At 44.3% G+C, this 57,940-nt stretch overlaps 1 protein-coding gene across 11 annotated transcripts; it reads right to left on the reverse strand.

The window, feature by feature from the left end:
• Positions 1-18,902: 18,902 nt before the first annotated feature.
• On the reverse strand, positions 18,903-46,827 carry SLAMF6 (SLAM family member 6). 11 transcript variants are annotated; one of them, XR_008665547.1, is made up of 8 exons: positions 46,744-46,827; positions 28,315-28,638; positions 24,150-24,410; positions 23,295-23,703; positions 22,127-22,278; positions 20,537-20,611; positions 19,446-20,179; positions 19,075-19,194 (listed from the first exon to the last, which is right to left on the reverse strand). XR_008665547.1 is itself a non-coding variant. In XM_055334077.1 (8 exons), exons 1-8 carry the CDS (start codon positions 46,790-46,792, stop codon positions 20,123-20,125), a joined length of 969 nt encoding a protein of 322 aa, XP_055190052.1. In that variant the 5' UTR covers positions 46,793-46,827; the 3' UTR covers positions 19,076-20,122. The 11 variants fall into 11 exon arrangements, 9 of the variants coding, with proteins under 9 accessions (XP_055190050.1, XP_055190047.1, XP_055190046.1 ...); XM_055334077.1 differs by having other exon boundaries at positions 19,076-20,179; positions 22,127-22,164; positions 23,295-23,333; positions 23,578-23,703; XM_055334076.1 differs by having other exon boundaries at positions 19,076-20,179; positions 22,127-22,206; positions 23,295-23,333; positions 23,578-23,703.
• Positions 46,828-57,940: the final 11,113 nt, after the last annotated feature.

Genomic DNA, 57,940 nt, shown 5'->3' on the forward strand with positions numbered 1-57,940 from the left:
CAGACACAGGATTCCTAAATCTCTTGTGATTTCCTAAGAGTTAAGAGCACGAGCGGCATCTTGTAATACTCGGTTTTTGATCCCAGTTCCTGACCCAGGGCTCCTAAGTCCTGGAATGTCCTGGGTGGCGGGAGTGTCTTTTGTCCTAATGACTCTGGGTGGCTTCTGGAAGGGGGCTGGTCATCAGAAAGACCACAGCTTGACTAGAAGCTTGGTGTGTGCAGCCCCAGGCCCATCCTCCGGGAGCGGGACAGGGTTTAGAGAGTAAGTTAATGACCTATTGGTCCTATGTAATGAGGTCTCCATAAAACCCCGCAGAGTGGGGGCTTTGGAAAGCTTTCAGGTTGCTGCACCTACGGAAGTCCTGGGAAGATGCCACACCCGGTGAGGCCCCTTGTGCCGTGCCTCCTTGCCCTCAGGCATCTCCTCCCCTCATAAGTTCATCTGTATTCTTTATGATAACTTTTTTTTAAATTTATTTCAGAGAGAGAGAGAGGGAGACCAGGGGGAGGGGCAGAGGGAAAAGGAGAGGAAGAAAGAGCAGGCTCCCCACTGAGCAGGGAACGGATGCGGGGCTCCACCCCAGGACCCTGACATCATGACCCGAGCTGGACAGATGCTTAACTGACTGAGCCACCCAGGTGCCCCATCATAGCTTTTTATAATCACCCGGTAAGTGTAAGTACGCTTCTCTGAGTTCTATGAGCCGTTCTAGCAAATTATTGAACTCAGTGAAGGGGTCGTGGGCACCTCAATATATAGCCGATGGGTCAGATTATAGGTGACAACCTGGGCTTGCAACTGGCACTTAAAATTGGGGTGGGGTAAATTTGTGGGACTGAGGCCTACCCGGTGCCATCTGACTGACTCCAGGTGATACCCGAACCGAACTGAACTGTGGGACTCGTCCCGGGTGTCCCAGGATTGCTTGGTGTGTGGAAAACAGCCCCACACAATTGGTGTCACAAATGGTGCGTGCAGTAGTGGGGAGAGTAAAGGAAAAATACAGGAGTGTCTTCCAGTAAATCTCTCAAGCTGACTTCTGCAACCCAGCAAGTTGTTTTTGTGTCACAATCACCAAGCACGAGGCCTTGGATTGCTCTCTGAATAATCCTCCTTTATTTCCTACGCGTCATCAGTTTTAAAATTCTCAGTGTTTCCTTGGTTAAGACTGTCTCTCCGTGTTGATCCTCCTGGCTGACCTTTATACTGACTGTCACCACCTAAGACTTTTGAAACCCTCTTTGTTCAACGTACTGACGGAAAGCATGACATTTGCTTTTGTCTTGGATTTTAGTGCTAGTATCTCTCTATTTCGTGGGAACTTGGGCAAGAAATTTAGCTTCTAAGCCTCAGTTTCTTCACCTGTAAAGTGGAAATAATAATAGTGCCTAAACCATAGGGCTGTTGTGAGGATTAAATGAGATAATCTGTATAGTATGAGCCCGACGCCTGGCACCTAAGTGGTTTCTCTTCCACCTCTCTGACACTTCTCTTCCACCTTCTCACACTTCTTTATTGTTAGGTCTTCCTCTTCCAGAGGCGATAGTCTGCTTTGCCTCTCCTCTGTTCAATCTATATCGACTCACCGTGGGACCGCATTTGGTCTCAGGCCTTTAAGTATTACCTACATGTTGATGATTTTCAGGTATAAGTTGTCTATCCCTCCTGGCATTTCTAGACAGCTCACTTCTTCAGCTCCAAACTTGGGATATATGAAACAAAAACAAAAACTCACCACGGAGTTTTCCCTTGGACCCTGAGTTCCTTAGCCTGTCTGCCTTCTCTCCACCTTCATCATCTTTGTTTTATATATAATGTCTAGGGTTTTACATTGTACTCAGTGGGAAGAATAGAAAAGTATATCAACTTTATCTTGGTGGACATGTCTATTGAGTTTTTTTTTAGTTAAAACTTTTTAAATTATGTAAAAACATATAATACAAAATGTACTCTCTTCACCATTCTTTTTTTTTAAAGATTTTGTTTATTTATGCATGAGAGACATAGAAAGAGAGAGAGAGAGAGAGAGAGAGAGAGAGAGGTGAGACATAAGTAGAGGGAGAAGCAGGCCCACGCAGGGAGCCTGATGTGGGACTCAATCCCGGGACCCCAAGATCATGCCCTGAGCTGCAGGCAGACGCTTAAGCACTAAGCCACCCAGGCGTCCCTCTCTTCACCATTCTTAAGTGTACACATTCACATTGTTGTGTAACAGATCTCTAGAACTTTTTCATCTTGCAAAATTGAAACTGTACGCATTGAACAACTTCCCATTTTTCCTTTTTTTTAATTTTTATTTATTTATGATAGTCACACACACGAGAGAGAGAGAGAGAGAGAGAGAGGCAGAGACATAGGCAGAGGGAGAAGCAGGCTCCATGCACCAGGAGCCCGACGTGGGATTCGATCCCGGGTCTCCAGGATCGCGCCCTGGGCCAAAGGCAGGCGCTAAATCGCTGCGCCACCCAGGGATCCCCCATTTTTCCTTGATGGGATATTCAAAGCATGCAAGGGAACAACCCATTATGATTTAAAACATCAGCATATTTTAAAAAGGAAAATTTATGCTTAAAATTATTAAAAACATAAAGTAAAACAAAAAAACAAGATTTTATAAAATTTAATTTCCAGAAATGATATGTAAATTGCTGAAATTGAAAACTCAATAGATCTCCAGCCTTAAATGGAAAGAAATTTTGTCACATGTTATAACGTGGATCAGTTTTGACGATATTATGCTGAGTAAAGGATGCCAGTCACAAAATAATAAATATTGTATGATTCCACTTATAAGAAGTATCTGGAATCATTGAAATCAAGGAAACAGAAAGTAGAATGGTGGTTTCCAGGGGTGATTTGTTATATAGCAATAGATAATTAACACAGGTACCATAAATATTTTACTAGTTTAAGGCTTTTAAAATATAAATCTATCCTTGTTAATCTTGATCTAGTACCTTAATTTTCTTGACTCAGATCATTATTTTGATCACCTTCTCTACGCACAAACTAGACCTTGTCAATTATCATCTAGAACTGTTCCGCCTGTCTGAAATACTGAGCTGCTGTATCCTGCTGTTTGACCACAGGTTCGTATCCTTCCATGTCTTGTACCATTTCTCAGTACAGATTATAAGCCTCATCAATAACCCTCTCATTTTCCCCCAGTTTGTCTCCTTCCTAGCCTCACTTTGTTCTCCCACAATTCCCTTTCCAGTAGTCGGCCTATTGCTTCTCTGTATGCTGAACATCTGTATCATTAGGGAACTCTTCTTGCATCCCATATGGTATTGGTGAGGCTGTTGGTCTTGTGGCCTAACCACCTCCACCATGAATGTGGGCCCCCGCCTGGCCATGCAAGCAATTGTTGGGGATTAATGCGGACACTGTAAGAGAAAGAAAGGGTCAGGGCCAGCCTATGGGGTCATGTGCTCTAAGGAGTACCTAAAAATGGAGCTGCTGGACGTTGTCTTTCATACTTGGAGAGATTTGAGAATGAATAAAGCCAAGCAGAGGCAAGCAACGCTTAGAGATAAAGATAGTTTTTCTTAAGATATTGTTTGGATTATGGATCTTTCTAGACCTGACACCAATTTTATCTCTTGGATGTTCCAGTCATATGAGTCAATAAATCCTCTCCCCGCTTTTTTCCCTTATAGTATTTTATAATATCCCCACCCCCCAAGTTTGTCTTTATTTTGTAGTACAGAAATTATTTGGAGCCATTTTGAGACAGACGTCATTGAAGTAGAGGCTCTGTCAAATCAAAACTGCATTTTGGGACATAAAAGAAACTTCTACTTTTACCTAATGTTTTTGTTTTTTACAACCAAAAGCATCATGACTAATATACCTGCAGAGCCCGGACCTCTGTTTCAGTTATGAACACATTTGGTTGAAAACCACCAGAAAACACAAAGACGTGTCCTATGTAAATACGGGTTTATTTGTTTCACATTGTAAGAAGCCTGAGGAAGGCAGTCCAGAGCCAACAACACAGCCCTGAACACAATCAGGATGCGTGTTCTTTCTTCCTTTCTGTTCTGACGTTCTTACTATGTTGACTTTATCCTTCTACTTGTTGCCTCAAGGTCACCAAGTGGCTGCTGCTTCGCCAGGCCTCATGACTGTGCGGTAGACACTAGAAGGGAGAAAACAGGAGACTTATGCTTATGTCTCGTTGATGCGTGGTTTCCACTAGCTGCAGGGGAGCTGGGGGATTAAGTGTTTAACTTTTACCGTCTCTCCATTAGAGGCAGGCAAAAGGAAGATGGGCTGGAAGTAGACAAACCCAAGCTGATAGTTTCCAGGATCCTCCCACTACACACGACCTCTTTCCCTGCGCTGTAAGCCATCAACCATCTCTAAGTTCTGCAAGCCACTCTGTAGTTGAGTGCTGAAGGTTAGTGGATAAAAATCACAGAATTGCAGAGAATGGAGCCCCTACAAATGAATGGTATTTAGTATCATGTAGGTATTCAGAGCGGTTTGATAGTTCTTTTTCATTTTAGTTTTGTTAGCTTCCTCTCCTACTCCCTTTAGTTATTTTGCAAATCTTTAACCTTCCTTATGCCTTCTTCTCATATTCCCTTCACTGTCAACAGATTGCAGTCTCTTGCCTCCTGAGAAAGTAGAGGCCATAAAAATATAAAGTCCCTCAATTTCCTATAACCAATCCTTTCCTTCTTCCTTTGCTCCTTTCAGTTTTTTTAAAAAAAACTTTATTTATTATTTGAGAGAGAGAGAGAGCACAAGCACGGGGGAGCCTGATGTGGTGCTCAATCCCAGGACCCTGGGGTCATGACCTGAGCCAAAGGCACATGCTCAACTGACTGAGCCATCCAGGAGACCTTATTTGGGCTTTAAAAATCAGAATTTACAGTTGTGGTTTTAACCTTGCCCATATCCATTATGCTACAATATGTTTATTTCATTCATTATATCTCAACATGTGGTATCATTTGGTAGTGGGTCCACCATAAACCTTTGTTGGATGCTATTGAATCCTCTTTGCAAGACTGCTGTATCAATGATCCTCTACTGGATCTTTCACTTCTTCCTCTTTTACCTCTTTTTACTCTATAAACAAACTCAAGCTTTTCCCCGCCTATAACACAGAAATCCTAGAAGAACAAAACCTTCCTTCTTATGTACCTGCATTTACCCCCTAGCCACTAACTAATTTCCCTCTTTCTCTACTGAACCAAGCTCCTCAAAACAGTAATCTCCAATTTCAGTCTCTACTTCCATATTTTCCATGTATTCCTCAACTCCTTGCTCAGTAGCTTCAACCCACCCTATCAAGGAAACCGTCCTTGCCAAAGTCCCTGATGACTTCCTACTCACCACATTTCTATATTAGGTTTTCTGCAGAATTTATTTATGTGCTTCCTATTTTTTTCCCTTTCCTTGAATTTTGTGATACTAGGATTTTCTATTTTTTCTAACTCTCTGTTAATTCCTTTTTTGTTCTTCTGTTGGGATTCTTCTCCACTGTGGTATTACTCAGGGCTCTGTAGGTGACCATCTTCTCTGAAAAGAGAAGTGAAAACTATAGACACATTCCTTGGGTGATCTTATCAATACCATGGCTTCAGCTGTCACCCAGATGCAAATGGTTCCCAAATCGTTTTCTCCAGAAAGTGATATTTGAGCAAAACCCAGAAGGAGATGTGCAAATGAGCCATGTAAATATCTGGAAGAATGTCATTCCAGAGAGTGAAAATAGCCAAGTGTCAAAGTTCAAGTAAGAATGTTTGGCATGTTTCAAGAATATCCAGAAAGCCAATGTGGCTGATGCTGAGAGTGTGGGGAAAAATTGGTAGGAATTGAGGTCAGAGAAGTAAGGTGGAGAGGAAGATCAAGTCACATCAGGCCTTTTGGACCATTTTAATGGCCCTAAGTTCTACTGTGAGTGAAATGAAAAGCTATTGGAGGGGTTTGAGCAGAGGAGTGATACTTTCTGACTGAAGTTTTAAAAGGATCACTCTGTGTTGAGAGTAGATTGAAAAGAGCAGGATGGAAGCAGGACTGCCTGGTTCAGAGGCTACTGCAGTAATTTAGATGATAGATGATGGTGATCTGGATCACAGGAGTCACAGTGAAATGGCTATAATGGATCTATTTTATTTTATTTATTTTTTAAAAAAGATTTTATTTATTTATTCATGAGAGACACACAGAGAGAGGCAGAAACACAGGCAGAGGGAGAAGCAGGCTCCATGCAGGGAGACCGATGCGGGACTCGATCCCGGGACTCCGGGGTCACACCCAGGGCCGAAGACAGATGCCCAACTGCTGAGCCACCTGGGTGTCCTTAGTGGATCTATTTTAAAAGGAGAACCAAAAATTAATTTATTAAAAAAAAATAAAAGGAGAACCAATAACCTATGATGACAGATGGGATGTGGGGTCTGAGAAATAAGGACTCAGACATTTTGTACTGAGAAATCGGAAGGATGGAGTTGTAGTTTACTGAGCTGAGGAACGCTGTGGGAAAAGCAGGTCAGGAGAAATATTAGGAGATTGGGTTTGTACCAACTAAACATGAGATGGTGATTAGAAGACATGCAAGTGTAGAAGTCTTGAGGCAGCTGGATAAAGGATGGAGTTTAGTTGTCAAGGGAACTGAGATATGCATTTGGCAGTCATTATCTATCCTATGGGTAGAATTCATACTTATGAGGACAGATGAGATCATCATCAGAATGAGAAAAAATAGAAAAGAGAAGTATTCTAAGAACTGAGCCTTGGAGTAATCTAATGTTAACAGGCAGAGAAGATGAGCATGAGACAGTGAGGGAGACAGAGGAGTGGCCAGGAGATGGGAAGAAAATCAGGAGAGGTGGTGTCCTGATAGATGACTGAAGAAGTGTTTCAAGAAGAAGGAAGGGAATTAAAAAAAAAATAAAAAAAAAGAAGAAGGAAGGGATTGACCAAATCAAATAACGCTGACAGCTCACGTAATTTGAGGACTGAGTATTTCAATGGATCAAGACGGTGGGAGGAGAAAAGTAGAAATTTTTCTGTGAACAAGAGACATAGAGCAGTAACTAGGAAGAGAAGTAGGATCAAAAGAGTTTTGTTTTGTTTATTAGATGGGAGAATAACATGTCTGTAATCTGATTGTAATCTGACGGGAAAGATCTAATAGAGGGGGAATTTGTTAAAGCAAATTTAAAAGGGGAGAATTGCTGGAGCAATGTCCTAGAGCGGGTGAGGGGAGATAGGTGCATGAGTAGAGGAACTGTCCCTCACTTGACACAGTTCATTAAATTCATCCATAGTAACAAGAAGATGAAGAAAGATACAGAGGAAGAGAAGACAGAGTAGGATACAAACGAAGCGTGTTATAATGGAAGCTGTCAAAATACTCTTCAGACAGCTTGCTTTTTTCAGTAAGGAAAGCTTTTTTCAGTGAGTAAAGATAGTTGAAGAAATATGAGAATGTGGTGCCTCCTACGATTTCTCTGCCCTCACCTCCTAATTGTTTAGGAGAGTGAGAGAATGAACAAGAGAAATACAGAATAATTACTTGGTAACAATGAAGTTAGGGATCATAAATTTAAATGAGACTAATCATAGCAGGATTGTGTACCTTTTTTCAGCTAGTTTTGCCAATTCAGGCATGAATGAGCGCAAGTTGGAATTAGGCAGTATTAATTTTTTTTTTTTTGGCCAGGAAATACAACTCAAAATGGAACAAGGGAGTGAAATGAAGGGTGTGTGGGGGGGAGTGATGACAATGACTTATTATTGACATTCAACTGGGTAAGGAGGAAAGTGATGCCCTGACGGGCAGGAGAAATAGTGAAAGGTAATTCGATCGATGGACTATTGGTTGGGGCATGGAGGTAAAGGGATTACTGGAGATGCAGCAAAAGAAGGAGTGAAATGGAAAGACAGAAGGTGGGATTTAGAGAGAGTAGGATGCTTGAAACTAAGATTATAGAAAGGCTGTAGCTCTTGATACTAGGGTATGACTACAGGAGATGTCTAGTCAGCAGAATTACAGAAACAAATCAGGTTATGGGACAAGAATCACAAGAGGAGCCAAGCCAAGAAACAATAAGGAGGAACCAGAAAGATAGAGGAGAAGACCAGGATGGAGCAGCTGAAAAGCTAATCCAGTGAAAGGAGTGGAGGACAAGGTTATTGGAGGAGAGGAGGCCAGGGATCTGAAAGGCGAGGCTAATGGAAGGAACACGTGCATGGATAGAAGTGTGAAAGGAATAGTGTTGAAAAGTGTACAAGTTGGGGCAGCCCCGGTGGCGCAGTGGTTTAGCACTGCCTTCAGCCCAGGGCCTGATCCTGGAGACCCGGGATCGAGTCCCACGTCGGGCTTCCTGCGTGGAGCCTGCTTCTCCCTCTGCCTGTGTCTCTGCCTCTCTCTCTCTCTGTGTGTCTCTCATGAATGAATAAATAAAATGTTAAAAAAAAAAGAAAAGTGTACAAGTCAACGAGGAGCTAAACTCAAGGAGTTGGGGAGGGGGTGGTGATCTGAGGATAGCATGTGACTCTAATAGGAAGGATGGTGGTTGCACAGTCTTATGAAATTCAGAGCTAAAATTGTTCATTGCATGGTCATGCATGATCTCCTGCTTAGCAAAGTTTTTTTCTTAAGTTTTCTGCAGAATTTGTCATCACTTCCACTTTCTTGAAACTCATTTATCTTGAAGTGTTGTGACTGAGATCTGTTGGCTCTCCTACCTCTCTGTCAATTCCTTTTGTTGTCATCTGGTGGGTTTTCCTTCTCAGGGGTAACTTCTCAGTAACCCAGGCTCCCTCCATGCCGCTTTCTCTTCTCACTGTATGTGTACTCCCTGGATGATCCCACCAACCCCATGGCTTCAGCTGCTACGCAAATGCATGTGGCTTCCAGACCTGTAGCTCCAGCCTCAAGTGGGCTCTCCTCCTCTACTTCTCTATTTCTGACTGTTCACTAATAGAATTTGGATGTCCTTCAGGCAGCTTAAGTTCATTCAAGACCGAATTAATTATTTTCTCCAAACTTCCTTCTCTTCGTTTTTGAATTTCAGTCAATCGCTGATATATTTGACTCATCATAGTCATATGTCTCTTCCTCATCTCCCATATATAGTCAAGTCACCGATTCCTGTGAATTCTATTTCTAAAGTCTGAGTTCTTTATCTGAATTGTCAGCACTGATTAAGTCTGACACTTTGCCTTCTTCAAACCTACATCTGTACAATAAAAAGTTGATAAGAAAAACAGAAAGGCACTGCCCAACTTCATGGAAGTCTAGGACATTTAGTTCATTAGACGTTCTGTTTCTGTAGCACAGGAAGGTGCACGGACGGAAGATAGGATGGATGTTGAACGGCAACCTCCCACCTTGACAAGTCATCTTGAGGTCCAGGACAGGGCATGTTCTAGGTTGAGAATTGGTCCTGTGTGTGTGCGCATGTGTGTTTCTCCACACCGGATAAGAAGTTTTGATTGCAGGTTACTATTTGTAAATTTTTTAAAATACCCCCCCCCCCAAAAAAAAAGCTGCTACCTCAGAGAAGCCTTTCTTGATCACCCTATCTGGGTAGGTTTCTCCCTGTTATTCTCTAATTGTTCCTTCATCAGTTTGCCAAAAATCTAGAGTATGTATTTGGTCTCACACACTATTCTGAGTGCTAAGAATACAGTGAAGAAAAGGGACAGGGATGCCCGGGTGGCTCAGTGGTTGGGTGTTTGCCTTCTGCTCGGGGCATGATCCCTGGGGGCCCGGGATCAAGTCCTGCATTGGGCTCCCTGCATGGAGCCTGCTTCTCCCTCCGCCTGTGTCTCTGCCTCTCTTTCTCTCTGTGTCTCTCATGAATAAATAAACAAAATCTTAAAAAAAAAAAAAAGAAAAGGGACAAAATCTATACCACCACTGAACTTAGAGTATAGTCGGGGAGCCAGGCAAGACTTGTATAGAAATAAATAATATATTTTTTAACAGTGATCTGTGCTTTGAGAAAACAAAGGGTAATAGGACAGAATGAGTGAGGGTGGGGAGGCTAGGAGCAATTTTAAATTATAGGATAATCAGAGAAAATGTCTTTTTTTAAAAAAGATTTTATTTATTTATTCATGAGCGACACAGAGAGAGGCAGCGACATAGAGGAAGAAGCAGGGTCTCTATGGGGAGCCTGGTGCGGGACACGATCCCGGGGTCCTGGTAGGACCCTAAGCTGAAGGCAGACGCTCAACCACTGAGCCACCCAGGAGTTCCAGAAAATCTCTTTGATATGAATAGTGAGAAGAAGCTGGCTACACAAGGACCTGGGGTTAGAGATGTGCACCGAGAGAGTAGGAAGTATAAAAGCCCTGAGGTCGTAGAGCCCAGCAGGTTCAGTGACATTGCCAGTACCTCTGAAGGACTCATTTATAGAACTTACCACAGAGGTAATCGTGTATTTATTTGTTTTTACCCATCTAGATCTATTATATATTTGTTTAGGCTTTGTTATTTCCATGATCCCTGAGGACTGAGGCCCTGTCTATCTTGTTAAAAGTTAACACCTAGTCCCTGGCACCAGGGAGCAGTTAAATGTTTAATAAATTAATGAATAACTAAATAACAACTGCTTAATAAATGCAGTTATTTGTAGGATCAGCTGTTGGAGAGGTGCATTTTGCTTTCTAAATATAAACCTGTAGCACTGACTATGTCTTTTCAAACTTCACATTCTGTTACAAGCAGGCTCCTGTCTTGCATGCTTCCTCTCCTGAAAATCTCTATTGTAAGAAGTAAAAAAAAAAAATTTTTTTTTGTTAAGGTTTCATTTATTTATTCATGAGAGACACACAGAGAGAGAGGCAGAGACACAGGTAGAGGGAGAAGCAAGCTCCAAGCAGGGAGCCTGATGTGGGACTCGATCCCGGGTCTCCAGGATCAGGCCCTGGGCTGAAGGCGGCACTAAACCGCTGAGCCACCTGGGCTGCCCAAGAAGTTAAAAATTTAAGTTACTTTCCCCTTTGTCTTAAATTGCCATGAACTCAACCTATGCTTTGGATTGTTATCAGATCCTAAGAGGGGCTTTGGTAGGGATTTTCTCCTTTCTTTGAGTCACTAGGAATGTTAAGGATATATAGTCTATGGAAGTGAATAAAAGGAGAGAGAAAAGCAGAATTTAAGGTGATTATGGGACATCCAGGAAGTGTCCAGTGAGTAGAACCTAGGGAAATAAATCTATTTATGAGATAAGAATCCTAAGAGAAGCCAAGCCAAGGGGAGGTAAAAGGATCCAGAAAAACAGGGGCGAGGGCTGGGATGGCATGTCATACTGAGAGCTAAAAAGAGGGGAACTTCAGGGGTGGAGAGGACTCCGTAATGTCAAGTGCTGCAGAGGGCACCAGCATGCAGAGGAAAGACCCTTGCGCTTGTATGTTGGTGCTTCTAAGGGGGCAGCTTCAGAAGCGTGCTGGGATCAAGTATGAGGAAGTGAAAGCTTTGGACATAAGCCACTCATTCTAGAGGGAGTCAGAGGTCAATGACAATGTCCCTTTCCTTCTTTTCTACAGGAAGTGTCTTTAGATAACCTCTAGGAAGAGGAAAACCAGGGGTTCAGATGTCCTGTCACAGGTTGAGAAGTCACTTCTCAACCCATTCTCATCATTGTGAAATTTAGCATGAAATGACTGCCTTGAGACCCTGGAGCAGGGTTACCCCCTCTCCGTTCTGCAGCCATCAGCGGCGATCTCCCTCCTATCAACATATACACTGGACCCTGATGGAGGTTCAATGTTTTTTTACTCAAAGTTTTAGAAAAATGTTCTAAAGCCACACGGGGTCAAACTATTGGTTTGGGGATAGCTGGGGGGCAGGGGGTAAGGGAAATCAGGCATTGTTACTTTGCCCCACTTGCTAATTTGCTTCTTTAACCAGTATGGAGTGGGGCAAAGCTTCATGGCTCAGGCTAGAGGTTGGAAGCTTCAATATTTATAGATATCAGGCAGATCAAATAAACAGGTGAGGTGGGCAGGCCAGGCCAGGGATGGAGTGTAGCGTGTGAACCCCACTGAGAATAGGATAAATGTCCCTCAGCACCCTGTAGAAATGTACTCTTGATGTGGGCAGAGCTCTGGAAAGCATTTTTAAAGAAAAGTGAGAAATGAAGATCTCTAGGTAAGTTGTCTCAGTTTTTCATGTTACGAGCTAAAAATTAAGGTGAAGGGGAGTGGGGGATACAGGCCTCCAGTTATGGAGTGAATAAGTCAGGGGTCGAAAGGCACAGCACAGGGAATATAATCAATGGTGTTGTAATACCACTGTATGTGGTAGTTGGTAGCTACTTGTGGTGAGTATAGTGTAATATTAACAACGAAGTTAAAGTACTGGGGGGCCAAATATCTGTAGGTAGGGTCCTGGTCTCTAGCTAATTGTTTGTGATTTCTGGTTTAGGACTTAAGAAAGTATGCCGAGGGAATACTTTCCTCATTCCTTGCATCGTTACTGACTCCTGACCCCTACAACACCCATCATGGTTCCCAAATCCCTCTTATCAGCCATTCACTATGATTGTTTCCCCCTCCACTCTATATGTTGGGTCAAAGGGAGGCGGCAGGTGGGCTAGGAAAGGGGCCTATGGCTAGGAAAGGGGAAGAGCTGGGGAGACCCACCTGCAGTTCATTCTCTAGTCTACAAGCATGCCATCGTTTTCTCTTAAAGTATCTGAAGATCAACACATTACCTCACCAAGAAGATTCAATCTCCTCTCAAAGATGACCCCATGTAGTCTACATGTGCAAAAGAATGTTTCTGCCAGTAAGTAGACTGGGACTGGGGTGCCCCCAGGGAATTTAGAAATACTGCTGCCTGAGTCCCAGCCTGGAGTAAGTAGATGAGTACCTCTGGACAATGGGCCCTACGCTGGTGGTTTTAAAAGCTCCTGTGGTTCAAATGAGCAGTTGAGGGTTGAGAACCACTGGATAGGTGATTATGGAAACTATGTAAAGGGTGAGAGTGTTTGGATTAGCTGGGGGTGGGGGCGTGGGTAAAAGCATCAGTGGTTGGAGCAAAGGTCCAAAGAGAAATTGTGTGGATCTGTGGTGTGCTGCATGGTTCGTTGGCTTTCTCCTATGGATGCCGCAGGTTGCGCTGGGAAATCAGGAGGGGGCACAGGTAATCCTTTGGATTGGAGGCTGGCTCAGCAATAGGGAAAGCTAAGGAAGAGAGCACAAGAGTGTTAACAATGACTTTATCAATCTGGGACAGAGAACGGAAGCTATTCAGATAGAGACTAAGGGTTTGGGTGACTTAAAATGAATGAAGGAGGGAGGAAACGCCAGTGAGTATAGGGGGAATGTAAGGAAGAGGAAGAGAGATCATTTCAAATTTCAGATTTCAGAGGCCACTGTGATGAGATAGGTTGGGGTGTGCCATCCTGGTGTGACTCCACTGAAGAGCCGTCCCTCTGTACACCAGGAGCCCCCTCTGGTGTTCCCAGCATTCCCTACATTGATCATATGCTAACAATCCTAAAGTCATTCGTTCTGTATCCTGGTCCTTCCTCTAGTCTATAAATTCCCTCCTCCACTCTCATCTACCAAATTACTTCCGATCTATTGTTTGCTCGCTTATTCAACAAGTATTTATTAAACGTCTCCTTTGATAGACGAGGTACCATGTGAGGTTCTGGGGACACAGCCTCTAATCTCTTGGAACCTAGAATGCAATGACATGGATTAGATATATCAAACACAAAATTACATAAATGCTTATTAAATTACAATTTGTATAAGTGGTTGGAGAAACAGAGGGAGCTATGAGACTGTGTCGCAGGAATAGCGAAAGTGAGGGTGTCAGAGAAGTCTTCTCTGGAGAAATTATGTAGAAGCTGAGTCCCAAACCATGACTAAGAAGAGGCTAGCCTGCCTGCCTGCATGCGTGTGTGTGTGTGTGTGTGTGTGTGTGTGTGTGTGTGTAGAATATATCGCAGAGGGAATTGAATATGCAGAGGCACAGAAGCAGAGTTTGCATTATTCTAGGAGCAAAATGAAAGCCAGGCTGAGATGCTATGGAAGGAGCAGAGATATAACTAGGGGTCTTGTAGTTCATGCCAAAGATTTGGGACTGCCAGTGGGTGTCACTGGGGGTTGCTTAAAAGGGGAGAGGACTTCTCTTTCATGATTTTTCTAGGACAACTAATCACCGTCTTCTTCCCTCAACCAAAGCAGCTTAATGGTGGTGCAGTTTCCTCCATTCTGCAATGAAAACGTTGAAGAACAAGCTTACTTTCTGGACAAAGAAAGGTTTTTGTTTTCGTTTTGTAGGAATTTTGTAGGCACTGCATGTTTTCTTCCCTGGCTGCAAAATGCATTTTCTGTCTCTTGGGAATGGGGCATCCAGGTCTTAATGTGTTTACTTTCATAACAATAGATTACTTACAGTTGGCTAATTCCTTTTGTTCCCCACCAGAAAGGAAAAAATGATTAATTATATGGTGAGTGTTGGGTGGTCTTCACGCCTGTAGAGGGGAGCTGATAGAGAGTGTCCCATAACAATGGTACCATTTACTGATACAAGAAAGAGTAGTAGAAGAGCCTTGAAGAAGGAAATCCAAAATTGTTTCTTCTTTTTCTTTTTTGTCATCCTAAATGTGCGGTAGACATTTAAGTGGAGATGCCAAATAGGCAGTTAGTGCTGTAAGCCAGGAGGCCAAGCCTAAAGATATAGATTTGGGAATCATTAGCATATAAACAGTATTAAGACCACTGGGATGGTTGACGTCATGCAAGAACATGTGGTAAAGAAGTGAAAGGGGCCCCGATTTGAACATCAGCTCCATTCTTTACTGGTCCTGCAGAGGAGAAAGAGATTCGGAAGGAAACAGAAGCAGCTGGTAAAGAAGGAGGAAAATGTGGGGGGAATGTGGTATCACAGAAGCCAAGAGAAGAGAGTGTGGCACTGATAATAAATATGGGGGATGTTTAAAAGTTTAAGGAAATATAAAGATCAAGAAGGCTGTATTTTGTTACCTGGTCTATAGTGACATGTCAGCTTAGTTTTTCTTATAAGCTTTTTTCCCCACTTCTTAGATATTCAGGAGCATGTCTGGTTCTCATTTTAGTACTGACCCTCCCCAGTGCTATCCAGATTCAGGGTGGATGCTTGTAGACTTCCTGCTCTAGATGGATTAGCATCCCTTCCATGACATGATCTCTAATTTTCTGGCTGGTTTTTGGCATCCTCGATATTGAAAATGTTTCTCTACCTGCCCCGATTTCACAGATTATTGTTCTTTCCCTCTGAAGGAAGTCTTCCTTTTTTTGGTTGGTCCCCTTGGTGTGGAAGGCACTCTTTTACCTACCCAAAGAGATTTCCTCTAAGCTTGCATGGCATGGCAATAATTCTCTTCTCTTTCCTCTAATGCCTCCACAGCTCTGTTCCTAGAAGTCCTTCCTTCTTCTTGATCAAATTTTCTTGGTCTTGTCCTATTCCACTGACTGATAATGTAATTGACAGCCAGTGTGTAAGAGTAATTTAACTTGGATGAATTTCGTTTGACTCATCTATTGCTTGTAGCCACTATTTTGGCTATTTCCTATTCAAGCTCCCCCATCCCCTCCCCCTGAATCTTGAGGTCTTAAGAGCTGGTCTCCAACACATAGTTTCCAGCACATAGGCTCTCTCTCCTCAACAGTCCTGGCCTGCTTAAAATTTTGTGTTTAACTTTAAAAATGGATTTGAAATTTAAGAAGAATTTTGTTGGTTTAAAATAAAAAACAACACACTATTACTGCGGCTATTTAAATAATTCAGAAAGGAATGCCTGGGTGGCTTGGTGGTTGAGGGTCTGCCTTTGGCTCAGGTCATGATCCCGGGGTCCTGGGATCAAGTTCTGTGTCAGGCTCCCTGCAGGAAGCCTGCTTCTCCCTCTGCCCATGTCTGTGTCTCTCATGAATAAATAAATCTTTTTTAAAAATTTTATTTATTTTTTGAATAAATAAATCTTTAAAAAAATATTCAGAAACATATAAAGGAAATCATGGGATATAAAAGTTGGGGTATCTCACAGAGGAGACAGGTAAAAGGATTGTCAAGGGTGATAGCGAAAGGAACCTCAAGATAATGACTTTGCATCAGGCATAGAAAATAACCAGCTCAGGGGCGCCTGGGTGGCTCAGTTGGTTAAGCGTCTGCCTTCGGTTCAGGTCATGTTCCCAGGATCTTGGGAACAAGTCCCACATTGGGCTCCCTGCTCAGCGGGGAGCCTTCTTCTCCCCCTCCCTCTGCCTGCCACTCTACCTGCTTGTGTGCTCTCAATCTCTCTCTCTGATAAACAAACAAACAAATAAATAAAATCTTAAAAAAAAAATAACTAGCTCAGGGTGGAATAGGAAGTCAGATGCCCCAGTAGGGATGCCTCTAGTAGACATAAAGCTGATAAATTATTTAACACAATTAACTAGGTGGAAAATTATATTGAGAATCGCTTTTACAGAGCTAATGGAGAGCATGGGAATATAGATGTTCAGAGAAAACAAAGCAAAAAGGAAAACGAGGCAATTAACTCCATGACAAACTAAAAGTGCACAAGGGGGGAAATGTAATCATAGTCAGTTCTTGGCTCAGCAATCAACAGTATTTTCCATGGTCATAATGATGAAAGCATTTGCATAGGTATTCAGCCAAAAATGAGCTGTCTTCATATTAGGAGGGTAGAGCAAGGAAAGAATGAATCTAAATAGATAAGAAGTCAATAGATTGTGTGTGTCTGTGTGTGTGTGTGTGTAGAAGGGGAAGTATGGAAGAGATGAATATAAAATAAGAGACTGTAGTTAGTTGTATGCATTTTAAAGCACTATTTGACTTTCAACTATTTGTAGATAAAACATAAAAATTAATCAAAAGCAAAAAAAAATGTAGCACAACTATATGTTCTGATATTGGAAACTTATTTAAGATTAAAAAGTATTTTAAGTGACCTCCACACCCAACATGGTGCTCTAACCCACAACCCTAGATCAAGAGTCATAGGCTCCACCAAACTGAGTCAGCTAAGTACACCTTAAGAGATATTCATAAGCAAAAAAAAAAAAATTCATTCTGGTAAAGAAGTTGTTCTTTTAATAGGGAAGCATTTGTGGCAGTTATCTTGGGGATTGTAGGGGATTTTTGTTTGTGGAATGTTTGAATTATTTATAATGAGCATGTATTTTTGTGATCAGAAAAAGACACATTGAGAAAAGATGTATTAGAGTCACATCGGCTAAATGATGGAATAAGAGGGCCTAGCACTTGTCCTCCCAAAGGAACACCAATTAGCAGCCAATTATGGACAGATATACTTTTATGAGTGCTCCAGGGTCTCGTGGAGAGGTCCTAGCACCCCAGTGGAGCACAGAATCTGAGAACAGCTCCATTGCAAAGGGTGAGAAGTTTCCTTTACTTATGTCACCCACTCCCCCAGTTGGCACAGCTCAGTGCCCGGAGAGACTCTTGGGCCTGGGGTTCCCCGCACAGGAGACACAGAAAGTGAGATGAGTGTCTCGCCTCCCCAGCCTTCCTGAGAGGGTCGCTTCTGTTGCCCAGAATGCTTACAGAACGTGCATTTCTGCCTCATTGAGGCGCAGCTGAGAACAAAGGAAAGAAGCTGGGGCTCAGGGCAGGTGACACGCGGATCTGCAAAACCAGCCCGCGGACCAGGTGGTCAGCTGGCCCATGGGTGGAGCCCTGCAGACAGCGTCCCAAGGGGCCCCCACGGACGGGACCCCATGTGTGGCCCTATAGCAGCACACAGCTCGCTCCCAGTGGCTTGGCCCTGCGGGATGGGGGAACGCACGTAAGGGCTGCCTCCTTGAGCAGGGAAGGAGGATGCAGGAGCTGCACTGTTATCCCGGAGGCTGCATCCGGCTCTGGGGAGGATGGGCCAGACTCAGCACCCCGCCGCCTCTGCCAAGTGAGGAGCAAGGTGTGCAGATTCAGCTATGCCCGAGGAGTAAGTCCCAGAGGTCACTAAGCATCCTAGCGCCTCTAACTAACCATGTCGACTTACATACCTAAAAGTTTGCTAAAAGGATGGGTCTTAAGGTAAGTGTTCTTCTCATACAGAAAACTAAAAAATTTAAAAATAAAAGAGGTGAGAGGAACCTTCTGGTGGTGCCAGCTATGTTTATGGTACTGATTGTGGTCATGGTTTCACGAGTGTTTCCTTACCTTCAAGCCCATGACGTTGTGGCATTAAGTACATACAGCTTTTTGTATGTCGTTCATACCTCAATAAACTGTTGGAAAAAAAATTTTTGTTTTAAGATTTCAGACTTACCAAAAAAAAAAAAATCAGAAAATTCTTCCCTGGGGATCAAAGAATGAAATTTTAAAATTTGAGCAGAGAAGAAAAGGTAGGAAATGATATGGAAACAGGTCACAGAGGATGTCAGACTCCCCGAGGACAACGTGGAGCTCGATCCCAGGACCCCCGGGATCATGACCTCGGCATACGGCGGACACTTAACCGACTGGGCCACCGAGGCACCATTTTCCTTCCTCCTTTCTTGGGTGGCATGTTTGTGAGAAGATTCTGTTAGTTCGAAAGGAATGCAGTTGCACAACAGAAGCACCAAGGGGCTCCTGGGCTGCTCAGTTGCTGATCAAGTTGTTGATCGAGCCCCATGTCGGGCTCCCTGCTCGGTGGGGACCCTGCCTCTCCCTTTCCCTCTGCCGCTCCCTCTGCTTGTGCTCTCTCTCTCTCTCTCTGTCAAATAAATACATAAACAATCTTAAAAAGAAAAGAAACCACAACAGCACAACAGTGATGCTCACGTTTATCGAGCTCTTTCATGCACTAAGCACTACACCGAGGGCTGTAAGCGCATTGTCTTTAATTACCACAAAACTGCAGCACATATTGCTTTATTTATTAAAAAAGTATTCGTTGAACATTTTCTATGTGCTGGATACTGTGCCAGGTGTTCAGGCTACAAGGATAAAATCGTCATGGTCCTTGCTCCCAGAGCACATACAGTAGAGCAGGAGAAACAGACATTAAATAAAAATAAATATTTAATGGCATAAGATAGACGACATGGAAGACGTAGCAGAGAAACGGGCATCCACTTCAGTGACAGTGTCTGAGGTCTTTCTTGGAGGTTGACATATATGCACTGAGACCTGTAGAGTAAGAAGGAGCCGGGCGGGCAAAGAAGGGTCTTGAGGCAGATGTGAGTAAACTGTCTCCTCTGCTGGAGGGGCTGAAAGAGAATCAGAGAAGCCAGATCAGAGAGGGGGATGTGGGGAGAGCTGATGGCCGAGGCTGCAGATGGGCCACCCAGAGCCATGGAGACTCAGTTTCTTTCTAAGTGCCTGGCAAGTCTTGCAGGGTCAGTTTTAAGCAGACAAGTGAAGGTTCTGATTTATATTAAAAACATTACTCTGGCTGTCTCGTAGAGAGTGGACCAAAGGGAAGTAAGAGCAAAAACCGGGAAATCTGTTTTGAGCTTACTGTAGTATTTGGGTTGGAGATGATGGTGGGTTGATATGGGGTGGAGGTTAAAGGTTTGGAGAGAAGTGGTTTGGTCTAAGATATATATTTGGAGGTAGAGTCCAAAGGGTGTGCTGATAGAACAGCTGATGTGAGGGCTAACTGCGGTTCCTGGTTTGAGTACCAGGCGGATTCCCATTTTCCAGGTTAGGAGACCAGAGCTCAGGAGGTTCCAGAACATGTCCCAGGAGGTATGTCTAGTAAATGACACATGAAGATTTGGGAACAGGCCCATCCAATTCCAGAGACAACCTAGGTAACCAAGACGCTGTACTCTCTCCTAGTGAATCAAAATCCTGCTGCTTCATAAAAGGAGAGGAGTGGTTGTCCTCTAAATTATAACTCTCTGTCAAGCACATCTCCATCAGTTGCCAAGGAGAAAGTCAAAGTCCAGACTTGTTCACAGAAGCATGTTTTGCCCTGGAGCAGATTAGAAAATGTAATTTGGATCACACGCTGGAAATGATGTTATTCCTTAGATGTTTGACGTACTTGAGCAGGTTCTGGTCAGAAGAATTGGAAGCGATAATCCTAAATATTCGAATTTTGTTGACAGGCAGAAACCAAGCTGTGTTCTATCCCCTGGGATCAGGAGAAGCTGTGTCATTCCTGAGTTCCTTTCGAGACCTCTCAGCAATTTAGATGATGTTGTCAAGGGGAGCTTTCCCAGAATGAATAGAATGAATAGTTTTACTCTAATGGAAAGAAGAGGAAAATGAAGCAGGTTAGTAGGGACCGGAGCCTCAGGGTACCTCTCATGGCTATAGAGGAGGTCTGGGGAGCACTAACTGGCTTGAGAGCTAAGGCAAAGTTAAATTAAAAATTGAATTAAAAAAATCTAAGTTCAGGTATGTTGAAAACTCAGTTATGGGAGGTGATCCTAAAATACGAGACAATTTCTTGGGTATATTTTGGTGATGTCCTGAGACTTCTTATATCCTGCTGGTATTTGTGTATCTACAGAATGGCCCCTTTACTTTGACTTTATTTGTAAAATTACAAGCCCGGGGAGAGAGGTAAGATGTGAGGACAGGGGACAGTAGTGGGCTTACCTCTTTGGACTGATGAACTGTGGAGTAAATGGTGGAGAGACCACCACTTTGTCCAGGTGTTGGGGTATTCGTTTGCTGTAAAAAATAATCATACGCATTTGGTTCACCCCGACGAACAGGTATCCACGCATAGATATGTTCCCAGGGAAGACAAGGCGACACGGGGATGATGTGAAAGTTCTTCAGGAAGAAAAGGCTAGAGACTGTGCAGCAAGAGGAGCTGGAGACCAAACACCTCTAGCTCTCAAACCTGAGAAGGTTTAGTGACACTTCCTGAGGCCCACACAGAAGCACGACACCCCAGCAAACCAGTGGCTCAAGAGCCAGAAAGGGACAGAAAGGCGACCTTGTTGGCAGCTGGTGTGAAGAAAAGGAAGCATGCTTTCTTGCATCCAGCTCTACCTTCCTCCGTCCTAAGAGCTGACTTCCATACCAGAAGTGGTACAGAAGCATTGCGTCTTTTGTCTTAGATCTTACTAGCTCTGACTGGAGTATTGCTTGCTCCAGTTTGTCCCTATGACTCAAACTGCCTGGTCGTCATGTCACTGGGTTCTCCTCAAGCCCGGACAACTGATACGTAGGAGGAACACCCGGACCTAAGAACGGCTCTGCTTGGAAAACAAAGCACAACGATAACAGGAAAAGTCCCCTGTGCCCCTAAGTTTTGACATTTAAAATCAATTAAGGAATATTTAGGGTATTATCAGAAAGCCTGGAACTCTCCAAAGTACAATTTTTGCTAAAGAAGAAGTTAGCAAATTCACTGGAAATTAATTCATTGGTTTGCTGATTCATCTTGTCTTCAAGAGGGAATTGGAAAGGCAATAGAAACATCTGAACCAGTGAGAATGCCCTTCTCGTCCCCCCCCTTCAGGGAGCCTATCCTGTAAATAACTGAGGGGCTGTGTGGGGGGACATGTTCTTAGGGAATCTCAGATTTCTAACTGGATCACTGCACCCATCAGTTGGCGAATGCTGAGTTATCTTGGCTTGCTTTTCAGAAGATGTATGGTGTTATTTAGAAATGTCCACCTGCAGGTGCTTTACTTTGGGAGTGGTGGAAACTTGCTGAGGTGTGGCAGAGGAGTTCCTGGTGGCTGACCAAGGCCATCTGTTGTGTTGCAGACGGGAGGAAAGGGTTGGAGGCTCTTCACGCCTTTACTGTCTTCTACTGTTGCAAATCCTTGCCCCACTTCCCCTCTTGAGAGACCATTTCTGAGTTCCCCTATTTCCACTACATCCAGGGCGAGAAAACCCCTGCTTCAGAATTGTCTGCTCTGGAAACTCTCAGATGTAATTGAATTCTGATCCATTCAGCAAGTATTTACTGAGCAGTGTACTTCAGGAAAGAGAGAGGACCATATACTTTTCACTCCAGGCAGCTTGTAATTAAGCTGAAAAGGGACAAGACTCACTGATGCAACACGCAGTTAGAGGACCATGTAAAGCAGCGTATGAGCAAACGCACCATGGGACGAGAGCCCTGGAGGCTAGCTAGGTCCCACGTACATCATCATTGTGGTGACAAGTGTGCGAGCAAAGACCATAAAAATCATACCAATGATGGAGTATACAGCTCAAAGGACTCACCCTGTTTGGATGAGTGACACAAGCATACACGGTGTTCCCTGGAGAGAAGGAGACATAATCTAAGTTCCTTACGGTCGCTGCTGTTAACATAGGAAGGCACAGTCAGTGTTCTGCTCTCCTGGGACCTTTGCCTACACGAGGGCACTTTTTGGCTGCAAAGAGGCAAAGTTATTCAAGACAATGCCCTTTCTTAGAGTTCATTCATTTTTGACAGTCTTTGAAGTTCTGGGTTGAACCAGAACCTTCTCAGCCATATGCTCTATTTCTGATCTCATCGCTTGGGGGAATATGGCCTTGAGGTATCCTAAAGCTTCAGTCTCCCCCTAGATTCACATGTGGGCCAGGTCCCTCCCAGAGGGACCAAATAACCCTGCTTACACAAGGACTAGGGAACCTCATTGGCAAACTGAATGGAGCCAGCTCATGTCACGCATATAATGTTATTAACCCTCTCAGATTATATTATAAATGATTATACTATAGACAATTATACCATGGATGATTATACTCTAGATTATTCTAGTCTATTCTATTTATGTTACAGATGAAAACCTGGAGGTTCAGAAAGTTTAATTAATTTGGTGGAAAATCAAACACGAAGTGACGCAACAGGAGCTCGGATGCCTCCTTCTGACTCTGAACCTCATGTTCGTCCTCTCCACGTGATGTCATATATCTCTCACCCATGAAATGAGACTCATGGCCAATCTGAGTCCAGAGCCTGTGTTCCTGTTTCTTTCTTTTTGGACTGGGTCTACTCAACGTTCACGTCCTGGCTGAAAGAGTGACGGAGTCAGGCAGTTTGTCTTTGGAGCTTTGATGCTCTAACTCTATCCCTGCCCTGGACTTGTTGGTTGATAACGGACAGGCCAGGAACCTTCCGCTGGCACCTGGTTTCTCATCAGCAGGGTGGGGAATGACCCTAATCCGACTCCAAGAAACTGGGTGAGTGACTGGTTTGCATGCTTGTAAGGGACTCTTTAGGTCCCAGAGGGGACAGACACGCATAGTTACAGGTCATCTCCTCTGGCACCATCTGGCCCATCTGAGTAATGACATTCTGACTCCCTCCACTGTCATTATCCAGCCCTCCGACCAGCCCCTTTCCTCCCAAATTAGGTTCTCCCCATCTGTTTTATGGTTGGGAAGTAAGAGTCTGCAAGCTCACCAGCACTCTGGGTTTGCTGAGTAGAGAAATGAAAGATGCCTGAAAAATAAAATCCGGGAAATTGACATTTGTGAGTGTAGTGAGACAGGCTCCCACACCCTATCCCACGCCCACAGGTATCTCTCTAGAGGATGTGGTGGAGGGGGCGCCTGAAGGAGAAGGGCAGCCAGGCCTTGAGGCTTGGTTGCACATTTTCCGGTAGGACCCACCTCCCTTGGGAAATTAGCAGGTGTGTGGCCACATCCCAGGGGTTGTCTCCACAGACAATCCTCCCTCACTTTACCTGTCCTACACAAACAACCTTTTTTCCTCCAAACAAATAACCCCACAAGGATGACTGTAAACATCAAAATAGCCACAACTATAATCCATATGGTATCAAGATGTTGATTTTTCTGATTCAAAAAACCTGAAAAAAGAAAAAAGAAGTTGCACTTGAGACACAGAGAGTATTTCCTTCAGAACTTCCACTGAGCCTCTTCTAGGCCCCCTATGGGGGTTGGCTGGGCTCTGGCTCTGGGCAGCCCTTCTGGGAGTGGGAGTCCATGTGGCAGGCAGGCGGGAGCCTGGTAGAGCCACGGGCGGTTGGGGGGGGGGACTGGGGCAGTTCTGACTTCCCAAGGACTTTGCTCCTGGGCTCTGAGTGGGTTGGAGGGAGGGGGAGGGGGAGGGAGGGAGGAGAGGCCTCTGGAGGTAGTGAGAGGTACAGAGCTGCAGGAGTCTCTGTCCTCCCCCCGCAGTGCTCAGGCCACTTCCCACTGGGCCACTGTTGTGGGGAATCACCTTGGGCAGGAAGGACACGCCACACCCCACAGCTGCTCAAAGCTCCCAGAGGGGCCTGAGACAGACTGTTACCTTCGCAGAGACTCTGGATGGAGACAGAGGAGGATGTGCTGCTGACAATATTCTCAGCCACACAGGTGTACTTTTGTTCACTGGGATTCCTGGGGTCCCAGGAGATGGTGAGGTTGGCTTCATATATAGACGTGTTCCCTGCACCGTGCCATTTTAATAGAGCGTCATGTGAGTTCTCCACAGAGCAGGCCAGGTGGACCTCGCAGGTCCCGGTCTTGGACAGCCCAGGGTGCACAGTAATATTTAAGACACTCAGTCGCCCTGTGTGCAGAGAAAAGACCCAAACTAAGTCCAGATGGCTTGGTTCAGGCCTCTGTGAAAAATACCTTTCCCAACACAGAATGTTTCCATGTTCCACCCAGCGCTCCACCGTATGTTATGGTCTGTAAATCGACTCATCCATGGCACCAGGGTCTGGGGTGACCAAATGAGGAGGGGCATCAGTGTGAGACGAAGTAGCCAGAGGGAGAAGTGGAAAGGGACACACCAGGGTAGCCACCAACTAGTTAGATGATTCTGGGCTGCTCAGTTTCCTTTCTGGGCCCCAGTTTATTCCTGGGGTCCTTTCTAGCCCTGGACACTGGCCTTGTGTGAAGACATTTGGGGATTCAGCCGAGGGCCAACTCGACCCTAGCCAGGGCAGAAACCGGTAGACCAGACTGGAGAGCCCTGTTTTCTCCACCATCAGAACTCCCTAGTTGGGGTGGAAGATAAAAGCTCCATGTCCTTTAGGAACTGTATTTCTCACAAGTCTGCGGGAATCCTGGTCCTCACTGTATCTGATGCTGGCTCCGATGATGAAAAGAGACTGATCTGGAATGTCGGCACGACAGAAAGGGCAACGTTGAGAACCTAAAAACTAGGGCAAGAAGTGAAAGTGATTGAGCAAGCAAGCAACTCTAGGGAGCAAAGAAGTACAATATATTCAGGCATGTGAGGAAGCATCTGCTGTAGGAATTTCTGAGAGCAGAGACCAGAAAGCATTGGCTATTAGGATGTTAGCAGCCGTGAATCGATGGGGTCGTGGCAGGCGGTACGGAAAGGTCACTGATCTGGACTTGGCCTGAGGGTAACAGTGGCCCAATAAAGAACTGAATGACTCCAACCATCTGGTGGGAAGATACTGAGGAATGTTCTAAGCTTAGTTAATGGAGTAGGAAGTGGGACATATTTTGACAGATTTCGTGTAATGGCAAGTGTTGAATTTGGAGTTAGGAAGATCTCGGTGAGACTCATGGCTTTGTCACTTACTGGTTACATGACCACGGATATGTTTTTAATCTCTCTAAGCCTGGGTTTCCTGATCTGGAAAACCGAGCAATAATCTCAACTTCTTAGGGAATTATGAGGATTAAATGAGACAGTGCCTAGAACAGCAAATGGCAACCATTTGGCATGAAGACCACATTTCCTGCGACCTGTGTCCATGGGTGACCTCAAAAATCTATCTTGTTACCTTTTTCCACATAATAAATATAAAACTGCTTATGTGATTTTTCCACTTGGACATAACGTGTGTCTCAAACTCAACATGTTCAAAAGGATTCCTGTTTTTCTCTCCAAAACCTACTCAGTCTGTAGCTTTCTGCATCCTAGTTGATAATCACCTTTCCAGTCACTCAGGCCAAGAGCCCCGGAGCCATCCCTTAGTCACCTCTTCATCTTGTACCACTTCAGGATATCTTGGTGGCTTTCCTTCTAAAATACAGCCAGGTCCAACCCCTTCTCCTTACGTCTGCTGCTACCACCCTGGTGCAAAGCAGCAGCATGGCGTGCTTGGATTGCCACAGCGGCCTAGTTAGTACATTGGCTTCTACCGCTGTCCCCTGAACGGAGCAGCCAGAGTGATCTTTTAAGCAAGTAAGTCAAATCATACTCCCACTCTACAAAACCCTCTGATGATTCTCAGCCTCATAGAGTAGAAGCCAAAGTCCCTGGGACGGCTCTCAGAGTCTTACCTGATGTGCCTCTATTTCTTTACTGACCTTGTTTCCTGTTACTCTCTCCCTCACTCTGCTCCTTGGTGTTTGACTTCCTTGGTGTTCTTTGAGCCTATGTTGGATGGCTTGTCATTCAAATATGCATGGCTCACTCCCTCACCTCCAACAGGTCTTGGCTCAGATGCTATCTACTCAGTGACGACTCCATGTCGAACTCACCCCTGTTCCCTGGCACTCCTGATGCTATAAGGCCTGAGAAGAGGTTGGCGTTGAACCTGGGGAGTATGGTGATTGCAGAAGAAGTCGTGCTTGGTCTTCTGAATAGTGGCAGAGGAACATTATCTCAACAAGTATGATGGAGCCTGACATGGGGTCTATTCTCAGACTTTCTACTGGGTGTTTCTCTTCTCTCTGGGGTCCTAGCTCTGCCTTGATGATCCTGGTCACCCAGAGTGACTCTGCCTGTAGTGAGTTGAATCATGACACCCCTTACCCCTCTGCCAAAAGATATCTCCGTGTCCCAATTCCCAGAATCTTATTTGGAAAAAGGTCTTTGTAGATGTACTTAAGTGAGATGAGGAGATGATTCTGGATTATCTGGTGGGCCCTAAATCCAGTGGAAAGGGTCTTTGTAAGAGGAAAGCAGAGAAAAGAGGACAACACAGGGAAAGGAGGAGGCGGAGACTGGTGTGATGCAGCCACAGGCCAGCAAACACCAAGGAATGACAACAGCACCCAGAAGCAGGAAGACACAACAGATTGCCTTATAGAGTCTTCCAAGGGACTGTGGCACTGCCCACACCTTGATTTTGGACTTTCGGCCTCTGGAATTGTGAGAGAATAAAATTTCTGTTTTGTTAAGCCACCAAATTTGTGGTGTTTTCTTTTGGCAACCTCAGGAAACTGATGCACTGCCCCAGCGTGATTTTTTGCCCCTTTGGTTGGAATCCCCATGGCAGACCTTTCTAGACAATCTCTCTTTCCCATTATATTTACCTGTTCTGTGTCTTACTCATTCAGGGACATAACTATGACGAATCTAACACGGTACATCTGCTAAATATCCAGGGGATTCTAAAGGTTCACATGTAACCTATTTGTGGTGACATTTTATTTTAACTAAAGTGCTTTTTTGGATTCCGTGTCTTAACCCAAAGGAATCTGGGTGAATTTTAGGTGCCATGGGTTCTGGAGCGGATAAGAATTACAGAATCTTGGTGGCATTTAAAGTTGGCAGTTGAGTGCTTGAATCTTCTGTACAACATTTCTACTAAGTGATTATTTTAAAGCCATTCATGGTATCTCTGAACATCGCTGATTGCTAGAAGGATTTTTTTTCCTAATACTGAATCACAAGCTGTCTCATAGTTTCCATAATCTTATGTGGACGTCATGAGCCATATTGTCACAAATTAAATAAACTTGATAGAAAGAATCTTTCTTATTATCAGCTCGTCCTTATAGAGCACTTTCTAGGTAAACCACTGTTCTGTACACCGATCTCTCCATGGGGTCAGACTGGCTTTTGTGTAAAGGGAGGTATCATGCCAGGTGCTCTCCCACTTACTGTCTCCATGACTGTAGGCAGGTTGCTGGAACTGACTGGAAGCCTCAGGGATAAGGGTATTGCCTGCCTCATGGAGCTGCTGTGAAGATTATACTACAGATACACGTAATGTTCAAGGTAATAGAGTCTTAGTCACATCTGTTACTTCCATTAAACGTCTAGTTGAGAGGGACTATTTTATTATCTGTTTTTATTTTTTAAAGATTTAATTTATTTATTTGACAGACAGAGAGAGAGAGAAAGAGAGAGAACACAAGTAGGGGGAGCAGCAGGCAGAGGGAGGGGGAGAAGCAGGCTCCCCACTGAGCAGGGACCCCCCCCCCACATGGGGCTCCATCCTAGGACCCCAGGATCACGACCCAGGCCTAAGGTAGACACTCAACTGAGCGAGCCACCCAGGTGCCCCGAGAGGGACTATTTTGGTGTGTGAGAGTGATGTGATTTGGGGCCAGGAGTCACAAGACGTAGGTCCTCTTCTCCACTCTGTCACTACCTGGCTGAGCAACGCCATTGATGTGCCTTACTGCCAGACCTCAGTCTGAGGGCAAATCCCAGCCTCTTCACCACTAGGCTACAGTGTATACTTGCTCTCACATAGGATCTGACATACATGATACCTTTCAGTCCATACACAATTAAACCCCACACTTTGACTCACTGAAGATCTTCAGAGTATAACAGGAAAGCTCTGAAGCTGTTGGTATGGTTATCTGGGCACAGTAAAGTCCTGCGTCTTCCATTGTCAGGTTGCTGAGTCGTAAGGAGTAGTTCTCCAAGGATTGCAGTCGATGTTTCCATTTTGGATCAGTCACTAAGACCTGTTCATCTTTTGGTATTGTGATGATGAGAGATCTTCCGCTGTGAATCCAGGTGATGGACTGAATATCTTCCCCTACAGGAAGCTTCGGGGAAAGAGTTACCGACTCCCCCAGAATCCCATTCATCGTCTGTGGGTTTGAGCTGTCTTGTGAAGCTGTGTTCCCTGTAAGCACAGAAGGGAAGCTGCTATCACCACCCCTTCTCCCCATTCCCTGCCACCCACACCCTTTCCCCTAATTGCCTGTCTGTTAGAGCCTGCTGATACCGAAGCCCAGAGATATGAGCAAGAGAAATAGGAGTTAGGAGAAGTTTTGAAGTGGACAATCACCCCCCCAAAAATGTGTGGCTCAGATGGTTCTGGCCCAGTCCACCCTCTCACACTGGCCAGTCACTCCTAGGTCATGGCCACAATATCTGATTCCAGCATCTGAGTTCTCTGGGTATGACAGGGACAGGGAACTGCATCCACTCCCTGGCATTGGCTCCAAAACCACAAGTCTTTGCTGATGAAGTTTAATGAAACCTTAACACTTACTGATTACCTACTATGTCCAAAGAAGTAGGATTGTGGGGTTTAGAGGACTGGACTGATAATAAGAATTTACAGCTCTTCTTATTCATTATTTATTTTGATGCTGATATAATTCTGGGAGGCAGTTAGGGTGGATACTACTATCTCCATTTATAGATAAAGGAACTGAGGCATAGAGAGTTTAATTCATTCTCCCAGCCTTGTACAGATAAAGAACAAGAGTCAGGATTCAAACCCAACTATTTTGACTTCAGCTACCTTGTGCTCTTTTTGCGATACCAGAAGACATCTTTCCTATTCTCAAAATGACTTTAGCCCAACTGAGGGGATAAAACTGATCGATACAAAAACAGTAACTATAAGGGGCACTTGGGAGGTTCATTTGGATGAGTGTCTGACTTGATTTTGGCTCAGATCATTATCTCAGCTCTGTGCTCAGCAGGCAGTTTGCTTGAGGATTCTCTCCCCTTGCCCCTCCCCCTGCTCACACAACGTCTCTCTCTATATATATATCTAAAATAAATAAATCAATTTAAAAAAAGTAATAAACATAATTTCAAAGAAACAGATAATGGCCATAATCTCATGAGTCTATATCAGAGCTATTAATGTTTGAGAAAGAGAGGTGAAATAGTCATAACGATTCTTTTTTTTTAATTTTTATTTATTTATGATAGTCACATAGAATGAGAGAGAGAGAGGCAGAGACACAGGCAGAGGGAGAAACAGGCTCCATGCACCGGGAGCCCGACGTGGGCTTCGATCCTGGGTCTCCAGGATCGCGCCCTGGGCCAAAGGCAGGCGCCAAACCGCTGCGCCACCCAGGGATCCCAGTCATAACAATTCTTAAAGACGATGCTTCTTTAGCATCTTTGGCAGAAACTTAGCACTTACCACACTATTTTATAGTCCTGTTTACTCGTTTGTCTAACTGACCATGCCTTAATTTTCTTTGTATCTCAGTATTGTGCCTAACATGAAGTAGGACCTGGAAAGGTTTGAGTGAATCAGTGAAGAAATAAATGCAATCATGGCCCCAACCCTCTTCGTATCTCTTACTTCTTAGGAGAAGATCTGAGCTGGGAGGAAATATCTCTTGAGAGCCTGATGCTCAGCTCCTGGGTGAGCTCATGTGTCCTTTCTCCTTCCTGGATTGCCATGTGGATGCTAGGCACAGGGACACTGGCAGCAGTTATCCTCTGTACCCCATCTTTCCCATCAGGAGTTTAATGTGACCTTATCTGTCGTCTTAACCCTTGTACCCTCCAGGAACCACATGGATGAATATCACAAGCAAAATCTTGAGCAAAGATTTAATTTGCTTTTATTTTTTATTACTGGTTCCATTTATTGAGAGTTTTAAAACAGGCAAAACAAATCTGCTGCTAGAAGTCAGGACAGTGGTTACCTTTGAGGAGGAGGGAGAGGGTAGGTAGGAAGAAGCATAAATAGGGAATTCTGGGGTGCTGCTAATGTTCTATTTCTTGACCTGTGCCTGGATACACAGATTTATTCATTTTATGATAATTGATTGAGTTCACACTTAGGATTTGCACAGTTTTCTTATTGTGTGTTATATTTCTTTTCTTTTTAAAAATTTAAATTCAATTAATTAACATATAGTGTATTACTAGTTTCAGAGGTAGAGCTTAGTGATTCATCAGTATAACACCCAAGGCTCATTACATCAAGTGTCCTCCTTAATGCTCATCACCCAGGTATCCTACCCCCCGACTCCCCTCCCCTCCAGCAACCCTCAGTTTGTTCCCTAGAGTTAAGAGTCTCATGGTTTGTCTCCCTCTCTGATTTTGTCCTACTTTATTTTTCCTTCCCCTCCCCTATGATCATCTGTTTTGTTTCTCAAATTTCACACACGAATGAAATCATATGATAATTGTCTTTCTCTGATTGACTTATTTCACTTAGCATAATACTGTCTAGTTTCATCCATGTTGTTGCAAATGGCAAGATTTCATTGTTTTTGTTGGCTGGGTAATATTACACTGTATATACACCACATCTTCTTCATCCACTCATCTGTTGGTGGACATCTTGCAGAAGAATGAAACTGAACCATTTTCTTACACCATACACAAAAAGAAACTCAAAATGGATGAAAGACCTAAATGTGAGACAGGAATCCATCAAAATCCTAGAAGAGAACATAGATAGCAACCTATTCAACCATGGCCACAGCCACTTCTTGGTAGACACATCTTCAAAGGCAACGGAAATAAAAGCAAAAACGAACTATTGGGACTTCATCAAGATAAAAAGCTTTTGCACAGCAAAGGAAACAGTCAACAAAACTAAAAGACAACCTACAGAATGGGAGAAGATATTTGCAAGTGTCTTATCAGTTAAAGGGCTAGTAACCAAAATCTATAAAGAACTTATGAAACTCAACACCCAAAAACCAAATAACCCAGTCAAGAAATGGGCAGAAGACATGAACAGACATTTCTCAAAAGAAGACCTACACATGGCCAACAGACATGAAGAAATGCTCAAAATCACGTGGTGTCAGGGAAGTACAAGTCAAAACCACAGAGATACCACTTCACATCTGTCAGAGTGGCTAAAATTAACAAGTCAGGAAACAACATATGTTGGCGAGGATGTGGAGAAAGGGGAATCCAATACCTCTGGTGGGAATGCAAGCTGGTGCAGCCACTCTGGAAAACAGTGTGAAGGCTCCTCAAAAAGTAAAAAATAGAGTGACCCTATGACCCAGCAATTACACTACTGGGTATTTATCCAAAGGATACAAACATAGTGATTCAAAGGGGCACCTGCACGCCAATGTTTATAGCAGCAGTGTCCACAGTAGCCAAACTATGGAGAAAGTCGTTGTGTGTTATATTTCAGATAAAAATGTTGGAACAAAAACAAAACTCAAATCAAACCAAAACAGTTACAATGGCCTATAAGGATCAAAATGATTTGCTTATTTTGATCTCTTTGACCTAATTTTCTATCACTGTCCCCAGACTGGTTCATTTTGTTCAAACTATGCCGGCCTGGCTATTTTTTGAATAGACTAGGGCTTGTACACTAGTAGTGCCCTCTGTCTGGAAGCACTTCTCCCAGGTGTGCCGTAGCTCACTTAAAAAAAAAAAACTCCAAAAGGTATTTAATGCACACATTCCCTCTCAAAGGGGGCCACTCTTTCCTCATCCCCAACCCTCACTCTTATACATTCAACTGCCTTTTAAAAAAATTTAAATTCAATTTAGTTACCATATTATTGTTTCAGGGGTAGAACTTAGTGATTCATCAGTTCCATATAACGCCCAGTGCTCATTCCATCAAGTGTCCTCCTTAATGCCCATCACTCAATTACCCCATCCTCCACCCACCTGCCCTCCAGAGACCCTCAGTTTGTTACTGAGAGGTAAAAGTCTTTTATGATTTGTCTCCCTCTCTATTTTTATCTTATTTTATTTTTCCTTCCTTCCCCTATGTTCATGCTTTGTTTCTTAAATTCCACATATGAATGAAATCTATGGTATTTGCCTTTTCCTGACTGACTTATTTCCCTTAGCAGAATACCTTCTCGTTCCATCCACACTGTTGCAAATGGCAAGATTTCATTCTTTTTGATGGCTGAGTAGTATTCCATTGTATATATGTACCACATCTTTGTTATCGATTCATCTGTTGGTGGATATTGGGGCTCTTTCCACAGTTTGGCTACTGTGGACACTGCTGCTATAAACATTGGCGTGCAGGTGCCCCTTTGAATCACTATGTTTGTATCCTTTGGATAAATACCTAGTAGTGCAATTGCCGGGTCATAGAGTAGCTCTATTTTTAACTTTTTGAGGAGCCTCCATACTGGTTTTCAGAGTGGCTGCCCCAGCCTCCATTCCCATCCTTGTACATTCAGCTGCCCTTGAGTTTATTTTTCTCTGTAATGCTAATCATCTAGCATACTTTATATTTGTATTTTCTTTTTTTTAATATTCTCTCTCCCTTCCACAAGAATGCAAGCTCCATGAGAGCAAAGATATTTGTGTCTTTTCTATTGTGTGATCACTCTTGAACAGTGTTTGTATAGGCACATACTTTTTATCCAATGAGTATTTGATGAGGACACTCCATTCTTTCTCTTGGAGGTTCTCTGTCCAGGATATTAAGGAATATTTCTCTTTTGTAAGGGTTCTGCACATACCCTGGGGCCCAAGGACTCCCCAGGAACTATTGCCTCCCTGCCTAGCACATTCTTTGAAGTCTCCTTTGCTTTTTTATAGATTGCAATTATTCATTTAACAAGTCATCCTTTCTACCATTCGCTTAGTTCTAGGCTAGTTCAGTGAGTGAAGTCTTAGATACCATGGCATTCAGATCATATGTATTAGGTCCCTTTTATGAACCAACTTCAAGGCTAAGGATGGGGAATATGAATAAGAAATGGGTCCTCTGGGCTCACCATGTGGAAGAAGAGCCTGACAGGTAAGGTTGTAGTTTCGGTGCAGTGAGCTAGCCCTTGAGCTCAGATGGGGCTGACCTCTGCCTTGTCTTGTTCCTGGTGCACTCAACACCAAATCCTTCTTTCTTTTTGTTTTAATTATGAGATTGCTTCCTCTCAATTCCAGAATATTGACGATAGGGATTATGCTTATTATTTCTGTATCCCTAACACTTAGCACAATTTCTAGCTCGATAAATGTTGAATCAGTGTAGTTGTGTGCTCTATGGGACACAAAGGAGTGAACATCAGGGGCCGGAATTGTTGGGGCTTGTCAGGGAACACTTCACAAAGGAGACAACATGGTAGCAAGGTTTTGAATAAAAACAAGAAGTACCCTTAGCACCTTTATTTGCGATTCTTCCAAGAATGCCCTGCTCTTTCACTGCTCTGTTGTTTCCTTTGCTTGAAATGCCCTTTCTTGCCTTTTCCACCTGGTGAGCTCCTATATATCCTTCCAGGATGGGCTCAAATATCTCTTTGCTTACATCTGTGGGGAGTCTGCTTTGGTACAGAGGGAGGAGAAGGGAGTCTGCGACAGAAGAAGAGACAAAGCGGGGGAAGGAGAAGGTGGAGGCTCCTGAAGGTTTAAAGAAAGAAAAAAGAAAAAGGCTTGAGTCACTTTGCTTAGGACAAAGAAGATCAGGAGAGCTGCTTCAGGGCCTAGGGGATGTGATTTCGTCACCAGTGAGAACCCCTCAACTCAAGAGATTCCTCAAAGCTACTGCTAGCTATCAGTTTTATCTTTTAGAAACTAACTAAAGAATTACTGGAACCAGAAAAGAAATATTTTGAGTAGGACCCTCCCCACCATCCCCCCAGGACATGCCTGGGCAGATGACTCATAAAGTGCCTAACAGTTGCCTCAGATTCATCATAATGTTAAGATCCCTGCTCTAGGTGAGCATAAGGCTCATTAGCATAACATACAATGTACATATAGGCATGTTTTCTGAGTGTGCATGTGCAACCATATGTCTGCCCGTTCCATGGGATGATGAGGACCTCCCTCTCTGAATATTCATCCCAGACCCCAGTAAAAGGAGCCTGCTTATCTACACATTTAATGCAGTCTCTATCAAAAGAGAGATGCTATCAAAGCATTTTTCAAAGATTAGAACAAGAAACCCTAAAATTTGTACGGAACCACAAAAAAACCCCAAATAGCCAAAGCAAGCTTGAAAAAGAGGAACAAACTGGAGGAATCACAATTTCAGACTTAAAGATATACCACAAAGCTGTAGTAATCGAAACAGCATGGCACTGGCACAAAATAGACACATAGATCAATGGAACAGACTAGAGAGCCCAGAAAGAAAACCACAATTATATGGTCAATTAATTTTCCACAAAGGAGGCAAGAATATACGATGAGGGAAAAGACAGTCTCTTTAACAAATGATTTTGGGAAAACTGGACAACTACATGCCAAACAATGAAACTGGGCCACTTTCTTACACCACACACAAAAATAAACTCAAAATGGATTAAAGACCTAAATGTGAGACCTGAAACCATAAAATTCCTAGAAGAAAATAGAAGCGGTAATCTCTTTGACATCAGCCATAGAAATATTTTCCTAACCCTTTGACAAGGCAAACAAAAGTACATTTAAACTACTGGGGCTATACCAAAAGAAAAGGCGTTTGTACAGTAAAGGGTCATTATCTCTGTCTTTCTCTCTCAAATAAATAAACAAAATCTTAAAAAAAAACTCCATCTGATGAAGAACTATTCTTTTAAGTCAGAGGACATAAAGCTAGCAAGCACTCACCTCAAATCACTTTTACATTTCCAAGTCAGCCATTAAGTCCTAATATACCTCTGCCTTATTTCCCAGGTAACCAGATCCTTAGTGACACCCAGACCACAATTCCTCCAACCCCATGGGGCTAACCCCCAGTTTCTCATTAACACCCCCCCAAGCAGTCCCTGATGTCTTCTCCATTACCAGGATTAAGGTACTACTAGATTAGGGACCCACTTCAAGCCTGAGGCTGGAATACTCCCTTTAAGACAGGTACCTAATGGCAACAGACATCTCATCGACGTGCATGTCCTCTTTTCAACATCAGACCCCTGGAAGGCACCCCAGGGGACTATGGGATGGTCTGGTTGAATTCATAAATTTCCTGCATGTTGTCTATCACAGTCCAGTGTGGGTGGACACTCAAGCTTTCCTAATCACCCTTCTGAAGGCAGAAGAAAAGTCTGTGGTGATGGCAAAAATCAGAGAAGGGTCTGAAAGGGACTATCAGCCTGGGTCGTGAGTGAAGACAGAGTGAAGAGGCAGTGCCAGGAACTGGCCCTCAGTGGGATCCTAACTCTGTAGACCGAGGAGAGGGTTTGTAGGGCTTTTCTGGAGCCTACTTTCAAGAGCTATGCAAGAAGTAAGTAGACCTTCTATAAACTCGTCCAACTTGAGGGAGATTCACAGGGTCAAATGAAAAGCCACCAACCTTCTCGGGCTGCAGAATGGTCTGAGAAGGCATACAGATAGGGACCTCATGGCCCAAGGCAGCCAAAGTTGTCTTTAATACTGAGTTCATATCTCAAAGTGCTCCAGAAATCCATAGAAAACGTCAAAAAATTGGCCATAGGTCCTGACACTGACTCCACTCAGCTATCAGAAGATCTTTGGGGTGTTCAATGGGGGGTGGGAGGGTGGGGGGAGTTGGCGGGAGAGAGGACAAGAAAGCGGAAAGGAGACTGCCTTCTGGGAGTGGTTCTCCAGGCCACTCAAGGTAACCCAGGGTCAGGAAGGAAGACATTGTGGGTGTGTCCCCGCCCCCCCACCCGTGGGACCAAGAGGCTGCTGACAAGTTGGGTTACAGTCAGTGTGCATACTGTAAACAGGAAGGGCAATGGAAACAGGATTGCTCACACCGCCCCCAAAAGGAGGATGGGCAAAACCAAATCATCCCAGCTGCCCCTGAGCGAAGATGGGATGTGATCGGGTGATAGGGTTCCCCGGCCAGCTTCAGGTAATCAGATCCTCATTTCCCATGAGGAGCCCTGGGTGACCTTAGCAGTGGAGGGGAGTGGGTTGAATTTTTGCTCAATACTGGAGCCACTTTCTCCCTGTCGAACACCCAAAAGGGTAGCCTTTTTAACATAAAATGTAACATAAAAGGAGTGTCAGGAGGAGGAGAAACTAAAAGATTTCTGGAGATGCTGACCATAGGATCGAAAGGACTAAAGTACTCTTTTCTTTTTGCACCAGAATGTCTTGTTCATCTTTTAGGAGGATGAGACATTTTATCCAGATTGGGAGACTTAATCATTTGGGAGCAGGACAGGATAGAGATCCACGTGTCCAGGTACTGGGGACCTAAACTCATGACTCGACTACATGGTCTGCCAGTATCTGAAGGAAGAGAGATTCCACAAAGTATTTTCAGCCAGGTTAACCCAGAGGTCTTGGCACAAGGATGAGTGGGATATGCCCATAACGCCACATGTGTGATGGAGGAATTAAAGCAGAGAGATTTGGGGTAAAGCAACAGCCCTTAAAACCAGAAACTATAAAAGGGATCTTCTGGGTAACACATAGATTCTTAGAGCAAGGGTTGATCGGGCTGTGCAGATGCCCATGCAATACACCAGTTGTGTACCCCTTAAAAAGCCAGGGGGCAAGGAAGAGATTTGTTCAAGGCCTCCAAGCTGTTAATGAGGCTACTCGACACATACATCCTGTAGCACCCGATCCATACATCCTATTAACCAATTTGCCAAGTAGTAGTAAGTATTACACTGCGTTATATTTAAAGAAGGCGTTTTTCTGCTGCACACTAGGTTCTGAATCCCAAGAGTTATTTCCCTTTGCATGGGAAGACCTTGCCTTCCCCCCTCCCTGCCCCGCCCAAGACAGCAATACTGCTTGACTGGTTTACCTCAAGTATTTAAAAAAAAAACTCCCCACTATCTCTGGAGAAATCCTAGAACAAACTTTAAAATAATTAACTCAGGAAAAGAGTACTGTCGTGCCAGGTATGATGGTGTTCCAATAGCCAGCCTCACTCAGGATACTCTGACAAAAATACTAGATTCATGTTAAATTTTCCTAGTCAGCAAGGGATATATAAGGTATCAAAAGAAAAGACTCAAATTTCTCAGGAAACTGTAAAATGCTTGGGGTTCATTATTTCTAAGGGGGCAACAAGGCCTTCCCCAAGAAAGAAAAAGCAGTCTGTCAGCCAGCCCCATAGGCCCACCAAGGATCCGTAAGCAATCGCCTGGGTTTTTGGGAATGGCTGGGTTTTGCTGCATCTGTGTTCCTAACTTTGGGCTAATTGTGAAACCTCTTTATTTTTATTTTTTTGAAATGATTTTATTTATTCATTCATGAGAGACAGAGAGAGAGCAGAGACACAGGCAGAGGGAGATGCAGGCTCCATGCAGGGAGCCTGACGCGGGACTTGATCCCAGATCCTGGGATCACGCCCTGAGCCAAAGGTAGATGCTCAACCACTGAGCTACCCCTTTATGATAAGCTTCGGGGACCTGAGACCTCCCTGTCTGGGTGGGATAAAGCATATGAGCAAGCTTTCAGGAGACTTAAAACCCTATTTATAGAAGCCCCAGCTGTAGCATTACCAGGCCTTGAAAGGCCACTTGGTTTATGTGTACATGAGACACAAGGAGTGGTGGCGAGGGCGTTAACCCAAATGCTGGGCCCTTCAAGAGAGCGGCAGTTTATTTCTCTGAACAGCTGACTCGGTGACCAGCGGTTGGACTCCCCGCCTGAGAACTGTGGCAGCCTCATGCCTTTCGATAAAAGAGGCAGAGAAAAACTATGGGTCAGCCTGCAACAGTCTGAACCCCACACCTGGTCTCTGCTTTATCAGAAACCGAGGACCTCTGTGGCTGTCCCAACCCAGAACACTGCAACACCGGGCCATGCTGCTAGAGCACTCCCTGTACCCCCCCACCCGGCCCGTGACTGCTGAAGCCATGTCACACTTTAAACCCAGCCACCCTACTTCCTGATCTTGACCCACCTGCTGCCCACAGGTGCCCAGAAGTAATCGGTGCAGGGCGCTCCAGTCCCGGACATCCCAAAGCCGACCCCTGTCCAACGCAGAGGAAGGCTGGTTGATGGCTGGCAGCGCTTTCATGGAGAATGGGCAAGAAGGGCGGGCTGCGGGACGGTGTCCCTAATCCCTCTCGCGGGGGCTAAGGGGCTGGCCCTTCCGCCCCAAAGGCAGAGGTAACTGAGCTTTAAATCGGGTCAAGGTAAAGTGCTGCCTGCTCACACTGATCCTGAAGACACGTCCTCTGTAACCCATGCTCACGGAGCCCTTTGCAAAGAAAGACGCTGCTGAATGCTGGAAGTAAGGAAATCAAATATAAGCAGAGAAGTCCCCAGGCTGCTGGGAGCAGGGTGCGAGCCCCGGGACGTGGCAGTGGTGCGTTCACCGGGGGCCACCAGAAAGGAAATTCAGAGGTAATGCAGGGAAGTAGTTTGGCTCCCTCCGGCACGGAAAGGACTTCTAGATCGGCGGAGATTTCGCAGCGGCCACTGATCCCCCCCTTGCCTTTCTATCAGTCCACCCCTACCTGCTCCCATGATCAAACAGAGGAGGCAGCAAAAATGGGCTCGCGGGGGTCCCTGCTAATTAGAGGCTGGATGACAAAGAGCAGTGGGAAAGTCGGGGCACCCGAGCCAACTGTTTGGGGGGTTCCTAGGAGCGCACATAATTCAACTCGTTATGGCAAAGAAGCTTTATGCCCATGGTTAACAGAGATCATAGACATTCCAGGGATGAAAGAGATTATTAGAAGAATAGCAAACCAGTGTGTCTACTATCAGACAAAGAAGGTACAAACCAGGTCCCTGGTACCGCCTTCAGCTGCGGCCACTCAGATTGGAGGGGACACCGCCTGCGGAAGATGGGCAAATGGATTTTACTGTCATGCCAGTGGCACCTGGGGGTTTCAAATGCCTCTTGGTAATCATAGATACATTCACTGGGTGGCTGGAGGCCTCTCCCTATAGGACAGAAAAGGCAAATGAAGTCATCAAAGGCCTTATCAGAAGAGATGTCTCCTGGGTGCCTGGGTGGCTTGGTCGGTTGGCTGTCCGACTCTTGGTTTTGGCTCAGGTCATGATTCAGGGTCTGCACCTTGGGCTCTGCACTGAGCGTGGAGCCTACTTGGGATTCTCTCTCTCTCCCCCTCTGTTTCCACCCCCCCATCTCTCTCTCTCTCTCTCAAAGAAAAAAAATTAAAAAAAAAATAAAGAGAGATTTCCCTGATTTGGATTACTGAGGTCACTACAAAGTGAAAATGGGTCGGCTTTCATACCAAAAGGCATTTCTGGGGTAGCCAGAGCTTTGGACATCAAATGGAGGCTACACTCTGTGCCTGGAGACCTCAGTCCTCCAGAAAGACAGGACAAGCTAAAAGAACCCTCCTGAAAAGAACCTGGTGACGCTGTGCCCAGAAACATAGCAAAACTGTCTAAAATTATTACCAATAGTTCCCATCAGGGTAAAAGCTGGCCCAACGGCTAAACCAAAACCTATCCAGTTCAAAATGACGTAAGGGAGGCTCGTTCCTAAAGGTTCTCGCTCCTCCTCACCCAGACCTGGAGGTTTCTCTGGCCATTAAGCATACGCTTCATCTCCAACAAGTAGTGCAGGCATTCAGCAAGTACGCTTGGCTCTTTGGCCTCCCCCTACCTACTGAAATCAGGCTTCACCCAATAAGCCTGGGCATTGGGCGTACCTCCAAACTTGGAAAAGCGACTCACCTCAGGATCAACCACACCCAATATGGACAGGGCCCCACCTCCTACTGTTGGTCATGTATTCTTCTTTAAAACTAGAAGGGGTAGAGTCTTGGATGCCTGACTCCGGAGTAGAAAAGTGATTTCTGTCCACTCAGGGCTAGCCCCGCTGTTCTGGTTTCCCGTCTTGCTGTTTGCTGCCTTAAAGAGGTTAAACCATTTTCTCTGTGACTGTCCAGTAATAAATGCCACAGCTCATTGCTAATGCATGATGAAATGTAGAGTTTTTGAGGTCTCTTTGCCCTGTTCACCAGGTTCCAGAGGCTAAGGAGTGTTTCAGCCCTTGAGACCTTAATCTGAGCACGTGCCCGGTATCGTTATTGTCATAGTAGTTCCAGGAATATCTTGAGCTACACACACAGTAGAGCACCCTTGGGAGCTGAACTCCCTAGGGATTCTAAGTAAAATCATCGTAGAGGGAACTGAACTAAAAGGCTGTTGGGTGTGTCTCCAACACTCACACACTGAAACTGGATGGCTCATACACCATCCAATCCAGAGTCACCCTGATGTAAGTTTTTTAATGGGCTCCTCGAATGCCTTTAAAAATTCTCTTTCCAGGGGCACCTGGGTGGCTCAGTGGGTTCAGTGATCGACTCTTGGTTTTGGCTCAGGTTGTGATCTCAGGATTGTGAGTTGGAGCCCTGAGTCAGGTTCCATGCTCAACGTGAGATTCTCTCTTCCTCTCCCACTACCCTTCCCATTCATGCTCTCTCTCTCTTTTTCTTTAGTCTCTCTCTCTCTCTCTCAAATAAGTAAATTACTTAATAAAATGAAATAAAAATTCTCCTTCCATAGCTGTATGGCTTGGTCATTCCCACAGAGAAATTCTATATGTAAATCTTACCCCTCTTGTTTTTTTTTTTAAGATTTTATTTGTTTCTCTGAGAGAGAGAGAGAGAGAGAGAGAGCAAGGGAGAGCATGAGCAGGAGGAGAGGGAGATGGAGAGGGAGAAGCAGACTCCCCACTGAGCCGGTGCTGGATGTGGGGCTTAATCACAGGACTCCGGGATCATGACCTGAGCCAAAGGTAGATGTTTAATCAACTGAGCCATCCAGATGCCCCCTTGCCCTCTTGTTGATTCCAGGAGGAGAGGGGGTGCAATATCTCAATTGCACATCAGCGCCAGAGCCCTGCTGTGGATGTTCCCCTGAAACAGGCGCAAAGAGCTGAGACCCGTCTTCTACAGCCCCTCTTACTGTTACTTTCACTGAGGATTGCTTTCCAAGTGAAGCTCATTGGTGCCCAGTGAAGGGATGTGACAACACTACAAGGATGTGGGAAAATCAATGTAAGGCACGGACAAGACTGACCAAATCTAAGGGGTGCTGGAGACATACCTATTTATGTCATCAGGCCCCTGGAAACGCAACCACAGGTCCAATCAATTACACAGTCTTGTGGAGTGGACCTTAGTCTCCTGCAGGCAATGGTATCTCCAAACTGGGGCCCTGAATTGTTTAACCGGTTTAACTCAGTGCAGGCTCACTGGGCCTGCGCATCCCCAGGATATGCTTCTATTTGTGGATCATCCCATCATAGGCTCCCAAGAGACTCATTTCCAGCTAGAATTTTTATCTCCCCACTTCTCACTGTTGCTCATGTGTGTGTTGGTGATGCCCAGCTCCCTGGGCACTATACTGTAAGCTTCATGCATCCCATGGGGATTACCTTACATAATCATTCTCAATCTTCCCATTGGGAAAAGGGTCCTGGGACTGATTCTGGCCAACACTGGGTTGGCCATCAGATTAACTGCCCCTTGGGGAGGTTTTGTATATCATGAAGCCACCCTAAGGAATCTGCCACAATAGAAACGTTGGCTGGAAATACAGGCAATGCCCTCAAGAATTTTTAAGTTGTCCTTGGCTCCTTAGTTAACGTAGTATGAGATAATAGACCAGTTTGGACTACCTGTTAGCAGGAGGAAGGGGATCTGTGGAGTAACTAATACTTCCTATTGTACCTGGAGTAATAATGCCTCAGTTGAAGTAGAAGTCGATATTAAAAAAAAAAAATCTTTGATCTGGTGGCTTGACTACAGACCTTCAACCAAAGAGGAGGATCTCCCAATTAAGTCTGGGCGACTATCAAACAGCACTACCCAGTACTACAAATCTTCTTTCTTTCCTGGGGTCACTAAGAATCCTGCTACTCATTACTTTTTGGAGCTGCGTACTTCACTGTTTGGTACAGTTTGTGACCAAGAGGCCATACAATTACAGTTAGTAGTCACACAGGGTATGAATAGCTCAGGGCTAAGCCCGGTGGCCCTCATATCGAGGACTAGCTAGAAACAGGGTTTGCATCTTCGATGATTCCCACAACGATGCCCACATCCTGCAGGAAGTAGCTACAGATGATCCATTGCCCCGCGCCCCTCAAGAATGAGAAGCAGAACAAAACTAGAGAAGGGATCTTGTCACCATTGAGACCTCCTAAACCCAGGAAACTCCTAGAAGCTTCTGCCTAATTATGAATTCTATCTTTTAGAAGTGAAATAGTGAATTGCTGGCACAGGAAAAGAAACATTTTAAATACCAACTCCAGGATAATGATAACCATCATCATCATTGGAAAGGAAATACCGGTAATTAATAAGGTAAGTGCTGGAAAAATTAGAACCCTCCTACCTTGCTGGTCAGAATGTAAGCTGGACCAGCCTCTGTAGAAAACTATTTAGTGACTCCCCAAAAGATTCATCATAGAATTATCATGTGGTCCAGAATTGGATTGGAATTGAAAACAGGTACTCAAATACTTGCACACAAATCTTCATCACAGCACCGTTTACAAGACCAGAAGGTGCAAATAACCCAAGTGTTCATCTATATAGATGAGTGGATAAATAAAACGTGGTACATATATACAATGGAATATTATGGAACAGTAAGAAGAAGTGAAGTGCTGATACGTGACACAATATGAATGAACCTTGAAAACATTATACTAAGTGAAGGAAAGGTACACAGACACAAAGGTCACATGTTGTACCATTTCACTGACATGAAATGTCCAGAATAGGTCAACCCACAGAACAAAATCCAGTTAGTACTTGCCAGGGGGCAGCGGGTTGTCAGGGGAAGGGCAAAATTGGAAATTCTTGCTTCACAGACATAGAGTCTCCTTTCAGGGTGATAAACTGTTTTGCGACGATAAAAGAGGTGGTTGCACAACATTGTGAATGTACTAAGTGCCGCTGAATTATATCCTTAAAAGTTATTATTTTAAGTTTTGTGAATTTCACCTTTATGAAAATAAGAAAGTCTGCCTGTAGATGGAGAGACCCAGCTGAGGGGTCTCCATTCCCACCTTGGGGGTGGGAGGCTGGAGGACACATGGGGACAGACCTCAGACTCTGAGAGGTGGAACGGCACGGTTGTCCTTGAGGATAATGTCAAAATGCAAAACAACTCCCTGCCGCAGTGAACAATAAGGAGCAACTGTAAACCTTGGAATGTGTGGATGGTTGGTAAGAGAGGCAGCCGACACTGCTCCTGGGAAGGGAGCCATTGAATACGATGTCTCCATGTCTCTGCAGAAACCAGTTTTTGACTCAGGACCTCGGAATCACATGGCTAGCTCCCCCGTATGGGCTCTGCCTACACTTGCAACCACTTCTCTCCTCAACATCAGGATACCCCCATCTGCTTCTGGCCAACGTACTCAAAGAATTAGTTCTTATTTCTCCCTCCCTTCAACCCCAATATGACTAAAATTCCATGAAATCTAGAACCTTGCTACTCAAGGTGTGGTTCACAGAGCAACACTGGGGTTACCAGGGAGCTTATTATAAACGCAGAATGTGGGGCACTTGGGTGGCTCAGTGGTTGAACATCTGCCTTTGGCTCAGGGCATGATCCCCACGTCCCGGGATCAAGTCCCACGTCGGGCTCCCCGCAGGGAGCCTGCTTCCCCCTCTGCCTGTGTCTCTGCCTCTCTCTCCATGTCCCTCATGAATAAATAAATAAAACCTTGAAAAAATAAATGCAGAATGTTTGTCTGCATTCAGAATCAGTATCATAAGATTCCCTAGTAATTTGAATGCATGTTATTGTTTGATAAGTTCCCATCTAGAGAGGATACAATGGAGAAACAAATGCAATTCATTTTCTCCAGGGCATGATGATACCTGATTTCAGTTATACCTCTTGGGATTATTTCTCAACATGGTTCATCTTTTCAGTTAATTAAAAAAAAATAGCAAGTTATGGTGTCTGACCAACTGGGAAGATGGTAGGATGGCACGAGTCATCTTCCTTCATACTGTTTTTCAAAACTGATTTGATTTGTGCCATATCCTTGCCACAGCAGATCTCTTTCCATTCCTCAAACTCTTCCCAGCAGAGGACCTTTGCACTCGCCTGACCCCACTCAAAGCAGATCCCCTTGCCTTTTTTTTTTTTTTTTTTTGTTTCAGGGTACCCTGCCGATTTTCTTCCTTGCCACACATTTTGTAGTTTTATACACACACACACACACACACACACACACACACACATTTATACATATACATATGTATGTGTGTGTAGTTATATATATACATTTATGTAATAATGAGTAGCATAGCAGGTGATTATGAGCACAGACTCCGGAGCCAGGCTCCCTGATTTCCAACCTCAGCACTCATTGCCCCCATCCTGCACTTAGAACGCTGCAAGTGCATTCACAAACGTCTCCTTTTCTGCGCGGCGGCCTGCGGTGCTACCCCAACCCATAGTTGTGTGACACAAAGTAAGTTACTGAACTGTCACATGGCTTCTTTCCTCTTTCCCCCAAGTGGGAATGACAGTGTCTATTTCACAGGATCTCTGTGACAGCTAGCAATGGAAATGGGGAGGAGCAGGGGATTTGTAACCTGAGGACATTCTGAATATTTCATTTCATGGTGGTACAATGAATTTTGCCGGGAGGTAAAAGGGAAGCAAAGATGTGGGGCTTCGCCCCCAGGCCAGGGAGCGGCTCTTGAGTATAGAACAAATCCCCCCTCCTTCTGCGGTTACCCTATAGCCCCTGGCTCTGTCCTCCTTGCACTTTCTCCTAGGCGTTGTTCATTAGTTGGCGCCAGGACTTCCAAGCCTGCGGCCTGCAGTCCTCAATCTCCAGGAGCTCTCTGGAAATCTGGGTAGCACACTGATGTCTTAAAATTAGTAGGTCCCAAACTGAGCTCACCTTCTCCATGACTGCTGCCTCCTCTGCTCCCCTTTGTCACCCAACTTTGTCACCTTTGGCCACTCTGTCCGAAAGTTCCCTGCCCTTTCCACCCGCTCTTTCCCTGCTCCGCTCATCTGTCACCTATCCTTGTGCAATAGGCCATTTCGCTTATTCATCTTGTTTCCCTGCTACAATGTGAACTCCGCAAGGACAGGGTTTTTCACCTGCTCTGATCTAGTGTCCCCAGAAACTAAAAAACTAATGCTTTCCCCTCACTGCTGTTGCCGGTCAATCTAGTTCATTCTACATCCATGGTGACTCTCTCACTTTTGTCTTTTGTCTTCTGCTACTGCTGTGCTTGGTCAGCGGTCACTGTTTCTCAGAACTGTTGCAAGAGCTTGCCACCTGCTGGCTAATGCAATTTGGGCAAGTTATTGAAATCCTCTTGGCGCCTCATTTAAAATGGGGTCAATACAGTGCAAACACAGAGGCCTGTGCTGAGGCTCATGTATGTAATGAGTGCGCAGCACCTGGCCCAGGGCCTGGAACAGAACACACCCTCAAAGAAGACAGCTATTTTTATCCGCTACCCTGAGCTAGTTCTGGCCTAGCTTTCCTGTCTTGTCTCCTGGGCCATCTGTCCCTGAATCCTATACTCTGGCTCCAGTAACCACCTGTGGTTCCCCAAACATGACAGGATCCTTCGTGCTTTCCATGTGACGGACAGCGGGGAAACAGGACCCCTCTTTCTGGGTCACAGAGAGTCCTGCTGGACTGGCTAGACCCTGATTTACATCGGAGGAAGGGAGATATCTTTTTTCAGAGTAAACAAAAACTAATAGATCTATTTCTGGTGTTTGAACTGTGCCCAGAAGTTTCGGTTCCACCGAACCGTGGATGTTCAATATTTTCGCCGAGGTTCGTGAGGTTCAAGAAGAATAAGCCACCTGCCTGAGGTTACAGAGCAAGACGGGAGCCAAGTGGCAGGAGGGGCCACTCTCCTGCATCACAGCACGCTGGCCCCAGGCCCAGGCCCAGGTAGTCTGCTCTCAGGAAAAGTTTCCCTCCCTGCACCCGCAGAGCCGCCCGTGGACGTGGACACGAGTGGAGCCGTGATCCCTGAGGGAGCTTGGGCGCGTCGTGTGCTAACCGACAGGAGGTGGCACTTTCTCAGGCCCACCCGATCCCTCCATCCCTCAGCAGAGACAGACCACAGACAGACAGACAGACAGACGGTATGCCCAAGTGACTTAGATGGAGCAAGCTGCGCAAAGCCCGGGAGGCCCTTGGTGGCTGCGAGGCGGCGGCGGTGGCAGTTACCTGGCTGGAGGAGGAGGAGCAGCAGGAGCGGCGGGAGCACCCAGAGCATGCTGTCAGCCACCCAGGCTGCTGCAGTGGCTCCGCTGGCCCGGGCTGCCTGCACCGCCTGTCACAGACTGGAAGTGCTCTTACGAAAACTTCCTCATCCTATCAGAAGTGGCACACGCCTCTTCCTGCACACTGCGGGCATGATTTTGTAAAAAGATTTTTATTTATTCATTCGTGAGAGACACAGAGAGAGAGAGGCAGAGACACAGGCAGAGGGAGAAGCAGGCTCCATGCAGGGAGCCGGACATGGGACCCGATCCCAGGACCCCAGGATCACACCCTGGGCCGAAGACGGATGCTCAACCACCGAGCCACCCGGGTGGCCCTAAAAGTTGCAGTTTTTGCTGCTCAATTCAGTGGCATTACTTGCATTCACAGTGTGGGGCCGCCCCAACATTACAGGCGCACCTCGTTTTGCTGCACTCCTCTTTGCGCGGCGTTGCAGACACGGTGTTTTTTTCCAGATTAAAGAGTTGAGGCAACCCTGGGTCACGCAAGTCTATCGGTGCTGTTTTTCCAGCATTTCCTTGCTGCGTGCCATTTTGGCAATTCTTGCAATATTCCAAACTTTTTCACTATCATATTTATATGGTGATCTTTGATCCGTGATCTTTGATGCTACTATTACAATTGTTTGGGGGCTCCATGAGCCCGCACCCATATAAGGTGGTGAACTTAATTGGTAGGTACTGCGTGTGTGCTGATTGCTCCACCGACGGCCGCTCTCTCCCTCAGTATTGACATTAGGCCAGTGAATAACCCGGCAATGGCCTGTAAGGGTTCAGGTGAAGGGAAGAATCACACATCCTTTGCTTTAAATCCAAACCTAGCGGCGATGAAGCTCAGTGAGGACACACGTCCAACGCGGAGACGGGGGAAGGCCTAGGCCTCTGGCACCAAATAGTTAGCCAAGTTTCCTAAAAGAAATTAAAAGTGCTTCTCCAGTGAACACAAGGAGGACAAGAAAGCTAAATGGCCTGATTACAGATGTGGAGCAAGTCTGAGAGGTCTGGTCAGAACACCGAAGCAGCCACAACATCCCCTTAAGCCGAAGTTTCTAGTCCAGAGCAAGGCCTGAGCTCTCTGGATTCAGTGAAGGCGGAGAGAGGGGAGCTGCGGGAGCACAGTCTGGAGCTAGCAGGGGTTGGTTTGCGAGGCGAGGAGAAAGAAGCCGTCTCCGTAACATGGAAGTGCAAGATGAAGCAGCACGTCCTCCAAAGATCTAGCTGAGGGAATCACCGAAGGTGGCCAAGCTAACCAACGGTTTACAGTGTGAACACAGCAGTCTTATAGTGGAAGAGGAGGTATCTAGGGCTTTCCTGGCGAGAGAGGAGAGGTCAGTGCCGGGCTTCCAAGCTTCAGAGGACAGGCTGTCTCTCTTGCTAGGGCCTAACGCGGCTGGTGACTGTGAGCTGAGGCCAGTGCTTGTTGACCATTTTGAAAATCCCAGAGCCTTTGAGAATGATGCCAAATCTACTAGAGCCTTGGCTCTAGAAATGACACAACAAAGCCTGGATGACAGCACGTCTGTCTGCAACATGGTTTACGGAAGGTCTTAAGTCTGCTGTCGAGATCTGCTCCTCAGAAAAAAGACTGCTTTCAAAATATTGCTGCTCCTTGACCATGCACCTGGCCACCCAAGGGCTCTGATGGAGATGGACAATGAGATCAGTGTTGCTGTCATGCCTGTTGACACAACACCCTCTCTGCGGCTCATGGAGCAAGGAATCACTTTGACTTTCTAGTCTTATTATTTGACAAATCCGTTTTTGTGAGGCCGTGGCTGCCATTGATTATGACTCTGCTGACGGATCTGGGCAAAGTCAATTGAAAATCTTCTGGAAAGGGTTCATCACACTTGATGTCGTTCAGAACATCCACGGTTGGTGAGAAGAGGTCAAAATATCAACATTAACAGGAATTGAAAAAAGCTGATGCCAGCCCTCATGGATGTCTCTGGGGGCTTCAAGAAGTGACTGCAGATTTGGTGGAAATAGCGAGAGAACCAGAATCAGAAGTGGAGCTTGAAAATGGGACCGAATTGCTACAATCTCTTGATGAAAAGTTAATGAACGAGGGGTTGCTTCTTATGCATGAGCAGAGGAAATGCTTTTTTTTCTCTTTTTTTGAGATGGATTCTACTCCTGGTGAGGATGCTGTGAAGATTGTCAAAATGACAATAAAGTGTTTAGAATATGGTGTAAACAAAGATGATAAAACAGTGGCAGAGATTAAGAGGATCGACTCCAACTTTGAAAGAAGTTCTACCGTGAGTAAAATGCTATTAAAGAGAAACCATTCCTGAAAGGAAGTATCACTCAACGTGGCAAACTTTACTGTGGTCTTATTTTAAGAACTTGCACCTCCACCGCCTTCAGTAACTACCATCCTGATCCGTCAACAACCCCCAACACGGAGGCAAGATCTTCCACCAGCAAAAAGATTACTGCTCGCTGAAACCTCAGATGACGGTTAGCATTTTTTTTAACAGCAAAACATTTTTAGAGTCGTTTATTATATCTGATATGAGTGTTAAGAGATATGATTTTGTATCTGCGTTGCTAAGGTTTAAAAATGCTGGCTTAGGGGTGCTTGTAGGAGAAAAGAATTAGGTTGCCACTCACAGAGGAGCGGAGATCATGAGAATCACGGAGGAGGGAGAGAGAGAGAGAGAGAGAGAGAGAGAAAGAGAGAGAGAGCCTTGAATGATATCATTTGTCTCTGGGTGTAAATACCCGAAAGACGCCCTCTTGAGCTCCCCGTGTATGTGAGCCATGCCTTCTTGTTCCCCACTTGCCTAGAATTTGGTAAGTGACACTGTTGGCCATTTGCCAGCTCTGGAATTTTTGAATGAAAAAAAAATCTCTTTTTTCTGAAATGCTTCCCCTTGTCCTTTGAATATCAGCTGATATTTTTACTTTTTATCCAATACCTCATTTACCCACCTTTTATCTTCAGTTCAAAGCCATGATCACCTTAAAACGAGGGCTTGTTTGGTTGCATCCTCAAGTCTCTCGTAGTCTGTAACTCAGTTTCATATACAAGATATCATCCCCTTGAAAAACCTTCCCAAACCGCCTGAAAACCAGGGGAGGTGATTTGCTCTTCTTATTATTCAAATCACAGCATTTCTCAAATGGTTCAGAATTTTTCCTTGGCCCATCTCCTTTACTTTCTTATGATTTAATTGAGGACATGAAATGGGTTGATTACCATTCTTACCCACAGCCTAATGCAGTACCTAGGAACGTAACAGACACTTAGTAAATATTTATTAAGTTAATGAGTAAATATAATGTAATGTATTCCTATGTAAAGACTACAAGATGTTCTCTTTTTTTCTTTTTTCTTTCTTTTATTTTTTTTTAAATTGAAGCATTGGTGACTACATTGACTATAGTCGATTACAAAACTACTATCATTAAGGGCCCCCCGGGTGGCTCAGTCAGCTAAGTGCCTGACTCTTGATTTCGGCTCAGGTCATGATCTCAGGGTTGTGAGGTCAAAGTTGCATCCAGCTCCACATTCCACGTGGAGTCTGCTTGAGATTCTTTCCTTCTGCCCCTCCCCCCCTCAGATAAATAAATAAATCTTCAAAAAATAAAACTAGTATTATTAATTTCAGGTGTACAGCATAGTGATTCGACATTTATAGGCATTATGAAATGCTCACTATAAGTGCAGTTACTGCCTGTCATTATACAAGATTATCACAATATATTGACTATGTTTCTTTTTTTTTAAAATAAAGATTTATTTATTTTAGAGAGAGGGATCATGTGCAAGTGGAAGAGGAGCAGAGGAAGAGGGAGAAGGAGAGAAGCAGACTTCCTGTTGGGTGCAGGGTCCAATGTAGGGCTTGATCCCACAACCTGGAGATCATGACCTGAGCCAAAATCAAGAGTCAGATGCTCAATTGACTGAGCCACCCAGGTGCCCCTGTTGACTCTATTCCTTATGCTGTACTTTTCATCCCCATCATTTATTTATTTTATAACTAGAAGTTGCATGTCTCCATCTCATTCACCTATTTCACTCACGCCCCTATCCGCTTCCTTCTGGCAACCACTAGTTTGTTTTCTGTATTTATAAGCCTATTTTTATTTGTTTGTTTTGTTTTTAGATTCCATGTGTAAGTGAAATCATATGGTATTTATCCCTCTCTGTCTGACTTATTTCACTGAGCCTAATACTCTCTTGGTCCATACATGTTGTTGCAAATGGCAAGATTTCATTCGTTTTTATGGCTGAGTACCATCTCATTTACATAAATATATATGACATATATAATGGATAAATTATATAATGGATAAATAGACATTCAGTTCTGTATCTTGTATCTTAGCTATTGTAAATAATTCTCCAATAAATGTATTTATTTATTTATTTGAGAGAGAAAGGGGGAGAGAGAGGGAGAGGGAGTGAATGGGAAGAGGGGCAGAGAGAGAGGGAGAAAGAATTTCCAGCAAACTCCTCGCGGAGCATGGAGTCCAATGTGGGGCTTGATATATATGATCATGTCATCTATGAACAGAGATAATTTTACTTCAGTTTGGATGCCTTTTGTTTCTTTTTCCTGCCTAATTGCTCTGGCTAGAACTTCAAATGCTATGTTGAATAGAAATGGGAAAAACCAGCATCCTTGTCTTTCCTTATCTTAGGTGGAAAACTTTCAGTCTTTCACCAACGAGTATGATATTAGCTGTGAGTATTTCATATATGGCCTATTATGGGGCTTAATTATAGGTGTGTGGATACAAACAGTCATTTAAGTGGAATCCAGGGATAGAGATGAGGTTACCAGGAACGACTCGGGGAGGACCCTCTTGTCTGATGGTATGGTCCTCTGTGAATTGCATCGGAGACCAATAAGGCTTTGGGGAATTTTATACCAGCAGAAATACTGTCAACTTGGACTGAAGGAGACAAAGACAGGACTAGAGGAAGGAAGGCAATGGGATTTCTGGAATTCTATTGGACAGACCAATAAAGTTATCCAGCTGCAACATGTGTTATCCTTCCAGAAAATAGAAAAACAGCAGGGCTGATATGGCCACTATGGTCCCTAGGACACAGCTCAGGGGGCAGGGCTGCTTTCAGTTACAGAGGGGTGGGGCCCCTGCGACGGTGGAGGAGATGAACCTTTGGTCCCAGAAGTCAGGACCACCGAGGTGGATCCAAAGGATGGAACATGAAGCCAAAGAGGATTACTCCCATGTCTTAAAATTGAATACAATCTGCCCTGCTAGGTTTTAGAGTTGCTTGGGACCTGTGACCCCTTTCTTTTTTTTTTTTCTTTATTGAGGTATAATTGACATATAATTATATTAGCTTCAAGTGTACAACATAATGGTTCCATATTTGTAGACAATGAGAAATAATCGCCATAATAAGTCTAGTTATCATTGGGAGCCATACATAGTTACAGGTTTTTTTCTTGTGTTGAGAATTTTTAAGATTTATTCTTAGCAGCTTTCAAATATGCAATACAGTACCATTAACTATAATTTTCATAACATACATTACATCCCCATGACTTGTTTATTTATTTTAAAGATTTTATTTATTTATGAATGAGAGACAGAGAGAGGGGGACGGGCAGAGACACAGGCAGAGGGAGAAACAGGCTCCATGCAAGGAGCCCGATGTGGGACTTGATCCCAGGTCTCCAGGATCATGCTCTGGGCTAAACGCAGAGCTAAACCACTGAGCCACCAGGACTGCCCTGACTTATTTATTTTATAACTGCAAGTTTTTATCTTTTGAAACTTTTCAGCCATTTCATTCTCTTCTCATGCCCATTCCCCTCTGGTAACTACTTAATTTTTTATCTGTATCCACGAACTTCAGGTTTTGGGTGTTGTTATTGTCATAATTTGATTTTGTTGTTTGTTTTATATTCCACATATAAAGAAAATCACAGCAACAGCATGGTTGGTCCTTGAGGGCATTATGCTAAATTAAATAAGCAAGAGAAAGACAAATTCCATATGATTTCACTTATTTATGGAATCTAAAAAAAGAGAACAAACAAATGTGACTCTTCTTTTTTTTTAATTTATCATTTTGGAGTGAACGTGTCTATCCTTTGTCTCACTATTATATTGAGGGAGTATATAACTTTTCTGGTTTTACAGATTCACAACTGGAGTTAAACCTTCCCTCAGAATAAATCATACCTTGAGATTCCCTCATATCTGATTTAGACAATATTTAGATGAGATTTTGGACTGAGAGTTGATATTGGAATAGGTTAAGACTTTAGGGCTGTGGAGATGGAGTGAACACATTTTACTTGTTAAAAGGAGATGGATTTGGGGGTGTGCAGAAGGCAGAATGATATAGGTTGAAATGTGTTCTACCAAAATCCATATGTTGAAGTGCTAACCCCCCAGTATCTCAGAATGTGGCCATATTTGGAGATAAGGTGTTTACAGAGGTAATTAAGTTAAAATAAGGTCATATGAGTGAGCCCTAATTCAAGAAGGTCGATGTCTTTATAAGAGGAAATTAGAACACAGACATGCACAGAGAGAAGACCATGTTAAGACACAAGAAGAAGAAAACCATCTACGAGCCAGAGGGAGAGGTCTCACAATAAACTGACCTTGCTGACATCTTAATTGCAGACTTCTAGCCTCCAGGATTGTGAGAAAATACATTCTGTTGTTTAAACCCTCCAGCCTGTGGTACTTTGTTATGGCAGCCTTGGCAAACTAATAGATGGCTTTTATTATGTGGAAGTAATTTCCTTGTATTCCTAATTTGTTGACTGTTTTAATCATGAAAAGGGTGTTGAATTTTGTCAACTGCTTTTCTGCATAAATTGAGATGATCATGTGTCCCCCCCCCTTCATTTTATTAATCTGTTCTATTGCACTCATGGTTTGTTTGTTTTTTTTTTTTATGTTGAACCATCCTTGCCTTCCAGGAATAAATCCCGCTTGGTCATGATATATAATCATTTTAACGTGCTGCTGAATTTGGTTTGCTGGTATTTTTTTAAAAAGATTTCATTTATTTATTCATGAGAGAAAGAGAGAAGCAGAGACATAGGCAGAGGGAGAAGCAGGGTCCCTACGGGAAGCCTAATGTGGGACTCAATCTCAGGATTCTGGGATCACTATCTGAGCTGAAGGCAGATGCTCAACCACTGAGCCACCCAGGTGCCCCAGTGTGCTGGTATTTTGTTGAGGATCTTTGCATTAACATTCATAAGGGATATTATTCTGTACTTTTATCAGTGGGTGGTACTGGTGAAACACTGGAAGGTGGGAGGAAGGGAGAAATGTTTTTTCATCTTGGTTTCTGATAATGTCACCAGCAGTGGCAGCAATAGTGGGCAATGAATGTAGCTCCAGGATTTCTGGTCTAGCAATGCAGTTCCAACAGCATTCTGGAAGTATTGGCAGTGTGGTATTTGTGGGCTCTGGCTGCAGTGTTGTTAGCCACATGGTGGGGCACCTTAGGTTCCCAGATTCTTATAGTTTTGGTTGGAGTATGGACTCCTGGCACCTGCAATGGGCAACACTGGTTCCAAAGGCAAATTCCCCCAAGAATGGTAACACCTTCCTGGATTGGTCAGTAATCTTATTGTCCCTTTTTCACTCCTCAAACCCTTCCATCACTTTTGTATTCAATTCTTATGTTCAGTTTGCTGGGTTTGAATATTTAACATGGTTTCAGTTTTCTGATGGGCATTGACTAAAACATCTATTTTTATTCTATTTGCTATTTATTTTCCCTAATCAGTTGTTAAACTTTATAAAATATATATATTTTATGGTTATGGTTTCCCCCCTCCATAAACAATAAATTGTAACCTGAGCTTAAACTGTTTGCACAAACAATTTGGTTTGTGCCGAACAGCTGCTTTCCTTCTGGGGTTCTGAAAATTTGGTATATGCTAGGCACACTAGATAGTGCCTCTATTTCTGACAGTTGATAGAAACCCTGGAGTTCTGGGCTCAGCCAAGCTTCCAGGTAGACAACATTTCACACGTGTTGGCACAACATGTTGTTAGAAGAATTAAGTCACACATCCCTGTGTGACTCCACTGGGATGACTTTTGGAAGATCACACCTGGTTTCTTCTGGACACCACTCCAGGTACCATTCATTCCCTTTGTTGATCTTGCTTTGTATCTATTCCTGAAATAAATCATAGGCATGAGTAGGACTAATCCTGTTAGTCCTCCTAGTGAATCATTGAACATGGAAGTGTAGTCTTAAAAACCCCTAGCACACCTCCTAAATGTTTTTGCAGTCTCTCTGACTTCTGTTCTTTCATCCACCAATAACTGCCACAGTCTTGGCCCCCACCACCTCTTCCTGGACAACAGCCCTTTCCCTCCCACACCCACACTCATCCAAGTCCAATTCTTCTCTATGCCACAGCAGGAGTGGTCTTTCCAAACACAAATATGATACTGATGGCAGGAGAAACCAATGGATTGCTGGTGTACAGCTTTATATCGATAGTGGTTTATAAATTCAAAGTTTGTAAGCAGAAGAACTTCTTTAATCAGAGAAAATTTGGAAATAATATTCAGTAATCTAATTCCAAAAAATGTGCCAAAGCTAGGTGGTCTTATGAACTAGTTCTATCACCTTCAGCGAGAGGATAAGTCTTAGGCAATTTTATTCCAAAACACGGAAACTTCAAAGTTCATTGAGCACTATTAATATAACACTGATTCCAAGCTAGATGAGGATTATTCTCTGAGAAAAATATAGAGCGGAGATCAGCAAACAACAGCTTATGGACAAATCCAGCCTTCAGAGTGTTTTTCTATGATTCATGGGCCAAGAATAGTCTTTACAATTTTCAAAGGTTGAAGAAAACCTCAGAAGAATAATATTGGTAACATGTGAAAACTATATGGAGTTCAAAATTCAGTGTTCATAAATATTTATTGGAACACACATAACAATCATCTGTTCATGTATTGACTTTCGCTGCTTTCATTCTACAACAGCCAAGTTGAATAGCAATGAGGACTGTACAATTACCCAGTGTAAAATATTCACTATCTTGACTTGTACAGAAAAAAATGGTCAATCCTTGATAATCTCACTTATAAATATAAATGTTAAAATATTAATTTAAGGGATCCCCGGGTGGCTCAGCGGTTTAGCACCTGCCTTTGGCCCAGGGCGTGATCCTGGAGACCCGAGATTGAGTCCCATGTCGGGCTCCCTGTGTGGAGCCTGCTTCTCCCTCTGCCTGAGTCTCTGCCTCTCTCTCTCTATCTCTCCCTGTCTGTCATGAATAAATAAATAAAATTTTAAAGAAATATTAATTTAAAAATTAAGAAGGAAAAAAAATCTTACTTTAAATTTTAGTAAGTGAACCAAGCAATGCATGAAAAGGAAAAAAAAAATGCAATCAAGTAGGGGTTTATCCCCAGAATGCAAGCATGATTTATCTTTAAGAAACTTTCTATTACAATTTATTGTTTAAACACATTAAAGAGGAGGGGAAAAACCATAATCATCTTGACATATACAAAAAAAGTATATTTTATAAAGTTCAACAACCCCAACTGGTTAGGGAAAATGAATAGCAAATAGAATAAAAATAGAAGGTGTTTCAGTCAATGACCAATAAGAAAACTGAAACCATGTTAAATATTCAAACCCAGCAAACTGAACATAAGAAATGAATACAAAAGTGATGGAAGGGTTTGAGGAGTGAAAAAGGGAAGATGAGTGAGTGAGCACTAACTAGGGAGCATTGACAGGAGCTGGTGAGGGGAAGGAGGTAGAGGGAGAGAAGGAGTCCTAGGGCTGATGGGTAGACTCAATTAAATGAAATGTGCCAGAACCTCAAGACACTGGAAAAACACCACCATTTATTTTTTTTTAATCTTCTCAAGTAGTTCCTGTGTCTGCTTACAGAGTTTCTACAAAGGGACCCTGCAATTTGTCAGGGTAGAAGCTTAATTTCGGCCCAACAAGAAGAGGATGCAGAGATGTAGCCGGGGACGCTGGGAGCCCAAGCACATCTGCAAAGAGCTGCTCAGAGCAGAGGATCTGAGGCTTCTCTGATAAGCGGGGAGTTGTTTTCAAATCTAGAAACTTCCGTTTGATATTTCACACGCCATCTCTCGGCAAGTCCATTCTCCTTCAGGGTTTTATAAAACACCCTGAGGTCCTGCACCAAGCAGCTGTGAGGCAATCACAGGCCATTCTTCTCACCAAAAAGCCAGTGTTTTCTCCAGGTGGCACCGTGACGTCCCAGGCAACCGCTGTCCTCCGTTCCCTAGACCCAGACCTGAAAGGGTCTCCCAGTTCTGGGTCCCGATCGGAGTTGAGTTGGACAAATATTTATTCATATATTTACGAAGCTCTCCTAGGTACTGGCTGCTGTCACGGGTGCAGGGAATGAAAGGATGAGTGAAGCAGACCTCTCGTCCTAGAGGGAGGTGTGACCTAAGTGCCCAGCTTTAGGTCGATGGAGGCAGAGCCGCCTGCCCTTCCTGCAGCCACGTGCGCTGCACTCCGCTCTCTCGCCTCTGCTGTTGGCCCTCCCAGCCGCTCGCCTTCTGTCCTCGCTCTGGGCCGACCTCCTTGTCCCCAAGTTCTGTTTTCCTGCTCTCAACCCCGTGGTCCCCCTGAGGCTCCAGACTGCACAGGCCCTTTGGCACTTTGGAGAGTCCCTGCTGTCTTTGCTACTTGCTTGGTTTCTTTTCTTGAAAAACAAAGTAGGACGCAACAAAGAAGAGGTGCATCATTGAATAATCTGTGTTTAACCTGCTGAAATGGAGCCTGTAGTCTCATTTCTTAGGCACTTAAGAGGTAAAATTTATAGACCATGACTACTTTATTAGTGGAACTTTACCAGGGAGCTATATACTTAGCTTTGAGCGGGAGATTTCAGAAATCTGCCCAAAGAGGGATCCTTGGTCTGGTCCTTGAGTATAAAACAGCTAGAGATGGAAGGGAGACAAGGCATTCCAGGCAGAGGAGCCAGAGTGGGCAAAGGCAGGGGGCGGGAGAGGATTTGATGGGTTCTTGGATCCAGGTACTCCTGTGTGACCTTCCTAGGGAGGAAGCAGGAGAAAGGCCTAGATGGTCTGATGGGTCAAATTGCTCAGGAGTCTGGTCTCACGGGAAACATTTTTCAGCAGAAAAATTAAGTGTTAAT

This window comes from Nyctereutes procyonoides, unplaced genomic scaffold (assembly GCF_905146905.1).
Source record: "Nyctereutes procyonoides isolate TBG_1078 unplaced genomic scaffold, NYPRO_anot_genome, whole genome shotgun sequence".
Lineage (NCBI taxonomy): Eukaryota > Metazoa > Chordata > Mammalia > Carnivora > Canidae > Nyctereutes > Nyctereutes procyonoides.

Bases quoted from the DNA above. Each gene is read 5' to 3' on its own strand.
- SLAMF6 (XM_055334071.1), bottom strand. From the start codon at position 46,792: ATGCTCTGGGTGCTCCCGCCGCTCCTGCTGCTCCTCCTCCTCCAGCCA. The intron at 28,639-46,743 runs GTAACTGCCACC...CTGTGCTTACAG, and splicing joins GCTCCTCCTCCTCCAGCCAG to GGAACACAGCTTCACAAGAC. The intron at 23,704-24,149 runs GTAACAGTCTGT...TTCTTTTTTCAG, and splicing joins CATCCAGAGTCTCTGCGAAG to GTTTTTTGAATCAGAAAAAT.